Here is a 72,089-nt window from a genome sequence, read left to right as displayed (position 1 = left end):
TATTCATGTCTTTGTGGAAATTATCCACACCAATCACAAAAGTTTTGAAATTAAAGTGTACTTATTTTGCATATCTTCATCTTAATACTGCCAAAGACTAAAATTCTTTTAGTAGGTCATCTTCATTAGTATAATAGGTTATATTATCTTCTACAGCCATTGAGAGAAGGCAATCGGGTTATGTTAATGCCAGCCCCCAAGACTGCCTGGCAACTTAGTTACAGTGTGTGGACTTGAACTTCTTATCCTCTAACTTTTCATCTGACTTGCTCTAGTGAGTCGTGCTGCTGCTGCTGCTAAGTCGCTTCACTTGTGTCCGACTCTGTGCGACCCCATAGATGGCAGCCCACCAGGCTCGCCCATCCCTGGCATTCTCCAGGCAAGAACACTGGAGTGGGTTGCCATTTCCTTCTCCAGTGCATGAAAGTGAAAGTGAAGTCGCTCAGTCGTTTCCAACTCTTCATGACCCCATGGACTGCAGCTACATTGCACTAAAACAGAGTATGCTAAGAATGTTAATTTTCTTTAGAAGGTCAGCTTTGCTGGAAGATTGCTGCTCTTTTCTTCATCATTAAATAGACATTTCTCCAAAGAAGACATACAGATGGCTAACAAACACATGAAAAGATGCTCAAAATCACTCATTATTAGAGAAATGCAAATCAAAATCACAATGAGGTACCATTTCACGCCAGTCAGAATGGCTGTCATCCAAAAGTCTACAAGCAATAAATGCTGGAGAGGGTGTGGAGAAAAGGGAACCCTCTTACACTGTTGATGGGAATGCAAACTAGTACAGCCACTATGGAGAACAGTGTGGAGATTCCTTAAAAAATTGCAAATAGAACTGCCTTATGACCCAGCAATCCCACTGCTGGGCATACACACCAAGGAAACCAGAATTGAAAGAGACACGTGTACCCCAATGTTCATCGCAGCACTGTTTATAATAGCCAGGACATGGAAGCAACCTAGATGTCCATCAGCAGATGAATGGATAAGTAAGCTGTGGTACATATACACAATGGAGTATTACTCAGCCGTTAAAAAGAATTCATTTGAATCAGTTCTGATGAGATGGATGAAACTGGAGCCGATTATACAGAGTGAAGTAAGCCAGAAAGAAAAACACCAATACAGTATACTAACGCATATATATGGAATTTAGAAAGATGATAACGATAACCCTGTATGCAAGACAGCAAAAGAGACACAGATGTATAGAACAGTCTTTTGGATTCTGTGGGAGAGGGAGAGGGTGGGATGATTTGGGAGAATGGCATTGAAACATGTATATCATATAAGAAACGAATCGCCAGTCTAGGTTCGATACAGGATGCTTGGGGCTGGTGCACTGGGATGACCCAGAGGGATGGTAGGGAGAGGGAAGTGGGAGGGGAGTTCAGGACGGGAACACATGTACACTCGTGGTGGGTTCATGTTGATGTATGGCAAAACCAATACAATATTGTAATTAGCCTCCAATTAAAATAAATAAATTTAATTTTTTTTAAAGCAAAAAGGTTAAAAAAAAAGTAAAAAATGAAAAGCTATGTTCTGAAAAGTCATCTTGTATTGTGTCCTCCACACTCTAATATAAAGCTGAGAAAGTTTTCAGTGCTATTATAGGATCACGTTGAAGAAGCTACCTATTCCCCCACAAATTATCTTCTTTTTCATTCAGTATCCTGTTGAAACACCTAAAAGTGTTTACTCTCATTTACTTTCTCAATTCTTTATTACTTCCAAAGTATCAATATTCAATCTACTATCATTTTGATTGCCTGTAAATATTAGCATAATCATTTGGCTTTATTATATATGGCTTTACATTGTCAGTTATCTTTTCAAAAGTGGGTTTCTATATGAAAGCAAAAAATAAAAACTGTTTGACCTCAGGGGTTTTTTTTCCCCCATCTAGTCTAAGCCCTTTAAGAAATTCTGCACAGGCAGAATAAAGCAATAAATGATAAAAATGTGCCTTTTAACTACACCTTCTCTATATGGATGGGGGTGAAATTACCTCTTATATTTATTAAGATGGATGGAACTCACACTTCAAAGACAACGTGGAATAAAAGTATCCTATACATGTTCAATATTAAATTACTATCAACAGCTGCTGCTGCTGCTGCTTCTGCTGCTGCTGCTGCTAAGTCACTTCAGTCGGGTCCAACTCTGTACGACCCCATAGACAGCAGCCCACCAGGTTCCTTCGTCCCTGGGATTCTCCAAGCAAGAACACTGGAGTAGGTTGCCATTTCCTTCTCCAATGCATGAAAGTGAAAAGTGAAAGTGAAGTCACTGAGGGCTGCTAAAAATGCCACCAAAAGCATGATTTTTCTACAAAGGAAACATTTGTACTTTCTGGCTCATAATGGTGGTATTATGTTTACTTTTTTAGCAAAAGCTCCCTACTTGAAAGAAGTACAATTCAATTAAATATAGATTGTGAGTTTCCATATTACAGCCTCCTTGGTACTAATTTTTCAGGACTATATGAAATGGAAGGACAAAACTTCACGTACTACTTTGAAGTATTTTTGAAATATAAAGGAAGATCTTACACTAGATCTTTTTCTCAAGAGTTATTGAACAGCCCCTGGCTAGCTGAATAAAAAAGAAGATATATTCAGTGCTTTTATGATATGCATTCACTTTAAAATAAATGCTTCAATTATATGGATATAAATAAGCCACTTTTCAAGAGATTGCATTGTTTATACAGGATCTTATTATTTAATATTTTGTATTATCATTCAACTTCAACTTCTCTCTGAAAAGAGAATACAATTTAAAGGTATAGTAGAAAAGAGATGTATTATCTATTTCATAATTAAGTTGTTCCATTGTTTTTCATTATAATTTGGTGAAAAAGTGTTATTTAAATTCCTTAAAAAGTCATAAAGGCAAAGAACTTGGTTTATTATTTATATAAGTTATTGCTGCTTTTATTTATTTGAAGAGTACTTCTTACACCTGAAAAAATTAATACATTAAGACTATACTAAGTTCTGATTAATAATTCTGGCACAGGTAAAGATGTAGACTCATTATTACAATACTAAAGGAATCATCAATACTACAAAGGCAGAACATTCTGTTTGAGTAAAATTTCCTGAGCTAGATCTTGACAGAGGTCCCATTTTAACCCTGCAGAGCATGGAAGAAATTATTTTACATGTACAAATTTAGAACAAGTGTAAATAATTTGTTTTCTTGATAGCAGAAGAATACCCAGCATTATTCTTGTTGCTCTAAATGCTTTTAGTAACACAGTTTTCCAAACAGCTTGCCTGCAAAATCTATCCCAAAGTAATTAAACAAATTGATCTAAATTGGCACTGAAATTATTTAATATTGTCTATCTGAATTTTGAAGAATGTCCGCCCTAGTCAACTGAAATACTTTCGTTTTGACACACTAGGTTGATACTGAATTCCTACTTCCTACAATAATTAGACAAAGGCAATATTTGCTTCTCTTGGCCAATTCTAATTCATTTATGTCCTCAGTATGAGATTGGTCTCAATTATTTTCTATCCCAGGGGACTATTCATCCATGTCATCATCTGTATCGTCAAGGTGTGTGCGTATTCAGTCACTAGGTCATGTCAGACTTTTTGCAATCCCATGGACTGTAGCCCATCAGTCTCCTCTGCCAATCTATATTAAATTTATATAAGTTCTATAGTTGATTTCTATAAAATCCAATGAGATAAAAGAATACTGTAAATACTTTTGTAAACTTTTGCAACTTTGTACCTCAATGTAACCATCCATTGACCAGAAGCCTGACTTATCTATTGAGGATTATGTAACAATAAAGTAGACAATTAATACAAAGTATTCTCATTGTTTTAGTCTATCATCTCTCCCTATGTCCCATCTTTAAGATGGAAATAGTAATTACCAAGCTTAATCCTTCCTAGAGGAAATGGTGAGAGCTTAACTCACTTTTAGAATATCAATTATCTATTATTTGTAAGACTTATTCATCTGACACATGATATTTGTTTTGGTATACTTCATATACTAGATGGTATCATGACATGAGAATTGAGGTTATTTCCCTATTTCATAATATATCAGAAATCACAGTCCCAAAGGTGTTGATTAAACCCTGCTAAAATCAAACATATGATTTACATTTCCTTGAAACAGTCCTCTACAGTCTCACCCTTTGTGAAACATAGTTTTCACTGAAATCAGTTGGCTTTTCAAGGCACATCCCCTAGCAACCAGCTAAGAGAATTTAGTCACTCTTTCTAAAATACCAATAACAACCAACAGTTGATTTGTGCACAAAAATCAGCTATCTAGACTTAACTAAAATACTATGAACTCTATGTTTCCACATCTGAATGATTTTTTTATTTTTAAAATGTTTAAAAATAATCCTATAAATGTAAAACCCAATGACCTCTGCATATGTACTAACATTGAAATGTTCAACGAAGTAACCTGTGAAGCAAAGCTTATAGTAAAAAAGAATGTCTATCAACCATTCCTTTCTAATGTATTTGTGAGCTACATCTATTTAATATTAAAAAGAGAGAGAGAGAGAGAGAGAGTGAGTTCCCCATCACACGTCAGACCTATAACCTTCTTGCTCGTACATACATCTACTCAGGTTAAGCTTCAGAGCCTATGACCTCTGAAATAGTTTTCAAGGAAAGGTTTGCTAGAATTTGTCCTTACTGTGAGCTCTTTCTCATCTTCATTCAGCTTCTGATAAAGTTGCTCAACCTCAGTATTACTAACGTTTTGGGTTCAACCTCAGTAGTATCTCTGGCTGTTTATTTTTTGTTTATGTGGGGGTGAAGCAGTGTTGTATAAATTGTAGATATTTAGCAGCATCCCTGGCCTCTACCCACTTGATGCCAATACTAACCCCTTCCAGTTGTCACCACCAAAAATCTCTTCAGCCGTTTTCAAAAGTTGGGAGACAATGAGCAAAAATTACCCCTGGTTGAGGACCACTGGGATAAAGCCTTTAATTGGCTTTTCATACAGACTTATCACTTCTTTTTTTTTTTTCCCGAGTTTAGCCTGAGATAGGGAAAATTATTCATTTGATTTAAAAAAAAATCTTAATCTGAGATGTTTTTCTCTACTTCGGGTAGGGAGATTGGTTTTTATCTCTATTCTAGCCCCTACTCACTGTCTTCTTTAAGAATTATATTAATAATACTAAATATTTTTAATAAGAATGAATTTTGAGAGTTATATAAGTTGCCTAAATGTGTGTGCATTTTTGCTAAGTGATTCTACTTCTTTAAAGATAACTTCTATGCCAGTGTTGATTGCAGTACTCTTTACAATAGCCAGGTCATGGAAGCAACCTACATGTCCATTGACAGATGAATGGATAGATAAAAAATTTATGGTATATATATACAATGCAATATTACTCAGACATTAAAAGGAAAAAATTTGAGTCACTGAACTGAGATGGATGAACGCACCTCATGAATCTTTGCGACCCCATGAATCACAGCACGCCAGGCTTCCGTGTCCATCACCAACTTCTGGAGTTCACTCAGACTCATGTCCATCGAGTCAGTGATGCCATCCAGCCATCTCATCCTCTGTCGTCCCCTTCTCCTCTTGCCCCCAAACCCTCCCAGCATCAGAGTCTTTTCCAATGAGTCAACTCTCCGCATGAGGTGGCCAAAGTACTGGAGTTTCAGCTTTAGCATCACTACTTTCAAAGAAGACCCAGGGCTGATCTCCTTCAGAATGGACTGGTTGGATCTCCTTGCAGTCCAAGGGACTCTCAAGAGTCTTCTCCAACACCACAGTTCAAAAGCATCAATTCTTCACTGCTCAGCTTTCTTCACAGTCCCACTCTCACATCCATACATGACCACTGGAAAAACGATAGCCTTGACTAGACAGACCTTTGTTGGCAAAGTAATGTCTCTGCTTTTGAATATGCTATCTAGGTTGGTCATAACTTTTCTTCCAAGGAGTAAGCATCTTTTAATTTCATGGCTGCAGTCACCATTTGCAGTGATTTTGGAGCCCAAAAACATAAAGTCTGACACTGTTTCCACAGCTGCCCCATCTATTTCCCATTAAGTGATGGGACCGGATGCCAAGATCTTCGTTTTCTGAATGTTGAGCTTTAAGCCAACTTTTTCGCTCTCCACTTTCAATTTCATCAAGAGGCTCCTTAGTTCCTCTTCCCTTTCTGCCATAAGAGTGGTGTCATCAGCATATCTGAGGTTATTAATATTTCTCCTGGTAATCTTGATTCCAGCTTGTGCTTCTTCCAGCCCAGCGTTTCTCATGATGTACTCTGCATAGAAGGTAAATAAGCAGGATGACAACATACAGCCTTGACGTACTCCTTGCCCTATTTGGAACCAGTCTGTTGTTCCATGTTCAGTTCTAACTGTTGCTTCCTGACATGCATATAGGTTTCTCAAGAGGCAGGTCAAGTGGTCTGGTATTCCCATCTCTTTCAGAATTTTCCACAGTTTATTGTGATCCATACAGTCAAATGCTTTGGCATAGTCAATAAAGCAGAAATAGATGTTTTTCTGGAACTCTCTTGCTTTTTCCATGATCCAGTGGATGTTGGCAATTTGATCTCTGGTTCCTCTGCCTTTTCTAAAACCAGCTTGAACATCTGGAAGTTTGTGGTTCACGTTTTGAGCATTACTTTTCTGGTGTGTGAGATGAGTACAATTGTACGGTAGTTTGAGTATTCTTTGGCATTGCCTTTCTTTGGGATTGGAATGAAAACAGACCTTTTCCAGTCTTGCGGCAACTTCTGTGTTTTCCAAATGTGCTGGCATATTGAGTGCAGCACTTTCACAGCATCATCTTTCAGGATTTGAAATAGCTCAACTGGAATTCCTTCACCTCCACTAGCTTTGTTCATAGTGATGTTTTCTAAGGCCCACTTGACTTCACATTCCAGGATGTCTGGCTCTAGGTGAGTGATCAAACCATTATGATTATCTTTGTTGTGAAGATCTTTTTTATAAAAAAGATCTTTTTTTAATATAAAGTCAGAAAGGGAAAAACAAATATCATATACTAATACATGTATATGGAACATAGAAAAATGGTACCAATGAACCTATCTGCAGGGCAAGAATAGAGTCGTAGATGTACAAAACAGACTTGTGAACACAGTAGTGGAAGGAGAGAGTGAGATAAGTTGAGAGAGTAGCATTGAAACATATACATTCAGTTCAGTTCAGTTCAGTCATTCAGTTGTGCCCGACTCTTTGTGATCCCATGAATCACAGCATGCCAGGCCTCCCTGTCCATCACCAAATCCCAGAGTTCACTCAAACTCATATCCATCGAGTCGGTGATGCCATCCAGCCATCTCATCCTCTGTCGTCCCCTTTTTCTCCTACCGCCAATCCCTCCCAGCATCAGGGTCTTTTCCAATGAATCAACACTTCGCATAAGATAGCCAAAGTACTGGAGTTTCAGCTTAGCATTAGTCCTTCCAAAGAAATTCCAGGGCTGATCTCCTTCAGAATGGACTGGTTGGATCTCCTTGCAGTCCAAGGGACTCTCAAGAGTCTTCTCCAACACCGCAGTTCAAAAGCATTAATTCTTCCGGGCTCAGCCTTTTTCACAGTCCAACTCTCACATCCATACATGACCACTGGAAAAAGCATAGCCTTGACTAGACGGACCTTTGTTGTCAAAGTAATATCTCTGCTTTTCAATATGCTATCTAGGTTGGTCATAACTTTCCTTCCAGACATTACCATATTTTAAATAGGTAGCTAGTGTGAAGTTTCTGTATAACCAAGCGAGCTCAGCCCCGGGTGCTCTGTGACAAGGGGTGGGATGAGAGTGGTGGGATGCAGTGGGTGGGAGGGAGGCTCAAAACAGAGGGGACATGAGTATACTCATGGCTGATTCATGTTGGTATATGGCAGAAACCAACATAACGTTGTAAAGCAATTATCCTCCAATTAAAAACAAATTAAAGAATATTTTAAAAGCTATGTTATGAAAATAGACACAGAAACATTTGTTTTGTCATTGTTCAATCCCCAAGTCATGTCAAATGCTCTGCAACCCAATAGACTGCAGCATGCCAGGCCTCCCTATCCATCACCATCTCCTGGAGTTTGCCCAAGCTGAGACAGTTGTTACTAGTATAGATTTTGAAAGGAATAAGGTGAAAACAATGTAATTCTCTAATAGTAGGGAGAGGGCTAGATAAACTATGTTCTAGACATATAGGGAAGTGCTTTGCAGTAATTTTTTAAATGTTAAAACATCATATTAGTGGTGTTAGAAAGTGTTCTTGTTTCATTCTTTTACAAGTGGTTGACCAGTTTTCCCAGCACCACTTGTTAAAGAGATTGTCTTTAATCCATTGTATATTCTTGCCTCCTTTGTCAAAGTTACGGTGTCCATAGGTACATGGATTTATCTCTGGGCTTTCTATTTTGTTCCATTGATCTATATTTCTGTCTTTGTGCCAGTACCCTACTGTCTTGAGGACTGTGGCTTTGTAGTAGAGCATGAAGTCAGGCAGGTTGATTCCTCCAGTTCCATTCTTCTTTCTTAAGATTGCTTTGGCTATTCGAGGTTTTTTGTATTTCCATACAAATTTTGAAATTATTTGTTCTAGCTCTGTGAAAAATACCGCTGGTAGCTTGATAGGGATTGCATTGAATCTGTAGATTGCTTTGGGTAGTATACTCATTTTCACTATATTGATTCTTCTGGTCCATGAACATGGTACATTTCTCCATCTATTAGTGTCCTCTTTGATTTCTTTCATCAGTGTTCTATAGTTTTCTATACATAGGTGTTTAGTTTCTTTAGGTACATATATTCCTAAGTATTTTATTATTTTCATTGCAATGGTGAATGGAATTGTTTCCTTAATTTCTTTTTCTACTTTCTCATTATTAGTGTGGAATGCAAGAGATTTCTGTGTGTTGATTTTATATCCTGCAACTTTACTATATTCATTGATTAGCTCTAGTAATTTTCTGGTGGAGTCTTTAGGGTTTTCTACGTAGAGGATCATGTCATCTGCAAACAGTGAGAGTTTTACTTCTTCTTTTCCAATTTGGATTCCTTTTATTTCTTTTTCTGCTCTGATTGCTGTGGCCCAAACTTCCAGAACTATGTTGAGTAGTAGCAGTGAAAGTGGGCACCCTTGTCTTGTTCCTGACTTTAGGGGAAATGTTTTCAATTTTCACCACTGAGGATAATGTTTGCTGTGGGTTTGTCATATATAGCTTTTACTATGTTGAGGTATGTTCCTTCTATTTCTGCTTTCTGGAAATTTTACAGTAATATTTAATTTACTTATTTAAGAAACATTTAAGGAAAGTAATCAGACCATATTATGGAGAAAAACCCATAGAGCAGCATGTACAATACAGTACAATTAGGTAAACTATAAAAAAAAATTGTGTCCAGCTCTTTGTGACCCTGTGGACTATACAGTCCATGGAATTCTCCAAGCCAGAATACTGGAGTGGGTAGCCTTTCCCTTCTCCAGGGGATCTTCCCAACCCAAGGACTGAACCCAGATCTCCCTCACTGCAGGCGGATTCTTTATCAGCTGAGCCACCAGGGAAGCCCAAGAATATTGGAGTGGGTAGCCTATCCCTTCTCCAGCATATATTCCTGACCCAGGAATTGAACTGGGGTCTCCTGCATTTCAGGTAGATTCTTTACCAACTGAGCTATCAGGAAAGCCCAAACTATAAATATACACAGAAAAAACTTTGGAAGCACAGATACCAATTTATTAACCATGTTTTGTGGGTATAGATATTGTGTGGTTTTTCTCATTTTCCTTTAAGGTTTTCTAATTTTATACATGACATGTTTGCCACTTTTAGAAGATAGAAAATGAGTTGTTGGTATCAGATTGAAAATTATTAGTGATTATATAACTGTGTGTTTCTTTAAAGTCTCAGGTCTTTACATTAAAAACAAATGAATTTTAATGTATGTCAACTAAATGGATACTTGTATGAATCTTGTGTGCATCACATCAATTCAGGTTACATTTCTATAGCACAAGTTTCTTTATTTAAAGTAGCTAGTCAAACAGCATCTTTGAAAAGATGATAGTATTCAAGATCATATTTTCAGAAATTCTTAAACATTACATATGTCATGGTGGTTTAGCTGCTCAGTTATGTCCAACTCTTTGTGACACCATGGACTGTGATCCACCAAGCTCTTCTGTCCACAGAATTTTCCAAGCAAGAATACTGGAGTGGGTTTCCATTACTTTCTCCAGGGGATCTTCCCAATACAATTATCAAACCAGGGTCTCCTGCATTACAGGCATATTATTTACCAACTGAGCCACCAGGGAATATATGCATATATGTGTCATATGTATATATATATATCAGTTCAGTTAAGTTCAGTCACGCAGTCGTGTCCGACTCTTTGCGACCCCATGAATCGCAGCACGCCAGGCCTCCCTGTCCATCACCAACTCCCGGACTTCACTCAGATTCACGTCCTTCGAGTCAGTGATACGATCCAGCCATCTCATCCTCTGTCACCCCCTTCTCCTCTTGCCCCAGTCCCTCCCAGCATCAGAGTCTTTTCCAGCGAGTCAACTCTTCACATGAGGTGGCCAAAGTACTGGAGTTTCAGCTTTAGCATCATTCCCTCCAAAGAAATTTCAGGGCTGATTTCCTTCAGAATGGATTGGTTGGATCTCCTTGCAGTCCAAGGGACTCTCAAGAGTCTTCTCCAACACCACAGTTCAAAAGCATCAATTCTTCACTGCTCAGCCTTCTTCACAGTCCAACTCTCACATCCATACATGACCACAGGTAAAACCATACCTTAACTAGACAGACCTTAGTCGGCAAAGTAATGTCCCTGCTTTTGAATATACTATCTAGGTTGGTCATAACTTTTCTTCCAAGGAGTAAGCGTCTTTTAATTTCATGGCTGCAGTCACCATCTGCAGTGATTTTGGGGCCCAAAAAAATAAAGTCTGACACTGTTTCCACTGTTTCCCTATCTATTTCCCATGAAGTGATGGGACCAGATGCCATGATCTTCATTTTCTGAATGTTGAGCTTCAAGCCAACTTCTTCACTCTCCACTTTCACTTTCATCAAGAGGCTCTTTAGTTCCTCTTCACTTTCTGCCATAAGGGTGGTGTCATCTGCATATCTCAGGTTATTGATATTTCTCCCGGCAATCTTGATTCCAGCTTGTGCTTCTTCCAGTCCAGCGTTTCTCATGATGTACTCTGCATAGAAGTTAAATAAGCAGGGTGACAATGTACAGCCTTGACGTACTCCTTTTCCTATTTGAAACCAGTCTGTTGTTCCATGTCCAGTTCTAACTGTTGCTTCCTGACCTACATACAGATTTCTCAAGAGGCAGATCAGGTGGTCTGGTATTCCCATCTCTTTCAGAATTTTCCACAGTTTATTGTGATCCATACAGTCAAAGGCTTTGGCATAGTCAATAAAACAGAAATAGACGTTTTTCTGGAACTCTCTTGCTTTTTCCATGATCCAGTGGATGTTGGCAATTTGATCTCTGGTTCCTCTGCCTTTTCTAAAACCAGCTTGAACATCTGGAAGTTCACAGTTCACGAATTGCTGAAGCCTGGCTTGGAGAATTTTGAACATTACTTTACTAGCATGTGAGATGAATGCAATTGTGCGATAGTTTGCTCATTCTTTGGCATTGCCTTTCTTTGGGATTGGAATGAAGATGGACCTTTTCCAGTCCTGTGGCCACTGCTGAGTTTTCCAAATGTGCTGGTGTATTGAGTGCAGCACTTTCACAGCATCATCTTTCAGGATTTGAAACAGCTCAACTGGAAATCCATCACCTCCACTAGCTTTGTTCATAGTGATGCTTTCTAAGGCCTACTTGACTTCACATTCCAGGATGTCTGGCTCTAGATGAGTGATCACACCTTCATGATTATCTGGATCATGAAGTTCTTTTTTGTACTGTTCTTCTGTGTATTCTTGCCACCTCTTCTTAATATCTTCTCTGCTTCTGTTAGGTCCATACCATCTCTGTCCTTTATCGAGCCCATCTTTGCATGAAATGTTCCTTTGGTATCTCTAATTTTCTTGAAGAGATCTCTAGTCTTTCCCATTCTGTTCTTTTCCTCTATTTCTTTGTACTGATCACCAAAGAAGGCTTTCTTATCTCTTCTTGGTATACTTTGGGATTCTGCATTCAGATGCTTATATCATTCCGTTTCTCCTTGTTTTTCGCCTCTCTTCTTTTCACAGCTATTTGTAAGGCCTCCCCAGACAGCCTTTTTTTTTTTTTTTTTGCATTTCTTTTCCATGGGGATGGTCTTGATCCCTGTCTCCTGTACAAAGTCATGAACCTCATTCCATAGTTCATCAGGCACTCTATCTATCAGATCTACGCCCTTAAATCTATTTCTCACTTCCACTGTATAATCATAAGGGATTTGATTTAGGTCATTACTGAATGGTCTAGCGGTTTTTCCTATATATATACTTATATATGTTTTGCATCCAATTCTGCTTCATAGACTACACTAAAGCCTTTGACTGGGTGGATCACAAAAAACTGTGGAAAATTACTAAAGAGATGGGAATACCAGACCACCATACCTGCCTCCTGAGAAATATGCATGCAGATCAAGAAGCAACAGTTAGAAATGGATATGAAACAACGGACTGGTTCCAAATTGGGAAAGGAGTATGTCAAGGCTGTATATTGGCACCTTTCTTGTTCAACTTAAATGCAGACTACATCATGTGAAATGCTAGGTTGGATGAAGCACAAGCTGGAATCAAGATTGCCAGGAGACATATCAGTAACTTCAGGTATGCAGATGACACCACCCTTAGGGCAGAAAGCAAAGAGAAACTAGAGTTTCTTGATGAAAGAGGAGAGTGAACCAGCGGCTTAAAACCTAACATTCAAAAAACTAAGATCATGGCATCCAGTCCCAACATATCATGGCAAATAGATGGGGAAAGAGTGGGTGATTTATTTATTTATTTATTTATTTATTTATTTTGGCTCAAAAATCACTGCAGATGGTGATCACAGCCATGAAATTAAAAGACGCTTGCCTCTTGGAAGAAAAGTTATGACAAACCTAGACAGCATATTAAAAAGCAGAGACATTTCTTGGCTGACAAAATTCAGCATAGTCAAAACTATATTTTTTCCAGTAGTCATGTATGAATGTGAGGGTTGGACCATAAAGAAAGCTGAGCATCAAAGAATTGATGCTTTTGAACTGCAGTGTTGGAGAAGACTCTTGAGAGTCCCTTCGACTGCAAGGAGATCCAATCAGTCCATCCTAAAGGAGATCAGTCCTGGGTATTCATTGGAAGGACTGATGTTGAAGCTGAAACTCCAATACTTTGGCCACCTGATGTGAAGCACTGGCTCATGGAAACGACACTGATGCTGGGAAAGATTGAGGGCAGGAAGAGAAGGGGACAACAGAGGATAAGATGGTTGGGTGGCATCACCAACTGAATGTACATGAGTTTGAGCAAGCTCCAGGAGTTGGTGATGGACAGGGAAGCCTGATATTTTGCAGTTCATGGGGTAACAAAGAGTTGGACATGACTGAGCTACTGAACTGAACTATATATAAAACATGACATATATATGTCATATATATGAAACATTTACTAATACATTCAATTACAGTAAACTTCTATTGAAATAAATTTGGTTGTTTTCCTACTAATAAAAAATTAGTTTTGCAACAGAATATATATATGTTCATATTATATACATACATATATATTATATATATATATAGTTGAATGAATAGGAAAGTGTTTTATGTATAGACAAAAATTAACAGATCCTCAGCCCATGGTTCTTAAAGAATGTGTAAAAAAATAATTATACACATAGAAATTGTTTCATTTAGCAATAAAATAGAGTATTATTTTCAATGAACATTTCTTTTAATAAGATTGTATTTGTGAAATGTTGCCCTCAAAACTAGCACTTAATTATATCTGAAATCTAATCAGGTCACTTATTTAAGGAAAGAGATTGTAGGACTCTTAAATTCTAAGCCAAGAAACAATTGAATTCCAGAGCTTATTTATTCTTCTTTCTGTATAGGAAGTTATCTAGAAATATTACTTCAATTAGAGTTTTCTGTATTAGCTTTTTTTCTTCATTTCAATGTTAAAATAAATATTTTTATATCTAAATAATTTAAGGAATGTTTTTCTCTGAGGCTGAAAAACTGCTTTTTTCCTATAGTCTGTTTTTCTTGGGTTAAAAATTTTGTTAGGTCCATTATAAGCAAAATATCAATAAGGAGATAAGAGCTAGCATAAAGCCATCATGCTCCACAGACTACACAGATTAGATGCAAATTGACTCAGGGGAGGAAAAAAAACAAGTCTCCCAATCTTCGCATATTATTTCTCCCTTACTACACCTCCAAAAGAACCCTTCCAAATAACCTCAATAATTCAGAAGTTTGCTTTTCATAGGCAAGATTTGTCTTTAAGGAAATTAATGAAATCCTTCTTTTTAGAATTCTTTTATTTTCTCAGGTCTCACATGATTAGACCATGTTAAAAAGAGCACTTCAAGCTTGCTTAAAACACTACCCTTCAAATCTTGCTCCATCAGTTATGTGGCAGTTCAATCAATATTAGATAGCATCAAAAATCTATTTCTTGTCCCTGACAAGAGAAGGTGGTCCCTAAGATTAACTGTTCTAAATGGCAAATGCAAACTTTATACTATCTCAAATTGCCAACTATGCTATTTTTGCCTCTACACGTTATTGGAATGATGGTCAAAGCCGGGGTCTTTTAATTACATAAAAGCTTAATTTTTAATTATGATTGAAAGATCATGAAAAAATAAGCCACCAGATCACCTCAAAGTCACTGAAAGGCTGAGATTGTTTTCTGTCAGGTGTTTGGCTCATAAAAACTGATTGAAACTATATACAGTCTTTTAGTTTCTGTCAAATACCATCAAAAATGAAACTGAGGGTGCCAGAGAAATTTTCAGAATAGTGTATGCACAAAGTTGTTGGACACAGTTTTTCAGGAAAAAGGAACACAAATCTCAACAGTTTCTCACTTCAAGAAATAAATTAAAATATAGAAATACTTCTACTATATTTAACTGAAATACTCAAAGCAGCAAACACCTAAAAACATCATGGTAAATCAAGATTTCTGTTGATAATCTTTATTTCACTTTTATATCTGAATTTAGAGAAAATACGAAACTATTGTGGAAAATTTGGGAAAGAAAACAAGAAACAATGACAATAACTAGCTAATGTTTAACACATATCCGTCAGGCACTGTGATAAATCTGTGAATTCATTTAATACTTAAAACAATCCTTCATGATTAACAGTGTGCTATTACCACTATTTTTAAGATGTAGAAACTAACGTAGAAAACATACATGACATTCAAACCGAGACAGCCTTGCTAAAGATTAAATTTATCCACAGTTCCACTGGACAGAGAACAGATTTTATTTATTCTTACCTATGTATTTCTTCTATTGAATTTTCAAACTAATTTATTATAGCTCAAAACAATAGCAAATTAAGGATGTCAATTTTCCTGGGAAATCTAACCAAAAAAAATTAGCACCAAACATTATGTGTTCACTTTATGAATTGATGCAGTTATTTTCACTACCTATTTTTGCATAAAAATACTGGGGTTTAAATTTGTACTTTAGGATACATAGAAACAAACATAGCTTTCTTTACTGTTCTGGATTCCCCAGTTCCTACTAAAGGCAGAAAAGAGGTGAACAGTTAGAAGTAACTAAACTTCATTTTGCTTAAAAACAATCTATTTTTTATAAATATTCATGCAATTCTACATTGAAATTCTCTAGGTTGACTTCTCTTTCTTTGGTTCTCTTTCCAGACTCCTTTCCTCTGCCTAGATGGTAATTATGCATGGAAAAGCCTCTGTAACCTCAGTGTCAAGGAATTGGAGGAGGAGTGATGAGCAAGAGATGTCTCCCCATGCCATTCCCCACTCCAAGTCCCATCTCTGAGCCTGTAGCTCTGCCCTCACTATTGGAAATAATTTTGGTCTGGTCTGTAGGCATAAGCAAAGTACTGTGATGGTTCCTGGGGAACTCAGCCATTTCTAATGATAATGCATCACTGAGACATGTTTTAGAAATACAGAACCTTAGGACCCACCAGACCTACAGAATCAGAACATACATTGAATCCAGATCCCTGGTAAATGCAGTCTGAAAAGCACTGCTCTAATGGATATCATCTTTCTTTCATATTTTATGATCTTTGATCCTACCCTTCAGTTTGTGGACAATCAATGTCATTCTTTAGCCTATATATACACAGAGGAGAAAATACATTTCAAAAACAATTCCCAAAATATAAAATAAAACTACCTTTATAATTTTTGTAACCAATCAAAATTTTTTCTCCACAATTAATTATGAAACCTTCCTATTTTAAATGAGTTAAATTTTGCTACAAACATGAAATCTTCTGTACTTTTTCTAGTTTATTAAAAATCCTATTTTACATACTTGAGTAAAGGATTTTAGTTTTCTTTATATTTGTCAAAACTATGTATATTACTAAGTTTGCTCTTAGATAGTTAATTTTCTAGTTTACTGATTGCGTGGATCTTTTTTCAGTTAAGTTTCCTACCATTTATTGCTAGTATATGGTTATTGTTCTCTACAGCTATTGTTTTTACTCTTTTGACAGTCATTTTGTAATAAGCACTAATAAATAATCTTAAACATTCGAGCATATACTATGCCTTATTTACAATTCATGTAGAATACTCCTAACAGAATTGTATTTGCTTTTTTAATCCAAAGCAGGTTTTTTTAGAGAATGGACAATTTTTCTTTTAGAGAACTATCTCTAAGATTGAACATTTCTATTATTTTTGTTCCTGTTCTCTAATTTATTAATTTCTGATTTTATCTTTACTATTTCTCTCCTGCTTTTCTTGGGATTGTTTTGGGGTGATATTTCTAATTTATCTGATACTAATGGTATGACCCTCTTTTTTCATTTACTTGATACATCTTTCTTATTCTTTAACTTTTAAGCAATCTATATCATTTGTTTTAGATACAGCCAAAGCATTTTAAACACTGACTGTGGATTTTATCTAACTATCTAATTTGAGATGTTTAAAGTTTTGTTATAGGATTTCAGTACACTTGCATTTATTATCAAAGGTGCTAAAATGAAGTGAAATGAAGTGAAAGTTTCTCAGTCATGTCCAACTCTTTGGGACCCCATGAACTATACAGTCCTTGGAATTCTTTAGACCAGAATACTAGAGTGGGTAGCCTTTCTCTTCTCCAGGGGATCTTCCCAACCCAGGGACTGAATCTGGGTCTCCTGCATTGCAGTCGGACTTATCACCAGCTGAGCCACAAGGGAAGCCCAAAGGTGCTAAGCTTGGCATTGCACTGTCACCTGGTCTTTTGCTTTATCTATGTTTACTTAACCACTTTATTTGTTCTCTTCATTTAAAAAAAAATTGAATGCATGCAATTCTTTCCTTTAACTGTTCAAAAATCATTTGTGAATTACAATTTTGTTTCTTTCCATTTTTAACAACTTCAAAAAGTGAAAATGTTATTCATTCAGTCATGTCCCACTCTATGGGACCCTATGGACTGTAGCTCTCCAGGGTCCTCTGTCCATAGAAATTTCCAGGCAACATTGTAGAGTGGGTAGCTATCCCTTTCTCCAGGGCATAACCTTACTTGAACCTATTTCTCTAATTATCAATGTAAATAATATAATCACATCTATTAGTTTGTACCTATGTTTAGAAGAAAACTAGTTTTCTTTTCAAATTACTTCCTGGTATTGTTGTATAACTGAACATTTTAGAGAATGTTGATTATCTGTTATAAATTAACTTCTTTTAATAATTAAAATATTAAGTGATAACCACTATAATTATAGATGCCAAAAATAAATGTTGATTAATATCAATGAATCTAACCAAATTACAATATACCAAAATGGGAGGATCGAGGAAAGAGAACTAGGCATTTTTGTTACGGGCACAATACAGTCAGGGAGAAAGAGAACTAAATCCATATCTTGTCTATGAAAAGCCAATAGATAATTTCTGAAAAATGAAAAAGTGCCAGTAGCAATGTAAGAATATTATTGATATTTAGATATGCAGATGCAAATGCCTGAAAAAACAACTTAATAAAGGAGTGGGACATGGGGGGAGGGAGAAAGAACTTCTACATTTCATGAAAAGAACTTGCAGGACCCTTTCACTCCTTAAAAGTGAAAGGGTCATTCATGACCTTATTTTTAAATACAAACATTAAATTAAAAATATACATTTATAGGTATAGCAGTACAAAAATACCAAAGTGATATTGCCTACCTACATTTTCTTTTAGAGTACCTATTAATCGGTTTTATTATTAGCTATATTTAAAAAATGCTTTCTGAAATTTCTTTCTGCTTTTTATAATACAAATTTTAAGAATACACCTTATCTTCTTATAAACATCATATTGTGTGTTTATTTGACTTCATGCTTACTCATTCTTGAACAGAAGTCTCACCATGCTTAGAAATAGACCAGAGGCAACAGTGTCTGGCTACTCTTGGTTCCCCTCATTTTCTACCTTTTTGCTTTAGAATTCTCTCAACAGATATCAATCTAAAATTTTGTCTAATATAAATTTATATCATTATTTTAATAATTTGGCAGTCTTTGGGAAGAGGCAAGAATAGGCTCTGGGAATTCCTAGCATTGGAACATGATTTCCAGCCTCTTCTCTAGTGAAGCCATCTTATCAGAAAGCAACTTTCTTCTGGTTTAATTCAATTTGTATACTTTGTACAATACAAAGTCTGCCTCTGACTGGCATGTTTCCTGATGCTGCTACCCACTTCATTGGAAACAAACCTCCATCTGCTGCTGACTTTCTATTTGTGTGTCCAGTGTGTGAAAAATTCCGGCTCTATGCTAGCACTTCTCCATGCTAGCAGTAGAGCATGCTAGAGAAAGGGATGCCCCAACATTGCCTCCAGATTTCACTTTTGTTGAGTCATGCTTGACTTTCCTGTATTTTTTCAAAGCAGAGTAGTAAAGAGGCTGCTGCTGCTGCTGCTAAGTTGCTTCAGTCGTGCCCGACTCTGTGCGACCCCATAGATGGGAGCCCACCAGGCTCCCCTGTCCCTGTGATTCTCCAGGCAAGAACACTGGAGTGGGTTACCATTTAACTTCCGTTGGTCAAGGAGGATCTGAGTCCTAACAGAAATCATTTTATTTAATTGTGTGTGGGGGTCCAGAAGTCATGGTTAAGCTGTTACAGAGCAAAAATTTCTTAAGGGATAACAACTCAAAAACCCCTCAGGTCTCTCCAGCTTCTCAGAGGCAAAACTTCTTACATGTGGGGTCAGCTCCTGAGTTTATTTTGACAGGCAAAATCTGGGTGAGGTGTGAAATGAAGAGAAAATGAAACAAGAAGACAAAAAGATAAAATATGTGTCTCTTTAAGAGAAAAAGTTTGGCTAGAAAGTCAGAAAAGAACTACATGAATTCTGTGTTAGGAATATTTCCAGGATTGGGATTTGAGAGAGTGGAGCAGAGTTTCTAGGAACGACCAGCATCACTGGGGAGGATATAAAGAGTGGCTGCTATGGGAAGGATGGATTTTACATTTAATAAGTGTAATGGGCTGAATGATATCCCCTAAAAAAGATATGAACATATCCTAATCCTTGAAACCTGTGATTGCTATCTGATTTATGATTAAGTTTGGGGATGAAGAAACTATCCTGAATTACCCAGGTAGGCACTAAATGTTATCACGAATGTCCTTATGTAAGAAAAGGCAGAGGGGAATAAGTTGGAAGCACACAGGAAAAGGCTATTCAGAGACGGAGGCAGAGACTGGAGGCAGTCACCACAAGCCAAGGAACATTTGCGGCCACAAGAAACTGGAAAAGATAAGAACTAAAGTCTCTTCTAGAGTCCAGAGCCTCCAAAGGAAACGGGGCCCAGCTGATACCTTGGTCTAGACTTCTAGCCTCCAGAACTGTGAGAGAAGAAATTTCTGTTAGCTTAAGCTACCCAGTGTGTGGTAATTTGATAAAGCAGCCCCTGGAAATTATTATGATTATGCATCCCCTCCCTTTGACTATTCTCCTAGGAGTAAGTCAAGATTCTGAAATGTTTTTTATTATATTTTAGCTAACAAAGCGTATTTCTTTAAACACTATTTAAGGACGGGGTCATGCAAGAGATTGAGTCAGAGCGCAGAACAACAACTAACATGAGCAGAGTACTTCCTGTGCGCAAGCATTGGTCTAAGCAGTTCACACACAGTAGTTCTTTTTTCCTCATAAAACAATAATGTGAGCCTTCAAGAGTTGTACAGCTTGGAGAAGATCACAGGGCAAGTGATCAGGGGTAGACCTGGGCTTAAAACCAAAGTCTTCTGAATTTGAAACCCAAGGTCTTAGTGGCTAAAAGGCATTGCACTGCTCTTCATCTCAATTTGCAGCTGAGGGACTAGTTAGATGCTTTTGTGCCTGTCCCTTTATCATTCAAGTGTTTAAACCTTTTTATCAAAGAAATGGAAATGATGGCTTAGTCTGCATGAAGAGTTCTCTAAAGGCACACACTATCAAGACAGCTTTGGGGAAGCACATCTCTGCTCCCTGGGATCTCTGTTGTTGATATTAGAGGTACCCCTGTTAAAGTCCAATTGTTTGCTGTGCACAGTCTGAGAAGTGCCCCCCTCTCCTCTACCCTAGTCAGCTCTTAAGTAAGGGAGTGACTCTAGTCTTTCTCTGACCCTCTCTCATAAACCAGGTTTTATCCCTCTACAACACTTAAATAATCATTATTTTAGGATGACTATTTTTATTTTATAAACTAAAAATATTTTGAAACAAAAAGTGTCCTGTTGATAACTATACAATTACAAAATTTTCCAGGTTCACCTGAGCAAACTGGCATGATGATCATTCTATTTCCTTGAGTGAAGTTGCTCCATCGTGTCCGACTCTTTGTGACCCCAAGGACTGCAGCCCACCAGGCTCCGCAGTCCATAGGATTTTCCAGGCAAGAGTACTGGAGTGGGTTGCTGTTTCCTTCTCCAGGGGATCCTCCTGACACAGGGATCGAACCTGGGTCTCCCGCACTGTAGGCAGATGCTTTACCATCTGAGTTACCAGCAAAGCCTTAGTGGGCCGAATATTTCAATCCTCTCTTTCCTTAAGGACTGTACGGCCTAGAGACCAGGGACCTGATTTATTTCTGTTCTTCATTTTATCCTCAATGCCTAGTATAGTGTATTGTGCTCAGTTGATATTCAATAAACACTTGATTAAAGAGCAAATATAAGTTAGCAAGTGATTTTATATGGTGGTAAGAAGCATGGCTGGTATATTTATAGCATACGGTAAAATTCACAAGTCACTATCTTGGAAAATATTGGGGGGGGGTTCCTAAGATGGCAGAGGAATAGGACAGGAAGACCACTTTCTCCCCAACAAATACATCAAAAGAACGTTTAAACACTGAGTAAATTCCACAAAACAACTTTTGAATGCTGGCAGAAGACATCATGCACCCAGAAAAGCAGCCCATTGTCTTCAAAAACAGGTAGGAAAAAAAAATATAAAAGACAAAAAAAGAGACAAAAGAGGTATGGACGGAGCTCCGTCCCAGGAAGGGAGTCATAAAAAGAGAGGTTTCCAAACACCAGGAAACACTCTTACTGCTGAGCCTGTGGCGAGCCTTGGAACCACAGAGGGCAACATAACTGGGAGGAAAAATAAATAATTAATTAAAACCCACAGATTACAAGCCCAGTGGTAACTCACCCAGTGGAGAAGCAGCGAAGACGCCTGCACCCACCACTAGCAAGTGGGGGCTGAGCAGGGAGGCACGGGCCAGAATGCCCCGAAGGCAATCTGAGGGAACTAACTTGGGCTAGCAAACCAGACTGCGGGATAGCTACCTCACAAAAAGCCCTAGCCTAAGACACCACCAGGCCCACTCACAGAACAAAGGACTGGACAGAGTTAGCCGGCAGCAGACCATCCCCCTCCGGTGACAGGCAGCCAGAGCCGGAAGGGGGCAATTGCAGCCCCAGAGAGACATTATCTACCAAACTGCAAGCAGGCTTCTTTGCTAACCAAGACTTCTTGGGGTTCTGGACGGTCATCATCCGCCTGAGAAGTGTGCCGGTTGAACACCCGGAAAACCAAGCAGCAGGCACGGGAGAGGTGATAAGTCACAGTGACCACGCTCACCAAACACCTCATCACCTGAGCTGCTCAGACCTGGGAAGGGCACAAAATGCAGGCCCAGTGGAGTCTGCACCTCTGAGGGCTACCCGAGTGCCTGAACCTGAGCGGCTTAGACCTGGGAGGTGCATGCAGCCCAGGGCCGGCCTCAGACGGTTCCTGGTGGAGCAACCTAGAGCCTGAGCTGTGTGGGTAAGGAGGGCACACACGCCGTGAGTGGGGGCAGGCCCAGTGTGGCTGAGACACTGTGAGCACACGCCAGTGTTATTTTTTTGCAGCATCACTCTCTCCCCACAGCGCAACTGAACAAGTGAGCCTAAAAGAAGTGTCCACCACTGCCCCCTTTGTGTCAGGGCAGAAATCAGACACTGAAGAGACCAGCAAACAGAAGAAGTTAAAACAGAGGGAACCGCCTTGGAAGTGACAGGTACAATAGATTAAAACCTTGTAGTTAGTACCGACTACATAGGAAGGGGCCTATAGATCTTGAGAAATATAAGCCGGACCAAGGAACTATCCAAAAATGAACTGACCCCACACTGCCCACAACAACACCAGAGAAAGTCCTAGATATATTTTTACTATTTTTACTATCATTTTTTTAATTTTTTTAAATTTTTAAGTCCTCCATTATTCCTTTAATTTTCATTTTTATAACCTACTATTACTTTGCAAAGAAAGACCCTATTTTTTAAAGCAAACTTCATATATATTTATATATATATAATTTTTGTGACTTTTTTCCTTTTCTTTAATATTGTATTTTTGAAAATCCAAGCTCTACTCTAGATTTTTAATCTTTGCTTTTTGGTATTTGTTATCAATTTTGTACCTTTAAGAACCCAATCTTCAATACCCATTTTTACTTGGGAGTGAGATTACTGGCTTGACTGCTCTCCCTCTTTGGACTCTCCTTTTTCTCCACCAGGTCTCCTTCATCTCCTCCTTCCCTCTTCCCTTCTCTACCCAACTCTGTGAATCTCTTTGTGTGTTTCAAACTGTGGAGAACACTTAGGGAACTGATTACTGGCTGGATCTGCCTCTCTCTTTTTGATTCCCCCCTTTATCCACCTGGACACCTTTGTCTCCTTCCTCGCTTTTCTTTTCTCTGTATAACTCTGTGAACATCTCTGAGTGGTCCAGACTGTGGAGCATACATAAAGAAGTGATTACTGGCTAGCCTGCTCTCTCCTCTTTTGATTCCACCTCATCTCATTCAGGTCACCTCTAACTCCCTCCTCTCTCTTCTCTTCTCCATGTAACTCTGTGAACCTCTCTGGGTGTCCCTTACTGTGGAGAAACTTTTCATCTTTAACCTAGATGTTTTATCAACAGTGCTGTATAGATGGAGAAGTCTTGAGACTACTGTAAAAATAAGACTGAAAACCAGAAGCAGGAGGCTTAAGTTCAAATCATGAGAACACCAGAGAACTCCCTGACTCCAGGGAACATTAATCAACAGGAGCTCATCAAATGCCTCCATACCTACACTGAAACCAAGGAACACCCAAGGGCCAAAAAGTTCTAGAGCAAGACATACCATGCAAATTCTCCAGCAACACAGGAACACAGCACTGAGCTTGAATATACAGGCTGCCCAACGTTACTCCAAACTCATTGGCATCTCATAACTCATTACTGGACACTTCATTGCACTCCAGAGAGAAGTAATCCAGCTCCACCCACCAGAACACCAACACAAGCTTCCCTAACCAGGAAACCTTGACAGCCACTCGTACAACCCCACCGACAGTGAGGAAATTTCGCAATAAAGAGAACTCCACAAACTGCCAGAATACAGAAAGGCCACCCCAAACACAGCAATATAAACAAGATGAAGAGACAGAGTAATACCAAGCAGGTAAAGGAACAGGATAAATGCCCATCAAACCAAACAAAAGAGGAAGAGATAGGGAATCTACCTGATCAGTTCAGTTCAATTCAGTTCAGTCGATCAGTCATCTCTGACTCTTTGTGACCCCATGACTCTTTGTGCCTCCCTGTCCATCACCAACTCCTGGAGTTCATTCAGACACACATCCATCGAGTCAGTGATGCCATCCAGCCTTCTCCTCCTGCCGCCAATACCTCCCAGCATCACGGTCTTTTCCAATGAGTCAACTCTTCACATGAGGTGGCCAAAGTACTGGGGTTTCAGCTTTAGCATCATTCCTTCCAAAGAAATCCCAGAGCTGATCTCCTTCCGAATGGACTGGTTGGATCTCCTTGCAGTCCAAGGGACTCTTAAGAGTCTTCTCCAACACCACAGCTCAAAAGCATCAATTCTTCAGCACTCAGCCTTCTTCACAGTGCAACTCTCACATCCATACATGACCACAGGAAAAACCATAGCCTTGACTAGACGGACCTTAGTCAGCAAAGTAATGTCTCTGCTTTTGAATATGCTACCTAGGTTGGTCATAATTTTCCTTCCAAGGAGTAAGTGTCTTTTAATTTCATGGCTGCAGTCACCATCTGCAGTGATTTTGGAGCCCAAAAAAATAAAGTCTGACACTGCTTCCACTCTTTCCCCATCTATTTCCCATGAAGTGATGGGACCGGATGCCATGATCTTCATTTTCTGAATGTTGAGCTTTAAGCCAACTTTTTCACTCTCCTCTTTCACTTTCATCAAGAGGCTTTTGAGTTCCTCTTCACTTTCTGCCATAAGGGTGGTGTCATCTGCATATCTGAGGTGATTGATATTTCTCCCGGCAATCTTGATTCCAGCTTGTGTTTCTTCCATCCAGCATTTCTCATGATGTACTCTGCATAGAAGTTAAATAAGCAGGGTGACAATATACAGCCTTGACGTACTTCTTTTCCTATTTGGAACCAGTCTGTTGTTCCATGTCCAGTTTTAACTGTTGCTTCCTGACCTGCATACAGATTTCTCAAGAGGCAGGTCAGGTGGTCTGGTATTCCCATCTCTTTCAGAATTTTCCACAGTTTATTGTGATCCACACAGTCAAAGGCTTTGGCATAGTCAATAAAGCAGAAATAGATGTTTTTCTGGAACTCTCTTGCTTTTTCTATGATCCAGCAGATGTTGGCAATTTGATCTCTGGTTTCTCTACCTGATAAAGAATTCGAAATAATGATAGCGAAAATTATCCAAAATCTTGAAATCAAAATGGAATCACAGATAAATAGCCTGGAGACAAGGATTGAGAAGATGCAAGAAAGGTTTAACAAGGACCTAGAAGAAATAAAAAAGAGTCAATATATAATGAATAATGCAATAAATGAGATCAAATATACTCTGGAGGCAACAAATAGTAGAATAAAAGAGGCAGAAAATAGGATTAGTGAAGTAGAAGATAGAATGGTAGAAATAAATGAATCAGAGAGGAAAAAAGAAAAACTAATTAAAAGAAATGAGGACAATCTCAGAGACCTCCAGAACAATGTTAAATACCCCAACATTCAAATCACAGGAGTCCCAGAAGAAGAAGACAGAAAGAAAGACTATGAGAAAATACTTGAGGAGATAATAGTTGAAAACTTCCCTAAAGTGGGGAAGGAAATAATCACCCACGTCCAAGAAACCCAGAGAGTCCCAAACAGGATAAACCCAAGGCGAAACACTCCAAGACACATATTAATCAAATTAACAAAGGTCAAACACAAAGATCAAATATTAAAAGCAGCAAGGGAAAAGCAACAAATAACACACAAGGGGATTCCCATAAGGATAACAGCTGATCTTTCAATAGAAATTCTTCAGGTCAGGAAGGAATGGCAAGACATGCTTACAGTGATGAAAGAAAATAACTACAGATTACTGTACCCGGCAAGGGTCTCATTCAAATATGAAGGAGTAATCAAAAGCTTTACAGACAAGCAAAAGCTGAGAGAATTCAGAACCACTAAACCAGCTCTCCAACAAATGCTAAAGGATATTCTCTAGACAGGAAACACAAAAAGGGTATATAAACCAGAACCCAAAACAATAAAGTAAATGACAAATGGATCATACTTATCAATAATTACCTTAAACATAAATGGGTTGAATGCCCCAGCCAAAAGGCAAAGACTGGCTGAATGGATACAAAAACAAGACCCCTATATATGTTGTCTACAAGAGACCCACCTCAAAACAGGGGACACATGCAGACTAAAAGTGAAGGGTGGAAAAAGATATTCCAGGCAAATAGAGACCAAAAGAAAGCAGGAGTAGCAATACTCATATCAGATAAAATAGACTTTAAAACAAAGGCTGTGAAAAAGGACAAAGAAGACACTACATAATGATCAAAGGATCAATCCAAGAAGAAGATATAACAATTATAAATACATATGCACCCAACATAATAGCACCTCAATATGTAAGACAAATGCTAACAAGTATGAAAGGGGAAATTAGCAATAACACAATAATAGTGGGAGACTTTAATACTCCACTCACACCTATGGATAGATCAACTAAACAGAAAATAAACAAGGAAACACAAACTTTAAATGATACAATAGACCAGTTAGAACTAATTGATATCTATAGGACATATCACCCCAAAACAATGAATTTCACCTTTTTCTCAAGCATACACGGAACCTCCTTCAGGATAGATCACATCCTGGGCCATAAATATAGCCTTGGTAAATTCAAAAAAATTGAAATCATTCCAAGCATCTTTTCTGACCACAATGCAGTAAGATTAGATCTCAATTATAGGAGAAAAACTTTAAATTAAATTCCAACATATGGAGGCTGAACAACACGCTGCTGAATAACCAAAAAATCACAGGAGAAATCAAAAAAAAAAATCAAAATATGCATAGAAACGAATGAAAATGAAAACACAACAACCCAAAACCGGTGGGACACTGTAAAAGCAATGCTAAGGGGAAACTTCATAGCAACACAGACATACCTCAAGAAACAAGAAAAAAGTCAAATAAGTAACCTAACTCTACACCTAAAGCAACTAGAAAAGGAAGAAATGAAGAACCCCAGGGTTAGAAGAAGGCAAGAAATCTTAAAACTTAGGGCAGAAATAAATGCAAAAGAAACAAAAGAGATCACAGGAAAAATCAACAAAGCCAAAAGCTGGTTCTTTGAAAGGATAAATAAAATTGACAAACCATTAGCCAGACTCATCAAGAAACAAAGGGAGAAAAATCAAATCAATAAAATTAGAAATGAAAATGGAGAGATCACAACAGACAACACAGAAATACAAAGGATCATAAGAGACTACTATCACAATTATATGCCAATGAAATGGACAACTTGGAAGAAATGGACAATTCTTAGAAGAGTACAACTTTCGAAAACTGAATCAGGGAGAAATAGAAAATTTTAACAAACACATCACAAGCACGGAAATTAAAACTGTAATCAGAAATCTTCCAGCAAACATAAGCCTAGGTCCAGACGGCTTCACAGCTGAAATCTACCAAAAATTTAGAGAAGAGGTAACACCTATCCTCCTCAAACTCTTCCAGAAAATTGCAGAGGAAGGTAAACTTCCAAACTCATCCCATGAGACCACCATCATCCTAGCACCAAAACCTGACAAAGATGCCACAAAAAAAGAAAACTACAGGCCAATATCACTGATGAACATAGATGCAAAAATCCTTAACAAAATTCTAGCAATCAGAATCCAAAAATACATTAAAAAGATTATACATCATGACCAAGTGGGCTTTATCCTAGGGATGCACGGATTCTTTGATATCTGCAAATCAGTCAATGTAATTCACCACATTAACAACTTGAAAAATAAAAGCCATATGATTATCTCAATAGATGCAGAGAAAGTCTTTGACGAAATTCAACATCCATTTATGATAAAAAAAAAAACTCTCCAGAAAGCAGAAATAAAAGGAACATACCTTAACATTCAGTTCAGTTCAGTCACTCAGTCATGTCCGACTGTTTGTTACCCCATGAATCACAGCACGCCAGGCCTCCCTGTCCATCACCAACTCCTGCAGTTCACTCAGACTCACATCCATCGAGTCAGTGATGCCATCCAGCCATCTCATCCTCTATCATCCCTTTCTCCTCCTGCCCCCAATCCCTCCCAGCATCAGAGTCTTTTCCAATGAGTCAACTCTTCACATGAGGTGGCCAAAGTACTGGAGTTTCAGCTTTAGCATCACTCCTCCCAAAGAAATCCCAGGGCTGATCTCCTTCAGAATGGACTGGTTGGATCTCCTTGCAGTCCAAGGGACTCTCAAGAGTCTTCCCTAGCACCACAGTTCAAAAGCATCAATTCTTTGGCGCTCAGCTTTCTTCACAGTGCAACTCTCACATCCATACATGACCACAGGAAAAACCATAGCCTTGACTAGACAGACCGTAGTCAGCAAAGTAATGTCTCTGCTTTCGAATATGCCATCTAGGTTGGTCATAACTTTTCTTCCAAGGAGTAAGCCTCTTTTAATTTCATGGTTGCAGTCACCATCTGCAGTGATTTTGGAGCCCAAAAAAATAAAGTGGGACACGGTTTCCCCATCTATTTCCAATGAAGTGATGGGACCGGATGCCATGATCTTCATTTTCTGAATGTTAGCTTCAAGCCAACTTTTTCACTCTCCACTTTCACTTTCATCAAGAGGCTTTTTAGTTCCTCTTCACTTTCTGCCATAAGGGTGGTGTTATCTGCATATTTGCAGTTATTGATATTTCTACTGAAAATCTTGATTCCAGCTTCTGCTTCTTCCAGCCCAGCGTACCTCAACATAATAGAAGCTATATATGACAAACTCACAGCAAACATTATCCTCAATGGTGAAAAATTGAAAACATTTCCCCTAAAGTCAGGAACAAGACAAGGGTGCCCACTTTCACCACTACTATTTAACATAGTTTTGGAAGTTTTGGCCACAGCAATCAAAGCAGAAAAAGAAATAAAAGGAATCCAAATTGGAAAAGAAGAAGTAAAACTCTCACTGTTTGCAGATGACATGATCCTCTACATAGAAAACCCTAAAGACTCCACCAGAAAATTACTAGAGCTAATCAATGAATATAGTAAAGTTGCAGGATATAAAATAAACACACAGAAATCCCTTGCATTCCTATACACTAATAATGAGAAAATAGAAACAGAAATTAAGGAAACAATTCCATTCCCCATTGCAACGAAAAGAATAAAATACTTAGGAATATATCTACCTAAAGAAGCTAAAGACCTATATATAGAAAACTATAAAACACTGTGAAAGAAATCAAAGAGGACACTAATAGATGGAGAAATATACCGTGTTCATGAATCAGAAGAATCAATATAGTGAAAATGAATAAACTATCCAAAGCAATCTATAGATTCAAGGCAATCTTATCAAGCTACCAATGGTATTTTTCACAGAGCTAGAACAAATAATTTCTCAATTTGTATGGAAATACAAAAAATCTTGAATAGCCAAAGCAATCTTGAGAAAGAAAAATGGAACCGGAGGAATCAACCTGCCTGACTTCATGCTCTACTACAAAGCCACAGTCATCAAGACAGTATGGTACTGGCATAAAGACAGAAATATAGATCAATGGAACAAAATAGAAAGCCCAGAGATAAATCCATGTACCTATGGACACCGTAACTTTGACAAAGGAGGCAAGAATATACAATGGATTAAAGACAATCTCTTTAACAAGTGGTACTGGGATAACTGGTCAACCACTTGCAAAAGAATGAAACTAGAACACTTTATAACACCACACACAAAAATAAACTCAAAATGGATTAAAGATCTAAATGTAAGACCAGAAACTATAAAACTCTTAGAGGAGAACATAGGCAAAACACTCTCCAACATAAATCATAGCAGGATCCTCTATGACCCACCTCCCAGAATATTGGAAATAAAAGCAAAAATAAATAAATGGGACCTAATTAAACTTATAAGCTTCTGCACAACAAAGGAAACTATAAGCAAGGTGAAAAGACAGCCCTCTGAATGGGAGAAAATAATAGCAAATGAAGCAACTAACAAACAACTAATCTCAAAAATATACAAGCCACTCCTGCAGCTCAATTCCAGAAAAATAAACGACCCAATCAAAAAATGGGCCAAAGAACTAAACAGACATTTCTCCAAAGAAGACATACGGATGGCTAACAAACACATGAAAAGATGCTCAAAATCACTCATTATCAGAGAAATGCAAATCAAAACCACAATGAGGTACCATTGCACACTAGTCAGAATGGCTGCAATCCAAAAGTCTACAAGCAATAAATGCTGGAGAGGGTGTGGAGAAAAGGGAACCCTCCTACACTGTTGGTGGGAATGCAAACTAGTATAGCCACTATGGAGAACAGAGTGGAGATTCCTTAAAAAACTACAAATAGAACTGCCTTATGACCCAGCAATCCCACTGCTGGGCATACACACCAAGGAAACCAGAATTGAAAGAGACATGTGTACCCCAATGTTCATCGCAGCACTGTTTATAATAGCCAGGACATGGAAGCAACCTAGATGTCCATCAGCAGACGAATGGATAAGTAAGCTGTGGTACATATACACAATGGAGTATTACTCAGCCATTACAAAGAATACATTTGAATCAGTTCTAATGAGGTGGATGAAACTGGAGCCGATTATACAGAGTGAAGTAAGCCAGAAAGAAAAACACCCTTACAGTATACTAAGGCATATATATGGAATTTAGAAAGATGGTAACAATAACCCTGTATGCGAGACAGCAAAAGAGACACAGTTGTATAAAACAGTATTTTGGACTCTGTGGGAGAGGGAGAGGGTGGGATGATTTGGGAGAATGGCATTGAAACATGTATAATATCACATAAGAAATGAATCGCCAGTCCAGGTTCAGTGCAGGATACAGGATGCTTGGGGCTGGTGCACTGGGATGATCTGGAGGGATGGTATGGGGAGGGAGGTGCGAGTGTGGTTCAGGATGGGGAACATGTGTACACCCAGATTCATGTTGATGTATGGCAGATTCATGTTGATGTATGGCAAAACCAATACAATATTGTAATTAGCCTCCAATTAAAATAAATAAATTTTAATTTTAAAAAAGAAAATTATTGGAATTATGAAACAATTTAAATGGTTGAAAATAACCCAGGCCAAGGCAAAATGAACACATCCAAATAAGATTAGCACCAACTCACAGGGGGCAATTTTTAGCCTGATGAGGCAGGTAGTTCTTTGGGCAGAGCACAGCCACAAGCACTTGTTATGGCAAGTCAGAATTTCATCTCATCCAATTTGATTTTGTTTCTAGAGCCCCAGGCTGAGTCACCTCTGATATATAGTGCAATTTGTTACATCACCAAACACTGAAAACACGATGGCCCAGAATTCTCTAAACATTAAAATACATTCTTTACTTTCTGAAAAAAATATATTATTGAAATGTTTAGAAGGCCATGAAAATTATCTGTAATCTATGATCTTTCTAAAAAAAAAAACTAAAACTGTTTCATGATTCCCAGTAAGCTGATAATTTTAAAACCCTTATCAGTAAAAGCCAATATTTCCATTGAACTATTACCATGCTACTTTGTTATATTCAGGAGGATTTATTCCAGTTGTTGTGGTTGTTATTTTTAATATGAACAGATAATATCCAAGTTTTGCTTTAGAAAACAAATAACTCTAAATGCTGTTACTATTTACCAAACTATGACCCAGAAGCAAAAGCAAAAATAGGTTGAATTTTATTTCTTATTGACTAACTTACAAATTGTTAGCCTTCTTTCTGAGTTCCTTGAAAGCTAAATAGGTACCACACAAATAGATGTAAAGATTGTCTTGACTGTAGGCTTGTCATTAGGCTGTTAATAAAAACTAAGTATCAGTGAGCACCTTTCCTGGGAAAATACGAAAAGGGCGGCACTGAAAATCTGGCATCCTTACAGTACCATTATCAGGCTCTGAAAAATCTTGGCTGAACTGAAGCTGAAAAATAATTTACCACATCACCAGTTGAAACAGGATGTTCAGCTCATCCAAAGTCTACTGACTGTACATTTGACTCTCTCCTCCAAGAGGCTTGGAAATCATTCACAGTGAGATAACTAGCTATCCAAATATAGGCTGACAAGCACAATGTAGGAAAGGTAGATGCCCGTACCGATTAAGCTCCAGACTATCATGGTTGAGCTGCACAAACCTGAAGGGTGTAAAAAGATAAGGAATAAACTATATGGACCAAAACTTAGTTTATAATTTAGAAGAGAGAGAGTTCAAGGTATGAAAAATCCTAATTAAAGATATTCTCTCCATATATCTCACATGTTCACATCTCTTTGACAGTTTTGAAATGGAAATATCTTTTCTCCTAAAATTCAATATGTTAAAAACATCTGTAGCACATTTCCCTTGGCTGTTGATTATTAGAAATATCAGTTCATGATTTTTTATGAATTTCAAAACGTTTTATATCTGTGTTGGACAATGGACTTAATACTAGCAGAAGTGAAAGAACACGGGAGATTAAATGTTGAAACAAAAAGAAATAGAATTGAAATACTTGGTCTTTCCTTGAAAGTCTTTCTGAAGAGATTGATCAATGGAACAATATTCAAAATATGAAAATCAATCCAGCTGTCAGGAAAGTTTCACCCTTGTCCTTTAGAAAAGGTTAATAAGAATTTATTATTAATAGGCCTGAACTTAGAGTTCCAAATGAAATGTGAGTAATAGTGGTGAGCCAGGTATATCATTTGAGAAGTAAAGTAATGGCATGAGGTTATTTCCAGGGCAATAAATGACTATTATTTCATCCCAATGCAACACAGAAGTGGAAAACACTTCCCTCATTAGGTATAAGACAGTTTCTTAAACACAGCCCTGAAACACACAGCCTCTTTGCATTATCAGTGGGCATCTAGACTCCTAAAGAGCAATTTAACCAGCATCTAAGACACTCCCATGGTGTAGTTATTTTGAAGTGAAATGGCCATATGATGGGAACAATTTTGCAGTCTTTTTTTTTTTTTTCCAAGCAATTCGGCTTATTTTTGCTCACAAATTACAGTTTTCTGAATACTAACTCTAAAATGGAGTTCTAAGGGGAAAAAAAGAATATATTCTGCTGATATCTAATCTTCTATTACTTCATTTCAGTCCAAATCATATATATTCAAAAACCACATTATCTTACTGTCATCGTATGTTATGTAAGATTTTGTACTACTTAAGTTATATACCTGTTATATCGCTAGTCATCAGTTCTTTGGACACTAATCAATATGACGGGTGATATAAGTGATTTCAGATGAGGGGTTTGCTGATGAATATGAATTGCATCTCTTCTTTCTTGCCCTGACTACACTTTTATGGAGTTATTCATCACCATTGAAACAGAGGGCTATAAACATTCTAGGAGGGAAACAAAAAGTCCCTGTAAGTTACGGACTGAAAAATGAGCTCTCACAAACGTTAAAGCATCCTTTACTTAGAGAATTAACATCTACTAATATTAAGTTATATCCTTCTTCACTGAGTTTCTTTACTACTAAGGGGAAGTCATATTTAGAAAATGGCTTCTTCCTAAATTAAAGATAAAACTTTCTCCTTAGGACAGAAGGTATGCGTGATCAATCTATTTTAACCTGGTTCTTTAGAAAGTGAGTAAAGGATGGAAGTATTGTTATAAAGAAAACTGGCTCTAAGAAGCAATGTTCAGTTCAGTTCAGTTCAGTTCTGTCACTCAGTTGTGTCTTACTCTTTGCGACCCCATGAATAGCAGCACGCCAGGCCTCCCTGTCCATCACCATCTCCCAGAGTTTACTCAAACTCACATCCATCAAGTCAGTGGTGCCATCCAGCCATCTCATCCTCTGTCGTCCCCTTCTCCTCCTGCCCCCAATCCCTCCCAGCATCACAGTCTTTTCCAGTGAGTCAACTCTTCACATGAGGTGGCCAAAGTATTGGAGTTTCAGCTTTACCATCATTCCTTCCAAAGAACACCCAGGGCTGATCTCCTTCAAAATGGACTGATTGGATCTCCTTGCAGTCCAAGGGACTCTCAAGAGTCTTCTCCAACACCACAGTTCAAAAGCATCAATTCTTCACTGCTCAGCTTTCTTCACAGTCCCACTCTCACATCCATACATGACCACTGGGAAAACCATAGCCTTGACTAGACGGACCTTTGCTGGCGAAGTATTGTCTCTGCTTTTGAATATGCTATCTAGATGGGTCATAACTTTCCTTCCAAGGAATAAGCGTCTTTTAATTTCAGGGCTACAGTCACCATCTGCAGTGATTTGGGAGCCCAGAAAAATAAAGTCTGACACTGCTTCCACTGTTTCCCCATCTATTTCCCATGAAGTGATGGGACCAGATGCCATGATCTTCATTTTCTGAATGTTGAGCTTTAAGCCAACTTTTTCACTCTCTTCTTTCTCTTTCATCAAGAGGCTTTTTAGTTCCTCTTCCCTTTCTGCCATAAGAGTGGTGTTATCTGCATATCTGAGGTTATTGATATTTCTCCCGGCAATCTTGATTCCAGCTTGTGCTTCTTCCAGCCCAGCGTTTCTCATGATGTACTCTGCATAGAAGTTAAATAAGCAGGGTGACAATATATAGCCTTGACGTACTCCTTTTCCTATTTGGAAGTAATGTAGAACCTCTGTATTTGAAACACACAACAGATTTTGAAAATAGGTATGCAAATTTTAAGACACTTTTTTCATTGTGTATAAAATTACAGGATAGAGTTTTCATTTTTGACTAGCTGGAAAGTCAAGGGAGTATAAACAAGTCTAATTTCTATATACTATGCTTCCCTTGTGGCTCAGGGGGTAAAGAATCCGCCTGCATTGTGGGAAACCTGGGTTCGATCCCTGGGTTGGGAAAATTCCCTGGAGAAGGGAAAGGCTACCCACTCTAGTATTCTGGCTTGGAGAATTCCATGGACTGTATAGTCCATGGGGTTGCAAAGAGTTGGACACAACTGACTGACTTTCACTTCACGTTCATGTCAACCTGTAGGCTTTCCTGGTAGCTCAGACGGTAAAGAACCTGCCTGCAATGCAAAAGATTCTGGTTCAAATCCTGGCCAGGAAGGATCACCTGGAAAAGGGAATGGCAACGCACTCCAGTATTCTTGCCTGGAAAATTTCATGGACAGAGTATCCTGGTGGACTACAATCCATCAGGTTGCAAAAAAGTTGGACATGACTGAGTAACTAACACTTTCATGCCAACCCTTGGTAGAGGGTTCCCTGAAGTGTTGACTTCCCAAGGTCTCTAAAACAACAACATAACTGCCTGCTGCCATCTGTAAATAGGACCTCCAAAGTCATACATGGTTTGATAAGACAGGGCATTCCCCCTGCTGTACTGCTGCCTCACTCACAATATACTGCCTAAAAGACCTCTTGTAAGAAAAAGACTACATTAGAATGATTGTTCAGCTTCTTCAAAAGGACCATCAAAGTTTGTACTTCATTGATCTGTGGTGTTGGAGAAGACTCTTGAGAGTCCCTTGGACTGCAAGGAGATCCAACCAGTCCATTCTAAAGATCAGTCCTGGGTGTTCTTTGGAAGGAATGATGCTGAATCTGAAACTCCAATACTTTCGCCACCTCATGCGAAGAGTTGACTCATTGGAAAAGACTGTGATGCTGGGAGGGATTGGGGGCAGGAGGAGAAGGGGACGACAGAGGATGAGATGGCTGGATGGCATCACCGACTCGATGGACATGAGTTTGAGTGAACTCCTGGAGTTGGTGATAGACAGGGAGGCCTGGCGTGCTGCAATTCATGGGGTCACAAAGAGATGGACACGACTGAGTGACTGAATTGAACTGAAGCCTTACTTCCTAATTTGTTGTAGTCACTGCAAGACAAGAAATCCAAGTCTTCTGGCTCATCCCTCACTTACAAACATATCTATACACTCCCCACACTGACCCAGTTTCTGTCCTTTCCTATCTTTCAAACTCTACCACCTTGCTACATTGCTTTCTCAACCTCTTCCCTAAATTTCTCTTTACCTTCTTATAATTGAAAACTGGTTATCCATGAAAAATCTATTTGTCCTTCAGCAAATAGAATTCAGGGCCTTTTTTTTTTTCTATCCATACACTATGGCACTCAGAAATGTCTTCCTTATTCCTCTCTTTCTTCTGATAACTGACATCTTTATTCTTCCTTAAAAGCTCTAACTTGTTTCAAGGACATTCCATCAACCCTCCCACCACTAGTATTCCTTGTTGCATTTCTATAATGACCTCTGGTCAATTAGTCTCCTTTTTATTTTTATTTTTTAACTTTAGTGCCTAGATTATACCCTTATTCTGCTTGTCACTATCCATCTAAGACTACCTAGGCAACTCCACCTCCAACAGTTTAATATCCGACCCTATCTCTGCCAATGTATGTCATCAGTAAGCACACCACAAGCAAAATATTGATTTCTAGTATCCCACTTTCAGACCAAAATCTTATATCTTTCTAATTTACTTACTGTAGAACGCTTACCTCCATCTGTTTCCCCACTGATACCTCCAATCAATTGACAATCCTCATCTGTATGAGTTTCCTAGTGCTGCTATAACAGATTACCACAGATATAGTGGTTGAAAATAACATCTATTCATTATCTCAGTTTCTGTAGGTCAGAAATCTGAGCGCAGTGTGGCTCAGCTGGTTCTCTGCTAGTGTCACATAAGACCCAAAGTGAGGTTTTTGGCGGGACTGCCTTTCTTACTGAAGGCTCTTGGGATGATTCCACCGCCAAGCTCATTAAGGTTGCAGGTAAAATTCTGTTCCATGCAATCCTAAGACTGAGATCCCTTTTCTTTGCTAGACGTTAGCATGGCTTATTCTCAGTTTCTGGAGGTAACTCTCACCCCTTGGCTTATGGCCCACTCTGTATCTTTAAAACCAGCATCAGATGGCCAAGTCCTTCTCATTCTTCATATCTTTTTTACTTTCCCTCCACTTCATCTCCCCTCTGCTTCTAAACTTTTAAGCATTTATGTGGTAGGATTGGAGTCATCCAGATAACCTAGGAAGACCTCTCCACCTCAAGGTCTGTGATCATAATTACATCTGCAAAGTCCCTTTTGCTGCATAACATAAGATTTCCAAAGATTCTGAGGATTATGGTATGGATATTCTAAGTGAATTGAAAGCTGCTCAGCCATGTCCAACTCTTTGCCACCCCATGGCCTATACAGTCCATGGAATTCTCCAGGCCAAAATACTAGAGTGGGTAGCCTTTCCTTTCTCCAGGGGATCTTTCCAACCCAGATCTCCTGCATTGCAGGTGGATTCTTCACCAGCTGAGCCACATTCTAAGAGGCCCTTCTTATGCCTTCTTCACTTTTCAATGTCGGTAATTTGTCTTATTTGCTCTCCTTTTCTTTCTTACCCAGTTTAGATGTAATAAAACACCACTGTAGTTCACTCCTCTGTAAAATTCCTCCACCACTTTATTCCTTTCCTTCTTTGCTTAGAAAAATCCTATTTCTGGCCAAGTCCAACTTGACTCCAACTCCACTTATTTATCCAACAAGTTGAACATGACTGGAGAAAAACATACCAGAATTAATTATACATATCTCATTTTAGTCCAGTTCTGCCAGCCACCCTCTATGTATTACTCATGAAATCAGTTTTTCACTCTTCAAGACTATTTTACATCTTTTCCGTGCTCTTCGATCTTTCAACACTCTCCTCCCTAATTCCTTCTCTGCAGATAGTTTCACCACCACATTTAATTTATAGTCATGTTTCCAGTACGTGTTATATCCTCTTCCTCACTTCTTAATTCACTGTAGTCAGGCTATTGTCCCTTCTCTTTCATTAAAACCACTCTTTTGTTCATCACCCGTGATCTTCATCCTGTTAAAGCCAATTGTCAGCTCCCCATTCTCACTATACCAAATCTCTAAGTGGCAACTGACACTGTGGAACACTTTCTCCTTCTTGAAACACTTTCTTCCTTTGACTCCCATGATACCACTTCCCAGTTTTCCTCATAAACCACACTTACCGCTCCTCTTTAATCCCATGATGGAAATTCTCTCATCAACTGCTATTAGAGAAGCCCATATCTCAGAAGTTTGGCTCCTCTTCTCTTCGGTCTATAAATTCACTGCCTAATCTCATTCAATTATGTGATTGTAAATAACACATATATGGCTCACCAATCCGCAGCCTCTGTTTTCCTTCATTGAATATCCAATTACCTCTCCTCCTATATAATTGGTATTTCAAACTTAAAACCAAACTCTAGACTGTATCCCTTATGACAGAGGCAACTAGACAACAGTTTCCAAATGTCCATTATCTCTTTTTCCTTAGACAAGGAAGTGAAAAGTGAAAGTGTTAAGTCACTCAGTCATGTCTGACTCTTTGTGACCCCATGGACTGTGGCCTGCCAGGCTCCTCTGTCCATGGAATTCTTCAGGCAAGAATACTTGAGTGGGCTGCCATTTCCTTCTCTAGGGGAATCTTCCTGACCCAGGGATCAAATCCCAGTCTCCTGCATTGCAGGCAGATTCTTAACCATCTGAGCCACTAGGTAAGCCCTTAGACAAAGACCCCATTATTTTCAATAGGGCATATGACCACCTTGAATCATGATTATCTTTCTCAGCCTTCCTTGCAGTTGGATATGATTATTTTGTTAAGATTATGCCAGTGGGATATAAGTAGAAATATGTAACTTTTGAAAAGTGCCATGTGCAACTTCTGGAAATTGTCATTATAGGGAAAGAGGATACTTCCTTGCCCCTTCCATGCCAGCCCTCAAAAGACAGTATGTTTCTCTGCACATAGGAAGAGAGAATACTGGATTACACTGCCATATGGCGAGGAAGTTATGCCCCAACATGGCCTCTTCACTTGAAGGATGAAGCTTTGTTTGACATGCTAAGAGAACAGGTGACTTATTTTCCATTCAGTTATGCCCCTTATCTTCCCTCAGCCAGCAATAATCCAGTAGCCTGGATCAAATATAAAATTCCAAAATCAAAATTTTAATCAAAAATATATCCATAATTTCACTTGAATTTAGGGTCTGCTCCATCCCCTGTCTATCATCCTGTGAACGTCTCAGAGTTCACTGAGTACAAAGTACCATTTGAACTACTGCAGCCCCTTACTTCAGTGAGTCTCCTGGAATAACTAAACAAGGAATGAAACCTTTCAAATCTTGGAATTACAAGGGCATACATGTGCCCTATCCACCTGTAGTCTCAGCATTGAGAGACTGAATATCTTCAGTCTGGATAGTTGTCAGCTGGATATCTTCCTATATGGACCATATGAAGTGTACAACTGATCACATTGGCTTTTTCCAGTAGATACTTAAAGCAGTACTATGGAAATTTGCATGTGCCTTTCTATGCATTAATCTGATTTTCCATTTATTGCTCTGCTATTTTGGTAGTGTTCATTTCCTCTATACTGATTATATCCTTTGTACATTTTTGGATTTTTGCAGACCACCTAAAACTCTTTGTGGAATGGGCTAAACTAATTATGCAAATGCAATACAATTCTGTTGTCTGGAATGGGTTAACATAGCTTGCAAAGTGCTCAGCAAGAAGTGGGGATGTGGATTCAATGCTGACAATCTATTTTTAGATGACTACTTGGCTCTTCTCTACCACACAAGTAAGATTCTAATTTCAGGAAGGCTCTCCTATGCTTAAATTTAATTGACTATGCATTGTCATCCTTTTATATTAATCTCTGCTTTTTAAATGTGTTTTAAGATGACTGACTGCACCATTGAGACAGACACCTGCTCTCTGAAATAGGCACTTCATAAACCAACACTTCTAGACTTTTCAGGTCATCACAGTCATTTTCTCATATAGAAAAGCAAACAAGCCTTACCAAAGCTTTTCATAAGTAAAGATTGAAATTATTCAGAACAGATGAAGTTAAGTTGGAGCAAGATTGGCATAAAGAGAGAAGCCTGAAAGAATGTAGGGAATCATCAGGAAGAATACAAAGAGATGCTGCTATGTTAGCTGTTGTATAAATAATAAAATTAAGAAGAAACTATGCAATAAATGGTAGCATTTTGTTTCCCTTATATGTAGACATATGGATGAAACTGAATCTTCAAGGGTGAATTTTAAATATTATATGAATGAAAAGAAACAAGAGCAAATGAAAGGACTGCTGTGAGCCCTTTTTTCTCAAACCTACGTTTACCAAGGAAAAAAGAAAAAAATAGAACTATCATCAATCTTTTTTTTTCCTTTCATCTTGCATCATATTATCTAGCCACAATTTCCATACGTTCCAAAGATTACATATCAATATCTTTACACCTTTCAGATATTAGAAAGTCAAGCACAAGTCTACATTTTGTATACATGATATTAACTGATGTAGAAGAGCAATACAAGCATGATCTCATTCATATGGTAATTTTTTACATGATACAGACACTTTTTCTAGGGGAGCTCAAAATCTAGTAACTCAAAATAATTATGCAATAAAAATACAGCTTCGGGTCTATCATTTATTTGAAAAGCAGAAAGCAGGATCTCTGAATGAACTTAATGTGTTAGGAGGTGATTAAAAATAAATTAACTCTTTAAGTGGAGTTTTTCTGCCTGTCATAGACAGCAATTCAATTCATATGATAGTTTTGTACAGTTTTCAATTCATGTCAACTTGGCTAAGCTGAACTACATTTCCTAGAACTCTGTCCTGTATATTTCTGTTAAGGCGGGTCTCAGAGATTCTTGTGGGAGATCTTGATGGCACCAGTAAAGAGTAGTCCTTTAGTAATTCATCCACTTTACTATCAAGGGGTTGACTCACCTTGCTCTGAGGCATCAGCTAAGCCTGCAGGTACTCTACCTCCACCTGGACCCTCCCTTAGCTTCTCCAACTCCTGGATCAGGGGTATGTGATTAGCTTCTTGACGAAGGGCCTCAGCTTCTACAGGGCCTATACTACTACCAAAGTCAGAGACAATAAGAACTGATGTGTTTCAGTCCATCCTCATGGATTCCAGCTCATCCTTGCAGGTTTTTGCTCATTCTTGATATCTCCACTTCATGCCCATCTTCCCTCAGATCTGCCTGCTTTGTGAACTTTAAGCTCCAGATCAGATGAGAACCTTAAAGATAAAGACCTTAAAGAAACTGCTTGTTGTTCAATGGCCCAGTCGTGTCCAACTCTGAAACCCCATAGACTGCAGCACACCAGGCTTCCCTGTTCTTCACCATCTCCTGGAGATTGCTCAATTCATGCCCACTGAGACAGTGATGTCATTCAAGAATTATCTCATCCTCTGTCGTCCCCTTTTCCTCCTGTCTTCAATATTTCCCAGCATCAAGGTCTTTTCCAATGAGCTGGCTCTTCACATCAAGTGACCGAGGTATTGGAGCTTCAGCTTCAGCATCTGTCTTTCCAATGAATATTCAGGATTGATTTCCTTTACGATTGACTGGCTTGATCTTCTTGCAGTTCAAGGGACTCTCAAGAGTCTTCTCCAATACCACAGTTCAAAAGCATCAATTCTTCAGCGCTCAGCCTTCTTTATGGTCCAACTCTCACATCTGTACATGACTACTAGAAAAACCATAGCTTTGACCTTACAGTCATTTTTCAGCAAAGTGATGTCTCTGCTTTTTTGCTGCCTAGGTATGTCACAGCTTTTCTTCCAAGGAGCAAGCATCTTTTAATTTCATGGCTGCAGTCACCATCTGCAGGGATTTTGGAGCCCAAGAATATAAAGTTTGTCACTGTTTCCAATGTTTCCCCATCTATTTGCCATGTGGGACCCGATGCTATGATCTTCATTTTTTGAATGCTGAGTTTTAAGCCAGATTTTTAACTCTCTTCTTTCAATTTCATCAAGAGGCTCTTTAGTTCCTCTTCTCTTTCTGCCATAAGGGTGGTATCATCTGCATATCTGAGGTTATTGATATTTCTCCCGGGAATCTTGATTCTAGCTTGTGCTTCATCCAGCCTGGCATTTTGCATGACGTACTCTGAATATAAGTTAAATAAGAAGGGTGACAATATACAGCCTTGACATACTCTGTTCCCAGTTTTGAACCAGTCCATTGTTCCCTGTCCAATGCAACAACCTCTTATCATTATCCCTCAGAGGGCAGGCAGAATGAAAAACCACAATCACAGAAAACTAACCAAACTAATCACATAGATCACAGACTTGTCTAACTCAGTGAAACTATGAGCCATGCTGTGTAATGCCATTCAAGATGGATGGGTCATGGTGGAGAGTTCTGACAAAACGTGTTCCACTGGGAAACGGAATGACAAGCCACTTCAGCATTCTTGCTTTGAGAATCACCAGGGATAGAATGAAATGGCAGAAAGAAATTGCTTAACCAGCTCTCAAAATTGTGTAAGGTCAAATCCCTATAATAAATATAAATTCCTTGACACATGTTTGTATATATCTCCTAGTGTTTGTAATTCTTTAACTGAGAGATCAGTGACAAATCACAATCATATACATGTACATGCATATACATATTCATATTTGAATATGTATATATGTCATTTAACACAATAGTTCTAATTCCATAACCCACTATATATAGGTCAACCAGACTGGAATGATAGAAACAGCCTCATTTATCTTCAGTTGTAAAGCACAAATGCAATTACTCTGTAGTTCTAAAATAATTGCCTCATTTTCATTTTTTAAACCTTACACGGTTCCAACCCAAATACTTTGGTGACTATTAAACTCCTTTTAATTCCCTGTATAAGTCTGGACTGTAAACATTTCAGTTTTGGAGTTTCTTTCTATCTTGGTCCCAGAGAGATCTCACCAGGATAGTTCCATCATTCCTTCACAAGAACAGGGAAATCTGTACAGATTATCCACACAATAAGAAATTTCATGGTTTAGGATGAATACATACATGTAAGATTTTTCATTTTATGTACCCATGTGAAAGTCATTCAATCATTGTCTGACTCTTTGCATTATAGTCCACCAGACTCTTCTGTCTATGGAATCCTCCAGGCAAGAATACTGGAGTGGGTAGCCATTCTCTCTTCCAGGGGATCTTCCCAACCCAGGAATCAAGCCCAGGTCTCCTGCATTGCAGGCAGATTCTTTACTCAATCAGAGACACCAGGAAAGCCTACTGCATCTACACTATATCTCAATTTTAAAATAAAACATATTTTGTGTTCTAGTAATTGCTACATATGTATTTTAATAAAATGCTCTGAAAAAAAAACAGAGTCAGGCCAAAAGGTCAAGATCAGAGTTTGTCATAAATTAGGTCTTTCAGTATGTTCACTTACTATACACAATAGGAAGAAAATAACCATATCATTTTTCCAAAAATAATAGCTGTATTGGCACCTTATAAAATCAATATATTTTCATGGCAAAAAAATAAATGCAAGCGATTCACCAAAATTTTTTACAGAAGGAAATGCCACCACCCAGAAATAATCAACAACTTAGAACATGTCATTCTGGATATCTCTCATTCTGTTGTTGTTTAGTCACTAAGTCATGTCCAATTCTTCTACGAACCCATGGACTGTAGCCTGCCAGGCTCCTCTGCCCATGGGATTTCCCAGGCAAGAATACTGGAGTGGGTTGCTATTACCAAAAAATAGTTAGCTAAATAAATAGTTTGGTAGAGAAACAGTATAATATTAGGATCCATCTATCGTTATATAAAGAGCCCTGACTTAGCTTTTGTACAAATCCTCAAAATTCTCAAGTGAAGTGTGCAAGTTAAATACTCCTTCTGTGTCTCAGTTTTCTCACAAATAAAATCAGGGGGTACGGTAAAAGCGTTTTCATAGGGTTGTTATAAGGATTAAAATAATTATTAGATACAACATACTGAGAGCATATATTCAACAAATGTTCATTATTATTTGGTAGAGAAAGATATTTTAATCAATAAGACTTCAGTACAAGAAAGCTAACTGAAGAACTGGCTGATTAATGCTTCTTTAATACTAGTTTCTAAAGATCTCTATAACCAAGAACATTGTTAAAGGATGTCAATATGTTGTGTTTATTTTTGTATGTTTCTTTTAAAACAGTATTGATTACAGTTTGTTAAGAATAAAAGTATGAGGATAAGCACAGATATTATTGTTAGTTATATTATTATAATTATATATTTATTTTTATATTATTTTGTTATTATATTATTTTTCTATGTCAAAATTTGTAAGATTGTTTTTTCTGTTCTCTACTTATAATTCACCCAGTTAAATGTGGCCCAAATTTAAGTGGATTCAATGATCTGACCAGTCATTCTACTACTTTTTCATTTCTGAGTTCTTTATTTGGATTTGTCTCATGATGAGTTGAATTTCAGTTTATCCATTTCTTGTAGAATAATTTGGGGGGGTTATATCCCCTGAGTTCTTCCATGTTTGAAATGCTTTCCTATTGCCTTAATTCCAAAATAAATACTTAGCTGAATATGGGTAATATTCTTTGATCACAGGTCTCCTTCTTTAGAAATCTTTAGAAGTTTCATTGTCTTCCAACATTGAACATACTTAGAGAAGCTTGAAAGAAGCCATTACACAGGGAAATTTTTCTTCAGAATTGTGCTTGTTTTTTCAGGTTTATTTGTTGACTTCTGTACATCAGGTATATCAATTAACTTTATATTTTATTTTCTTTGTCCTTCATATTTGTAAGCTGTCTCTACCCATGCTTTGATAAGTTTTTGTTTTTTGTTCCTTCTCCTTTCACTGTGATCATCTTTCCTCAATGCAGATGATTTCATTTTATTTCCTTACTGTATTTTTGCTGTTTCTATTTGTCAGATCTATAGTGGAGTTTGCTGTTGTACTTATTTTATTTTCTATTTTTTTTATCTCACTTTGCTCCTTATTCTACTGCTTCTCATTATTGCTTAATTCTATTCTTCTCTTTCCATTGTATCTGAGTAACAGAATTTATATTGTATCTTGGGAAGTTTTCTTTTGTTATTTGAGTTTTATTACAGTTTGACTGGGTGATCTGATAGGGTTGTGATGTCTCTTTTTATTTAATCTTTTTGTGATACTGTGTTTGCATAGTCTCCCTATATCAATAGTGAAGTGAAAGTGAAAGTTGCTCAGTCGTGTCCAACTCTTTGCAACCCCATGGACTATACAGTCCATGGGATTCCCTAGGCCAGAATACTAGAGTGGATAGCCTTTCCCTTCTCCAGAGAATCTTCCCAACCCAGGAATCAAACCCATGTCTCCCACATTGCAGGGAGGTTCTTTACCAGCTGAGCCACCAGGGAAGCCCAAGAATACTAGACTGGTTAGCCTATCCCTTCTCCAGTGGATCTTCCTGACCCTGTCAATGCTTCAGTCAAATGTGACTTTGCAGTTTCTCCAAAAAAGAAGGGCAATCTATTTCCCCATCCCTTAACTTTAGTTAGGACATGTGGCTTTTTTGATCAAAGGAATATGGTACACATGTTCAAAGACTAGGCCTCAAAAGACTTTGTATACTTCTGATTCCTCTCATTCACCTCTGTCCAGCCAGAATGTGAACAAGCCTGGGGTTATCCTGCTGAAGGGTGACAGATCATATGGAATCAAGATGAACAATCCCAGCTGAGCTATCTTAAACCAATTAGTCCCCAGATGATCTGGCAACTGACAACCGACTGAAATCTAAGCCAAGTTAAATTCAGAACTGCCTAACTGAGCACAGGCCAATTTATCAAACTCCATAACTATAAATGAAATGAATGCTTGTTATTTTAAGCCACTAAGTAATGGTGGTTTGTCACAGGAAAAAATATAACTAATACAGTCTCTGTACCTTTACATCTCATCTTGCTGAGAATTAAACATTGGCTTATTTACCCAGAATTCCTGCTTCCTCTAATATGTTATTGTTCAGTTGCCTGAGTTCTGTCCAACTTTTTGCAGTCGCATGAACTACAGCATGCCAGGCCTCCCTGTCCCTTACCCACTCCTAAAGTTTGCCCAAATTCATGTTCTTTGCATCAGTGATGCCATCCAGGCATCTTATCCTCTGATGCCCTCTTCTACTTCTGCCCTCAATCTTTCCCAGCTTCAGGGACTTTTCCAATGAGTTGGCTGTCCACATTAGATGACCAAAATACTGGACTTTCAGCTTCAGCATCAGTCCTTCCAACAAGTATTCAAGGTTGATTTCCCTTAAGATTGACTGGTTTGATTTCCTTGCTGTCCAAGGGACTTTCCGGAGTCTTATCCAGCACCGTAGTTGGAAGGCATCAATTCTTTGGCATTCTGCCTTCTTTGTGGTCCAGCTCTCACAACCGTATGTGACTGCTGAGAAGACATAATCTTGACTATATGGACCTTTGTCAGCAGAGTAATGTTTCTTCTTTTCAACACACTGTCTAGTTTTGTTATACTTTCCTGCCAAGAAGCAATCATCTTCTGATTTCATGGTCACCATTTGCAGTGATTTTAGGGCCTAAGAAAAGGAAATATGTCACTACTTCTACATGTTCCCCTTCTATTTGCCATGAAGTAATGGGATGCCGTGATCCAAGCTTTTTTAATATTTAGTTTTAAGCCAGCTCTTTCACTGTCTTCCTTCACCTCATCAAGAGACTCTTTAGCTCTTTTTCACTTTCTACCATTAGAGTGGCATCATCCACATATCTGAGGTTGTTGACACAAGAGAATTCCAGGGAATTCTCTAATATAGTATGAGTAAATTCTCTTCTATGCTTTCTTCTTTACCTATGACAATTGGCCCCTTGTATATCCCATGTTTCCACCTCTTCCACACTTTTATAGGAATTCTGGCTACTACTTCTTATCTATTTTGCTGCAATCTAAGAGAATAAAGATGGAGTAGCATTTAGTTGGGAGGACAGTCAGCATTTGCTGAGTTTCTAAACTTGCTTCATTCTTTTGAAATGCCACAAACACTGCATATCAAGCCCAGTTGTAACGCATGTAAGAATTAAAGATTTTAAAATTTAAAAAATAAATAAATAAATAAAAATTTTAAAAAACAAAAAGCCCAGTTGTTTGAGGAAACCTGTCTGAAACCACCCATCCTGGCCAGGCACCATAGTAACCATGTGCATGTTATGTTATGACAGGAGATCCTGGTAAGAAACCCATCCTGGCCAGGCACCATAGTAACCATGTGCATGTTATGTTATGACAGGAGATCCTGGTAAGAAACACGAAACTAACAAACCATCACCAAGTGGAAGAATTTAGGATAGGTCAAAAGGAGAGCCACATGTCTTTCCAACCTCCCAGGTGTCCATCCTTGCTGGTGTCCATCTTTCCAACCTCCCAGGTGTCCATCCTTGCTGGTGTCCATCTTGGCTGAGCAAGGCATGCTTCACCAGGAAGGACCATAAGTCAGAATGACTAGCCAGAGACAATGTGAAACCAACCCCATTACCATAAAACCTGAGATGGTGAGCCTCGTGGCAGAGCAGTACTCCTGGGTTTCCTTATTCTCCATCCTTATCTCCATCTGGGGGCCCCTTCCCTATTAAATTTCTTTCTGTGTCAGCATGTGTGTCTCCTTGGATAATTCTTTTCCAAGTATTAGACAAGAGCCAACTCTCAGGCCCTGGAAGGGTTCCCCTTTCTGCAACACGTTCACATTGCAAGATTTCCATCTTGCTCTTATGGGCTGCAGCTCTTTCTCCTACTGCTAAGAAATTTTGGCCCTAGTGAACACTGATTTTTCAGAGGTAGATAGGAAAGCCTACTTACTTTTTCATTTTCACTTTCAAATGTTTTTCTCTGAATTTTCACAGGGATATTTATTCACTTTAAAAGACCATTTCTCTCCAAATTTGAGTTGTTAGTAAAAATTTTCAGTTTCATTATGTATGTTTCTTTCTGTCATACAGAAAGCAGGTGTTTCAGGTTAGGGGTTAGGCGGTACCTCACCAGAATTGTCTTTCTTCTTAAGTTCAGTTCAGTTCAGTCACTCAGTCTTGTCTGTCTCCTTGTGAGCCCATGAATCGCAGCATGCCAGGCCTCCCTGTCCATCACCAACTTCTGGAGTTTACTCAAACTCATGTCCATCGAGTCAGTGATGCTATCCAGCCATCTTATCCTCTGTCATTCCCTTCTCCTCCTGCCCTCAATCCCTCCCAGAATTAGGGTCTTTTCCAATGAGCAACTCTTCGCATCAGGTGGCCAAAGTATTGGAGTTTCAGCTTTAGTATCAGGCCTTCCAATAAACAGCCAGGACTGATCTCCTTTAGAATGGACTGGTTGGATGTCCTTGCAGTCCAAGGGACTCTCAAGAGTCTTCTCCAACACCACAGCTCAAAAGCATCGATTCTTTGATGCTCAGCTTTCTTCACAGTCCAACTCTCACATCCATACTTGACTACTGGAAAAACCATAGCCTTGACTAGACAGACATTTTTTGGCAAAGTAATGTCTCTGCTTTTGAATATGCCATCTAGGTTGGTCATAACTTTCCTTCCAAAAAGTAAGCATCTGTTAATTTCATGGCTACCATCACCATCTGAGTGATTTTGGAGCCAGAAAAAATAAAGTCTGACACTGTTTCCACTGTTTCCCCATCTATTTCCCATGAAGTGATGGGACCGGATGCCATGATCTTAGTTTTCTGCATGTTGAGCTTTAAGCCAACTTTTTCACTCTCCTCTTTCACTTTCAGCAAGAGGCTTTTTAGTTCCTCTTCACTTTCTGCCATAAGGGTGGTGTCATCTGGATATCTCAGGTTATTTATATTTCTCCGGCAATCTTGATTCCAGCTTCTGCTTCTTCCAGTCCAGCGTTTCATGATGTACTCTGCATAGAAGTTAAATAAGCAGGGTGACAATATATAGTCTTGATGTACTCCTTTTCCTATTTGGAACCAGTCTGTTGTTCCATGTCCAGTTCTAACTGTTGCTTCCTGACCTACATACAGATTTCTCAAGAAGCAGATCAGTTGGTCTGGTATCCCCATCTCTTTCAGAATTTTCCACAATTTATTGTGATCCACACAGTCAAAGGCGTTGGCATAGTCAATAAAGCAGAAATAGATGTTTGTTTTTTCTATAATCCAGTGGATGTTGGCAATTTGATCTCTAGTTCCTCTGCCTTTTCTAAAACCAGCTTGAACATCTGGAAGTTCGTAGTTCATATATTGCTGAAGCCTGGCTTGGAGAATTTTGAGCATTACTTTACTAGCATGTGAGATGAGTGCAATTGTGCAGTAGTTTGTGCATTCTTTGGCATTGCCTTACTTTGGGATTGGAATGAAAACTGACCTTTTCCAGTCTGTGGCCACTGCTGAGTTTTCCAAATTTGCTGGCCTATTGAGTGCAGCACTTTCACAGCATCATCTTTCAGGATTTGAAATAGCTTAACTAGAATTCCATCACATCCACTAGCTTTGTTTGCAATGATGCTTTCTAAGGCCCACTTGACTTCACATTCCAGGATGTCTGGCTCTAGGTGAGTGATCACACCATCGTGATTATCTGGGTCGTGAAGATCTTTTTTGTGCAGTTCTTCTGTGTATTCTTGCCACCTCTTCTTAATATCTTCTGCTTCTTTTAGGTCCATACCATTTCTGTCCTTTATCCAGCCCATCTTTGCATGAAATGTTCCCTTGGTATCTCTAATTTGCTTGAAGAGATCTCTAGTTTTTCCCTTTGTATTGTTTTCCTCTATTTCTTTGCATTGATCACTGAGGACGGCTTTCTTATCTCTCCTTGCTAACATTTTTTAAAGTTTCTGTCCTGGTGTTTTATCTGTAAGGGTTAATTTTGAATTCATACAGGATCTACTTCTATACTTTAACCCTTATCTTGCTGCTTTTGTTATAGTTGGTGTACATAATGGCCCGCTCAGGGAGAAAACCTGAGTCAGCCCACCTGCAGGAGGACTGTGAGGAAGTGAAACTAACACATCCCCCTGCCTAAGGCTTATCATTCTAGGAGATGCTTGCAAGAAATGAAATGGTCTTTTTACTTTGTTTCCTTACCTCTCCCATCTCTGATCCATAAAAGGACCTGCTATATAGGCTAATCTACCACCTTCTTGGTCACCCATCTTTCCAAATAAAGTTGTATTCCTTGCCTCATCACATCATCTACTGGATTTATTGGCATATTCTGCAGTGAGCTGAGTCAGCTTGGACTTGGTAATAGTGTTATAGCTCTTTCTCTTAATTTTTGGCTACTTGTAACTTGGAGATGCTTCCTCCTACCAATGTGTATTTTTTAAGTATACTTTTGAGAGAGATTTTACTTTATCCATAAACTGGTCATATATGTATCCCATTCAGTTCAGTTCAGTTCAGTTCAGTTCATTCGCTCAGTCGTGTCCGACTCTTTGCGACCTCATGAATCGCAGCACGCCAGGCCTCCCTGTCCATCACCAACTCCCGGAGTTCACTCAGACTCACGTCCATCGAATCAGTGATGCCATCCAGCCATCTCATCCTTGGTCGTCCCCTTCTCCTCCTGCCCCTAATCCCTCCCAGCATCAGTCTTTTCCAATGAGTCACCTCTTCGCATGAGGTGGCCAAAGTACTGGAGTTTCAGCTTTAGCATCATTCCTTCCAAAGAAATCCCAGGGCTGATCTCCTTCAGAATGGACTGGGTGGATCTCCTTGCAGTCCAAGGGACTCTCAAGAGTCTTCTCCAACACTACCATTCAAAGGATCAATTCTTCGGCGCTCAGCCTTCTTCACAGTCCAACTCTCACATCCATACCTGACCACTGGAAAAACCATAGCCTTGACTAGACGGACCTTAGTCGGCAAAGTAATGTCTCTGCTTTTGAATATACTATATAAGTTGGTCGTAACTTTTCTTCCAAGGAGTAAGCGTCTTTTAATTTCATGGCTGCAGTCAGCATCTGCAGTGATTTTGGACCCCAAAAAAATAAAGTCTGACACTGTTTCCACTGTTTCCCCATCTATTTGCCATTAAGTGATGGGACCAGATGCCATGATCTTAGCTTTCTGAATGTTGAGCTTTAAGCCAACTTTTTTACTCTCCTCTTTCACTTTCATCAAGAAGCTTTTTAGTTCCTATTCCCTTTCTGCCATAAGGGTGGTATCATCTGCATATCTGAGGTTATCAATATTTCTCCCATTACACGCAGTTATACACAATAACATCACATTTCTCTATGATTCTTCAGGGAAGTAAAACCCAAAAGTATAAAACTCTTCATAACCCAGAGAAGGTGAATCTGTCACTTCAGCTGTGTAGTTACTCCTGCCCTAAAGATTGTTACCACTTACAAGACATTTGAAAAGGCTTGTGATTCCTAACTAGATGACTGACAACACTTAAAACAAGTGCTCACTGTTGGAAAGGTCTAAAATTCAAAATCAGGGTGCACTGTTCTAGGAAGCCAGCTTGAGGCATAAGGGATTCTGAAACCTGCCCAGGTCTTTTTCTTTGTTCTCCCAGCCAGAACCCTTCATGATGAATAACTTGTTCTCCAAGGCCTAATGCTTCCTGTGCTTCCTTTGTCCTTCTGCTTAAAAAGGCTTTTATGTTGGAGAATCCCTCGCATCCTGCCTTTTTTCCTTTTTCTTTTTTTTTTCTTTCTCAAAGCAGGGCTTCTGGAGACACTTAACTTTTAGCTGAAGGGATTTTGTATTTGCAGCTTATTTTGTGGCTAAGGATATAGTAAATTAGTGACCTCCTTTTCCTTATATGCTATGTAGAGTTTATTCAATTTAGGTTTTTAATATAAAACTGGCATGATCTAGAAGAGGGTAAAGAAAGGTTTAAAAGTCCTGCTGGGCACCCACAACTTAGAATCTCCAAGTGCTTGTGGGACTTTCACAAATCAAGAGAAAGACTTTAAACTGAACCCTAAAGAGAAATATCAAAAGCCACCTCTTTTCTATCTCTCCTTCAATAAATTTTTTTTTCTACTATTATTGCTTTGCAGGTTTCTATGGTATAGGGATAAAACTGGGAGGAATTTTGGAAAACTATTATAATGTAGACATGAAATAGTCTCTGCAAAGTTTTCATTTTCAAATCAGACCAGAGTTGTCACGTTGCCTGTTCTTGTATTGTCACAGTTGTATAGCGTACAGATCATCCCTAGGACCTCAGCGACACTTTCATAAAAAAGAGAACGGGGTAACATTAAGACTCAGAAGCTTATCCACCCCCACCCACCTCCATCCAAGCACTGTTTCTTAAAAAAGAAAAATCCATGTTACTGTTAAAGCCACGCGTTCTTGGAAACAAACTCACTCAGAAGGACAATGCAGATAGTGGAGTGCAGTTTATTACACTGGCGGGCCCAAGGCAGAGTCTCCTCTTAGCCAAGGACCCCAACCAGCATTTGTGAAAATCTTTTATACCCCATGTGCACATGTCTGAACCCACCACCCCACATTCCTTGAGATTTACATAAACCAAGGAAAATACAATCCTAGTAACCCCGTCATTCACGTGCTATGTGCTCATGTGCTCAAACAGTCAAACAATTAGCCAATAATCAATAAGCCCAAGGTTACACTCTGATAGATACAGAAAAATTTATGGCCTGTCTGGAGGAAAGGGTGATTAGTGTATGTTTTCTCTTAGGCGATGAGTAACCTAGATATGATCTTTAAGGTTCCCCTGTCTGGAGGGGGTCTTACCCTTCTGTTGTGTTTTGGGTTTTTTGTTTGTTTGTTTTTTCCCATAGGCACTAAACACAGAGTTCAGAGTCCATTGGAAAGGTGGCCAAGCATGATCAGCATGAACACTTAAAACAAGGCCTAGGAGTCCAGGCCCTTTGAATTCCTTCTTCATTCCCCTCTCTTGATGCTCTTAGTTTCTGTAACAAGCATCATTCATTGAGATATATTGTACCCTAGCCCTCCGACCACCCACATGAGAGAACGCTAACAACCACTGGGTTACAATTTTCAGAAGACATTGTAAGAAGCAGGGCCCACAAAGCAGTATGATTAGAACAATTATAACAACAGTAACAATAGTTTTCCACCAGTCTCCCTTCACCCAGCACAGGACCGAAGTCCAAAAGGGAATATTTTCATCAGACATGGCCTTCACTTGATTTTGCATATCCTACAAGGCAGTAGATACATTTCAAGACAGATCAGGGATTTATACACAACATTCAACTTTATTATGGTGCAAGTCCCCCCCACCCCCCACCCGGGCTGTTGCGAGTATGTCCAATGCCATCCCGTTTCGAATTACTGCCTTCCTCATCTGAATTTGTTCTTCGTTCAAGGCTTGACTGGCTTTTGTACTGCCTAAGAGGGCCTGTTTAGTGAAATTAGTTAAGGCCTCTACCTTAACCATGATATCCGTTGTCCCTATAGAAGGTACAAACAAGGCAGCGAGATAGTCATACCACTGGAACACGGATTGTGTCCATCTTGCATGCAGATAGGGCAGGTTTACTAGACATTGGTGTAGGCTAGGCTTAATACTGCCATGGGCGAAAGCAGATCCTAGTGTGTGACACCCTACCCAGCTAACTGGTAACCATGGCCATAAGTTAAGCCCACAGAGCCACTGGGTCTCATTGGAGGCTACCCAACGGATTCCAGAATTATATTTCCAGTCAGAATCGGGCCACTGAACAGGCCGATTGGGGTGATAGATATATTCAAAGATTTGTTTACATTGTCCAGGGGACAAATAACCCATACATTTTAATTCTTTAAACTTTGTGTTCTTTTTCTTCCCAGCAAATAGTAGCGGGAGTAATCAACAGTCTTTTCTCAAGAGTCATCCAGAAATATTCATCCCAGACCTGGTAGTATTTCTCAAGGTACCAAGAGGCCTGTCCCTCTTTTGTAAGGGAGCCCCTCTCCTTTTTATTTTTAATATATGAGGTATAAGCCCTTGTTAACTCAGATGACCATTATATCTACTACTGCAGGCAGGAATCCCTCAGAAGAAATGGAGTAGCCATCATGGTCAACAAAAGACTCCGAAATGCAGTACTTGGATGCAATCTCAAAAATGATAGAATGATCTCTGTTCATCTCCAAGGCAAACCATTCAATATCACAGTAATCCAAGTCTATGCCCCAACCAGTAACGCTGAAGAAACTGAAGTTGAACGGTTTTATGAAGACCTACAAGACCTTTTAGAACTAACACCCAAAAAAGATGTCCTTTTCATTATAGGGGACTGGAATGCAAAAGTAGGAAGTCAAGAAACACCTGGAGTAACAGGCAGATTTGGCCTTGGAATGCGGAATGAAGCAGGGCAAAGACTAATAGAGTTTTGCCAAGAAAATTCCCTGTCATGGCAAACACCCTCTTCCAAAAACACAAGAGAAGACTCTACACATGGACATCACCAAATGGTCAACACCGAAATCAGACTGATTATATTCTTTGCAGCCAAAGATGGAGAAGCTCTACACAGTCAACAAAAACAAGATCAGGAGCTGACTGTGGCTCAGATCATGAACTCCTTATTACCAAATTCAGACTCAAATTGAAGAATATAGGGAAAACCGCTAGACCATTCAGGTATGACCTAAATCAAATCCCTTATGATTATACAGTAGAAGTGAGAAATATATTTAAAGGCCTAGATCTGATAGATAGAGTGCCTGATGAATTATGGACAGAGGTTCGTGACATTGTACAGGAGACAGGGATCAAGACCATCCCCATGGAAAAGAAATGCAAAAAAGCAAAATGGCTGTCTGGGGAGGCCTTACAAATAGCTGTGAAAAGAAGAGAGGTGAAAAGCAAAGGAGAAAAGGAAAAGATATAAGCATCTGAATGCAGAGTTCCAAAGAATAACAAGAAGAGATAAGAAAGCCTTCTTCAGCAATCAATACAAAGAAATAGAGGAAAACAACAGAATGGGAAAGACTAGAGATCTCTTCAGGAAAATTAGAGATACCAAGGGAACATTTCATGCAAAGGTGGGCTTGATAAAGGACAGAAATGGTATAGACCTAACAGAAGCAGAAGATATTAAGAAGAGGTGGCAAGAATACATGGAAAAACTGTACAAAAAATATCTTCACGACCCAGATAATCATGATGATGTGATCACTCATCTAGAGCCAGACTTGGAATGTGAAGTCAAGTGGGCCTTAGAAAGCATCACTACAAACAAAGCTAGTGGAGGTGATGGAATTCCAGTTGAGCTTTTTGAAATCCTGAAAAATGATGCTGTGAAACTGCTGCACTCAATATGCCAGCAAATTTGGAAAACTCAGCAGTGGCCACAGGACTGGAAAAGGTCGGTTTTCATTCCAATTCCAAAAAAAGGCAATGCCAAAGAATGCTCAAACTACTGTACAATTGTACGCATCTCACATACTAGTAAAGTAGTGCTCAAAATTCTCCAAGCCAGGCTTCAGCAATACGTGAACCGTGAGCTCCCTGATGTTCAAGCTGGTTTTAGAAAAGGCTGAGGAACCAAAGATCAAATTGCCAACATCCACTGGATCATGGAAAAAGCAAGAGAGTTCCAGAAAAACATCTATTTCTGCTTTATTGACTATGCCAAAGCCTTTGACTGTGTGGATCACAAGAAACTGTGGAAAATTCTTCAAGAGATGGGAATACCAGACCACCTGACCTGCCTCTTGAGAAATCTGTATGCAGGTCAGGAAGCAACAGTTAAAACTGGACATGGAACAACAGACTGGTTCCAAATAGGAAAAGGAGTACGTCAAGGCTATATATTGTCACCCTGCTTATTTAACTTATATGCAGAGTGCATCATGAGAAATGCTGGACTGGAAGAAACACAAGCTGGAATCAAGACTGCCAGGAAAAATATCAGTAACCTCAGATATGCAGATGACACCACCCTTATGGCAGAAAGTGAAGAGGAACTAAAAAGCCTCTTGGTGAAAGTAAAAGAGGAGAGTGAAAAAGTTGGCTTAAAGCTCAACATTCAGAAAATGAAGATCATGGCATCCGGTCCCATCACTTCATGGGAAATAAATGGGGAAACAGTGGAAACAGTGTTAGACTTTATTTTTGGGGGCTCCAATATCACTGCAGATGGTGACTGCAGCCATGAAATTAAAAGACGCTTACTCCTTGGAAGAAAAGTTATGACCAACCTAGATAGTATATTCAAAAGCAGAGACATTACTTTGCCGACTAAGGTCTGTCTAGTCAAGGCTATGGTTTTTCCAGTGGTTATGTATGGATGTGAGAGTTGGACTGTGAAGAAGGCTGAGCGCTGAAGAATTGATGCTTTTGAACTGTAGTGTTGGAGAAGACTCTTGAGAGTCCCTTGGACTACAAGGAGATCCAACCAGTCCACTCTGAAGGAGATCAGCCCTGGGATTTCTTTGGAAGGAATGATGCTAAAGCTGAAACTCCAGTACTTTGGCCACCTCATGCGAAGAGTTGACTCATTGGAAAAGACTCTGATGCTGGGAGGGATTGAGGGCAGGAGGAGAAGGGGACAACCGAGGATGAGATGGCTAGATGGCATCAAGGACTCGATGGACGTGAGTCTGAGTGAACTCCGGGAGATGGTGATGAACAGGGAGGCCTGGCATGCTGCGTTTCATGGTGTCGTAAAGAGTCCAACACGACTGAGTGACTGAACTGAACTGAACCTCCGTAAGACTAGTGTTCATGTTGAATGTAACTCTATGTCCCCGGCCCATTGATGGCTTTTTCTTACACCAGGAGAGCAAATAAAGTTTATGATTGGAGAGAGAAAGGAAAGTTCCTTTCTGTTGTTTCAAGGAGGAGCACAGTGGTATAAAGTCCCCATAACGAAGTGGTGATACCCACCACAGGAGTCCGTCCATTATTGACAGGGGCATAGCCCCACATACCCAACAGTTGGAGGAATTGTGGAAATCCACGTAGGAATGTGCCCATGAGATGAAGACATTGCTCTGTGCAGGAACAGTGGTCAGGCTCAGAATTGCGTTGGTGAGGCCGAGTAGCAGGAGTCGTTTACTCAGCTCCATCCTAGAGAGTGCTCGTCCAGGACCTCGTTTTCTTCTTCCTCTTCAGGATGATCTTGGTTTCCCATGGGTTGGCCGGGTCCTTCTGGGTGGTCCACTCAGAGCGTCTTCTGGGTCAGCATGGTATGCCTTCTTCCCTCTGGTGTGATGGATCCAAGGGGCAATGCCTGCAACTTTAACTGCGGTAGGGGTGGTTAAAACAACAGTATATGGACCTTTCAATCAAGGGACTAGTGTGTCGTGTTTCCAATCTTTCACTCATACCTGGTCCCCTGGTATAAACTCATGCATTTGCTCCCCCAAGGGGAACAGTATTCTTTCTTGCACAAGCTTAGTTACTTGATTAATTATCTTACCTAGTTGTTCCATCTGCTGTGATATCCCGTCTCCTCTTACCTGAAATATATCAGTTGCTACTGGAGGCCTCCCATATACAATTTCGTAGGGAGAGTAGCTGTGGGACCATGGGGTCATCCTGAGTTTGAGCAAGGCCATGGGAAGTAGATCCATCCAGGAACAATCAGTCTCTATAATCCATTTAGAAAGCATATCCTTTAGTGTCCGGTTACTTCATTCTACCATTCCGGAGCTCTGAGGCCAGTAGGCAGTGCGTAACTTCCATTATATATTCATGGCTTTACTTACTCATTGTATCAGATCCAATATGAAGGCTGGGCCGTTATCTGATCCTATGCTGGTGGGGAATCCAAATCGAGGAACTAATTCCCTAAGCAGGCTCTGAGCCACTTCTGATGCTCTTTCGGTTGTGGTGAGGAAGGCCTCTACCCATCCCAAGAATGTACATAACAAAACCAACAGGTAACAAAAATGGCGATATGGTTTCATCTCAGTGAAATCCATTTCCAGATGTTCAAAGGGAAGGGCTCCTTTTAGTTGGATACCTGGGGGTTTTGGTCTGCACCCTGGAGAAGTGTTAACCTGAGAGCTGCTGCTGCTAAGTCACTTCAGTCGTGTCCGACTCTATGCAACCCCATAGATGGCAGCGCACCAGGCTCCCCTGTCCCTGGGATTCTCCAGGCAAGAACACTGGAGTGGGTTGCCATTTCCTTCTCCAATGCATGAAAGTGAAAAGTGAAAGTGAAGTTGCTCAGTTGTGTCAGACCCTCAGCGACCCCATGGACCCACCAGGCTCCTCCGTCCTCGGGATTTTCCAGGCAAGAGTACTGGAGTGGGGTGCCATTGCAGGCATTGCAATTTTGGGATTCTGTTCTATATAAGGAAGAGAGGCAAGGAAGCAGAAAATACCTTCAGATCAATTCCTCTAATTTGTCATGTCCTAGGTGAGTCATATGATGAGCTTGGCTCACCAGAAAGGGGGCTATCTCTTCAGGCACTAATAGCTTACCACCTGTTAGCTCCCACCATCATTTCTCTGTTTTGGTGGCTCCCTCCACTTCAGCTAGTTGGTTTTGAGCCTCAGTGTATATTGGGGAGTTTAGGGCCAACTCAGGTAGCTCAGCTAGGACAAATGTTCTCATGGGGATTTCCCCAGATTCCTTTGTCCTCGGCTGCCAGTCTGGCAGTCTCATCAGCCAGCCTATTTCCTCAAACCTGTGGGGTGTCTTCCTTCTGGTGCCCACGGTAGTGCATGACTGCTACCTCCGTGGGGCTCCAGACAGCATCTAACAGAGTCAGGATCTCCTCCTTTTTCTTAATGTCCTTTCCATTGGCTGTTAGAAGGCCTCTCTCCCAGTATAGGGCTCCATGTACATGGAGTGTAGCGAAAGCATACTGGGAATCGGTGTAGATGTTCACTTTCTTACCCTTTGACAATTACAGCGCCTGGACTAAGGCCCATAACTCAGGTCGTTGGGCTGACCAGTGCTGTGGTAAGGAGCCAGCCTCGGTAACAGCCCTCTCTGTTACTACAGCCTAGCCTGACAGTCGCTGTCTAGCTTTACCAGGCTGGTGCCATCAGTATACAGAGTCCAGTCAGGATTTGAAATTGGCCTGTCTCGGAGGTCTGGAGGCTAGCATAGAACTCCTCTAAGACTTTTTCGCAGTTGTGGGTAGGTCCACCTTCTCCTGTTGAGAGAAGCGTTACCAGGTTGAAACCCTGGCAAGGCTCGATACAGAGGTTGGGGTTTTCACACAGCAGTCCCTGGTATTGAACAATCCAGGAATTTGACAGCCATTTGTGGGGGTCTCCTCGAAGGAGGGTATTGACTTCATGTGGGACCTTTATGATCAGATCCTGGCCGAAAGTCAGCTTTGTGTCTTCACGTACCAGTAAGGCAATTGAGGCCACTGCTCGCAGACAACTAGGCCACCCAGTGGCAACGTTATCAAGTTGCTTTGAAAGGTAAGCTACTGGCCTGTCCCACGTTCAAAAGGTTTGAGCCAAAACCCCCATGTCTGTTTTACCTTTCTCTGTCACATATAAGGTGAATGGTTTGGTGAGGTCTGGCAATCCCAAGATGGGGACGGAGGTGATTGCTAGTCTTAGCTCCTCAAAGTCTTTCTGCTGTTTCTCAGGCCAATTTACTGGATTCTCTTCAGCCCCTGTCAGGAGCTCAAATAGGGGCTGGGCTATCTGAGAATACCTTGGAATCCAAATCCTGCAGAATCCCGTGGCCCCTAGGAACTCCCTGACTTGCCACCGAGTCTTAGGCGTGGGGAGCCTCAGAATTACTTCTTTTCTAGATTGGTCTAGCAACCTTGTGCCTTCCCTTAGGACAAACCCCAAATACCTTACCTCCTCCTTGCAGATTTGTGCTTTTCCCCCTCAACACTCGGTATCTTGCCTCTGCCAGCAATTGGAAGAGCGCTTGGGTCCCTTCCCAACATTCTTCCCAGGTCTCAGCGGCCAGGTCTCAGGTCATCCACATATTGCAGGAGCCAACATCCATACCTTTCAGGCTGGAGAGCTTCCAGGTCTGAGACCAAGGCTTCTCTGACGATGGTTGGGGCATTCTTGAAGCCTTGTGGGAGGTGGGTCCAAGTGAGCTGCTGCTTATTGCCTCTGATTGGGTCCTCCTATTCGAAGGCAAAGATGGGTTGTGATGCAGGTGCTAGGCATATACAAAAAAGGGCATCTTGAGGTCCAAGCAAGTATAGATCCTTGTTTTAGGTGGGAGGAGGCTAAGTAAGGTATAGGGGTTTGGGATAGTTGGGTACAGAGTTACAGTAGCCTGATTGACCAATCTGAGATCCTGTACGGGCCTATAGTTTTGTCCCCCTTCCTTCTTTACAGGTAAGATTGGTGTGTTCCAGGCTGATTGACATTCCATCAGGATGCCTGCCTGCTTTAGCCTATTGATATGAGGCAGAATCCCGGTTCGGGCTTCTATGGGTATTGGGTATTGACTCTTTCTCACTGGGGTGGCGCCTGGTTTGAGTTCTATTAATACAGGGGCTTGGTGTCTGACTAGCCCAGGGGGGTTATCTTCGGCTCAGACCTCAGGGAACAGCTGAGTTAGCCTTTTCTCCAACTCTGTTGCCTTGTCTTGTCTATCTCCAGGGGACTCATGTAACCTCCATTCATCTTGAGGGGGCACAGAGAGGGAGAGTAAGTAGGTTGTTGTGCCCACTTGAAAAGTGGGCCTCTCTTCAGGAGAGAAATTCACTTGTGCTCCCAGCTTGGAGAGTAAGTCTCTCCCCAGCAGGAGTACTGGGCACTCAGGGATATAGAGGAACTCAGTGACCCCTCATCTGACATTTCCTAGGCTGGCAAAATGACTTAATCATTTCTTCTCCCAAAACCCCAGTTGCGGTGGCGGTCCTTTTAGACAGTGGCGCCACAGGCTTAGTTACCATGGACAATTCTTCTCCGGTGTCTACTGGTCCCCGATTTTTAAGGTTACCATGGGCTCTCGGGGACCTGATATCTTTGAGCCCCAGCATCCCTATTCAGTCTCTATGTTAGTGAGTTCTGCAACTGGGAGGGGTTTATTCTCCCTTCTTCTTTCTGGGCACTCGTTCTTCCAATGACTGAACCCAGGGCATCAGGCGCATTGATTTGGCTGTAATGGAGCCGGAAGCCTCTGCTGGGACTGGTTGGAGGGCTGTTCTGACCTGGAAGCTAAGGAGGGTTTCTTTCCTTTGGCGGTGAAAAAGTCTTCGGAAGACTTTCCAAGCGCAGCAGCCAACATTGCAAACCTCTCGTCTGTTCTCCTCTGCTCGTATACCTTTTCTCATATTTCTTTTCTATTTCCACATCCCTATTTTGGAACACCTTGTCTGCTGTTTCAATCAGCTGAGAACTAGGCATGGATAGAACTCCCTCAGTCTTTTGAAGCTTTCGTTTTATGTAAGGACATGCTTGCGAGATAAATGCCAAATTGATAACAATCTGGGAGCCGGTAGCTTCTGGCTCTATGGGTGTATAGAGACTGTAGGCCTCACAAAGTCTCTCATAAAATTCAGAAGGTGCCTCATTCCCCTTCTGAACTATTCCAGCCGGTTTTGACATGTCCGTTGGCCTCCAGGCTCCCCTTTTAAGTCCTTGTATAATCGCTGTCCAGTATCTAATTGGATTTTTCCCTCCTCTGTATTATAGCCCCAATTAGGTCTGTCAGTGGGGAAGGCTTGCTCTATCCACCTCGCCTCAGTGTTGATCCTATATCTCTCTTCTGTACTGAAGAGGGATGCTAGTAATTGCATTATATCACCCCAGGTTGGTCAATGGGTGTGGAAAATAGTCTCCAATAGTCTAGACATGCCCTGGGGTTCCACCGAGTAAGAGGGGGTGTGTTTCTGCCAGTTCAGTATATCGGTTGATGAAAAGGGCTGATAGTAATAGGCTACAGGAGCTTGGTGATAATTACCGTCTTCCCCTATCATTGGAGGTTGTTGGACTTCTCTAAGGGGCATCTGCAAGGGTATTCTTTCCTCTGGTTCTTTGGCAGAGTGGAGCCTTTGTTTAATTCCAGTGGTTCCTCCCCCTTGTCCCGGAGTACTTACCGGGAGTGGCAGGTAGAGTTTAGGAAACGTAGTGGCAGCATCTGGGGTGGTGGAGTCAGGTGGGCTCATTGTCCCTCCAGCTGAGGCTGGAGCCTGCTGAGGGGGAGGGGGGGCGGAGAGGGGGGAGGGAGGGGGTTTGCTCTACAACCTGTGGAGCTGTCGGGACCATTGAGGAGTCCAGGAGGCTTACTGGTCTCAGGCTGGTTCCTCCAGTGGGGCTTCCAGTGGCCACGGTGATACTAGCTGGCGGGTTCATCATCCAGTACGCTGGTGGGGGAAGTTCATTTCCTTTAGGGTCCTGTAAAATTTCCTTCTCGTCCTTCGTTACCTTTTGGGCCATCAGGATTTTTCCTCCCCCACCATGAGCGTAAAAACGGGCCCATTGGGTGGGGGGGGCGGTGTCTTGGGTTATTCCCAGCCAAGAGTCTATGTACAGGAACTGATTGGGGTGTCCGGGCTTTCCCATAACTATAGCATAGACTGCCTTTATGAGAGTTAAGTCCATAGTTCCCTCTGGTGGCCAGCCAACTCCCACGGAAATCCGTTCAACTTCACAAAGGGTGCAGAGTCAGCTGGGTGTCATTTTCCTGCTGTAGTCTCCATCAGATCCTTTCTTAAAATTCTTAATCATATTCTCCAATACAGTGGCCTTAGATTTGCTTCCTCCCATTTTCTTACCTCTGGATTCCCACATGCCAGGGCCTTCCCGAGAAGCCAATCTACCTGTTTCCACTGGCAGGGGAGATGATGGGTCACAGCAGATGGGTACCTCCTGGAGGAGGGCAGAATACGAGCACACAGAATTGGATACTCTCTTTCTAAAACCCTGTGGCAACCACTCGGCACATTCCCTAGGACAGCGTGGACACACCTCCTGATTGGCTTTCTTAAACCTTAAGTTCCCTTTCTTTATCCCCGGCACGACTGCTGACCTTAGTGCCGAGCAGCTATTGTTGCCAACCTAAACCAGTTTCCTATGTGTCTCCCTCTGGACCCTCCCAGGGGTGTGATCAGGCCCCCTCTTCCACCCTACCAGGTGGGCTCCTCCCCACCTGAGTGCTCAGTTCCCTTGCTGCCGTTCACTACCTGCCAAAGTGAAGAAACCGGGCATTAAGAGACCAAATTCTTCCAGAGGGGTGAGGCGCCTTCCCCTCTCTAGGAGATTCAAGCCACAAAGACTTGGGGGGCCTCAAATGAGACCTGTCTCCTCAAAGCAAGAAGTATTCCCTGCCCATGCAACAAATGTTATAGCCACGCATTCCGGGAAACAAACTCACTCAGAAGGACAGTGCAGATAGTGGAGTGCAGTTTATTACACCGGCGGCCCAAGGCAGAGTCTCCTCTTAGCCAAGGACCCCAACCAGCATTTGTGAAAATCTTTTATACCCCATGTGCACATGTCTGAACCCACCACCCCACATTCCTTGAGATTTACATAAACCAAGGAAAATACAATCCCAGTAACCCCGTCATTCACGTGCTATGTGCTCATGTGCTCAAACAGTCAAACAATTAGCCAATAATTAATAAGCCCAAGGTTACACTCCGATAAATACAGAAAAATTTATGGCCTATCTGGAGGAAAGGGTGATTGTATGTTTTCTCTTAGGCAATGAGTAACCTAGATATGATCTTCAGGGTTCCCCTGTCTGGAGGGGGTCTTATCCTTCTGTTGTTTTGTTGTTGTTTTTTTTTCCATAGGCACTAAACACAGAGTTCAGAGTCCATTGGAAAGGTGGCCAAGCATGATCAGCATGAACAGGCCTAAGATGGAGTCTAGGCCCCATGAATTCCTTCTTCACTACTATTTACAGTAACAGTAGCAACCATCCTAAAAAAAAGGAAAAAATATATTCCCAACATAATCCTTAAGAAGAGATAGGAAAAAATCTGAAAGCACTGTAAATGAAAAAATTTTCCAATTACTCTTCTCTCTTGTTCAATACATAACTTAATTACAAAGCTAGCCATAGGAGACTGCAGTTGGTTTTATATACTCAGCCTCCATTCCTTCTGATTCTATTTTCCAGACCCTTTACACACAGCAGGGTCTTCTGTTGTTCAGGTTACCTCTCCCTCTCCTGTCTAAGAAGTGGTGGGTATGAAACCCAAGCTTGAACAATATGATTCTCTTCCCCCCTAAACTCAGAATTCAAATTTTGAGTATGATGGTATTTGTTGTTGTTCAGTCACTCAGTCATGTCTGATTCTTTGTGACCCCATGAACTTCAGGATGCCAGGCTTCTCTGTTCTTCACTGACTTCCAGAGTTTGCTCAAACTCATGTCCACTGAGTCAGAGATGCCATCCAGTAATGAGGTATAATTTAAATGTAATGGCATAAAAAAAATTAAAATCAGCTGGCTTTCATCACCCCAAGTGAAATTTTAAAGATAGTTTCACCTCAGCAATTTTAAAAATTATTGATGCCTGTGTCCACCCAAGAGACCCTGATTTAACTGATCTGGAATGTGGCTTGAGCATCAAGATTTTTTAAATTGCCAAGAATATTCTGAATTTCAGTGAGACCTGAGAAACACTGCTCTAGGTCATAAGAGACCCAGTTTGTTTCTACTACCTTGATCTGTGAAATGCCCTGATTCTTATCTCTTCAAAAGCTGATTAATTTTTTTCCTTCATACTGTGAAGTACCATTTATTATTCCAATAAATATTGCCTGTATTAACCAAAATCAGTTGCTGTTACTTTAAATGCAAGAGCTTAACTGTTAAAGTGCTGAAGACAGTGTATGCTGACAACTTTTTGGAAAATATCTTCCTAATAACTCTTCCATCCCTCTAAAACTAAACTCTTTTCCACCATTCATAGGACCACATAAATGTTTGCACAGAGTATTTACTGTCCAGGGCTCTTGGCCAAGGAGGGAAGAGGGACTATAATTTAGACTACAATCTTCTTGTATCCTTACAAGGGACTTCATCCGCCCAGAGAAACACACTCTTAAAAAAAATTTATACTGTGGTGTCATCTATTTCTCAAGCCAGAAGCCCATGGAACTAATTTGCCAAAAGAGAGTATCTTTTTCTAGTATGCACAAAGAAAAACAGGAGAGTGGCCCTTGACTATCCACTTTCTATCATGATCAGTAAGGTTTTTAGAATGCTTTAACCCTATATGCAGAGTACATCATGAGAAACGGTGGGCTGGAAGAAGCACAAGCTGGAATCAAGATTGCCAGGAGAAATATCAATAACCTGAGATATGCAAATGACACCACCCTTATGGCAGAAAGTGAAGAGGAACTACAAAGCCTCTTGATGAAAGTGAAAGAGCAGAATGAAAAAGTTGGCTTAAAGCTCAACATTCAGAAAATGAAGATCATGGCATCCAGTCCCATCACTTAATGGGAAATAGATGGGGAAACAGTGGAAACAGTGTCAGACTTTATTTTTTGGAGCTCCAAAATCACTGCAGATGCTGACTGCAGCCATGAAATTAAGACGCTTGCTCCTTGGAAGAAAAGTTATGACCAATCTAGATGGCATATTCAAAAGCAGAGACATTACTTTGCCGACTATGGTCCGTCTAGTCAAGGCTATGGTTTTTCCAGTGGTCATGTATGGATGTGAGAGTTGGACTGTGAAGAAAGCTGAGCACCAAAGAATCGATGCTTTTGAACTGTGGTGTTGGAGAAGACTCTGGAGAGTCCCTTGGACTGCAAGGAGATCCAACCAGTCCATTCTGAAGGAGATCAGCCCTGGGATTTCTTTAGAAGGAATGATGCTAAAGCTGAAACTCCAATACTTTGGCCACCTCATGCGAAGAGTTGACTCATTGGAAAAGACTCTGATGCTGGGAGGGATTGGGGGCAGGAGGAGAAGGGGACGACAGAGGTTGAGTTAGCTGGATGGCATCACTGACCGGTGGACATGGGTTTGAGTGAATTCCAGGAGTTGGTGATGGACGGGGAGGCCTGATGTGCTGCAATTCATGAGATCGCAAAAAGTTGCACATGACTGAGCAACTGAACAGACTGAACCATTTAAAGACCCTATCTCTCTCACTTTCAAGATCTGCCTTGTGGCTACTTAGTTTTCAGTAAGAAGAAAACATTTTATATTATTCACATATTTATTTCAAGATTTATTAATCATATATCTGTTTTCACAGTGTCTAGAAAAGATTTGGATTCACAGGAGGAAGGTAAGTGTCTCACCTGATCATAGGGTCAGAATCTGTAGAATCAGGAAGTAAACAAGCTAAGAATCAAAATATCCATCCACTGATTTAAAGCAGTGTTGGTATATCGGATGCTTTCTCCCCCACCCTAGGTGAAAAGATTGATAAAGAGAAATGAAGTATTGATTTACTTGTGCTTAAAAATATTAAAAATTCTCACTGAATTCAGTTTTTAAAAGATACAGTGTTTACTAAAACTAAAGATGTTGCTTCAAATGATTTAGGATGATATAACAGTTTCAACATGTTTACGCAATTGGCAGAAGTGAGTTTGAATATATTCTGATGATGCATTTCTCATACCAAATTTTAAGCTGCCTCATAATGAAAATTAACAGGAGATTCTCAGCCATAATATGTATTACACACCCAGCCATGATCTGCGAGAGGTACAATTTTAAGTATTTAGAGACTGATAATTATCAGCTTTTGTTTGCATGAAGATTTATATCATTGGCACACAGGATTTTATTCATCATTTCCACAGGAGGGCAATTTTCCTTTCACAGATTTAGGTATCCAACTAAAGTTTTACTTTCACTTGCTTTATTTGATTTAAGCTTTTATTTTATTAATCTCTCAGTATAAAATTTTAATAGAATAAACTGATTTTTATAAGATGATTGTAGATTATTAAACAATCAAAAACATTTTTCCATATACAAAAGTACCCAGTGGTGTTTGTTATTTGAGCAGATCAGCATGAAATGAAGAGTGTGAACCTTTCAGCTTAATGTTAATTAAGTCTTACACAGAGTTCATAGACATCTATGAAAGAAAGTGTTTACGTAAGTTATATGTGAAAATAACTGAATGCGTGGATTTAGACCAGCCCTGTGTGCACACGCTCAGTTGCATCAGTCATGTCCAACTTTCTGAGACCATATGGGCTATAGCCCACCAGATTCCTCTGTCCATGTGATTCTCTAGGCAAGAATATTAGAGTGTGTTGCCATGCCCTCCTGCAGGGGATCTTCCCAACCCAGGGATCAAACCCCTATATTTTCTGTCTCCTGCATTGGCAGGTGGGTTCTTTACCATTAATACCACCTGGGAAGCCTGAGCAGCTCTGCGCTTTTATGGAATCCCACAGAATCCCATCTGGGTGTCTTTAAAATAATATGCAAATTAGGAAGAATTGTGATTATTAATAAACTGATATTCAAAAGATACTGTTTAAATTGCTACCACAGATTCACTATCTCTGTGTAGCTGAAGGATTGTTGGCCCTGATTCAAGTTCAGAAATTCCCATTGCACTCTCATAGGTTAGAGCTTAATTCCCATCAGAAACCACCTAGAGAGGTCTGACATTTTTTAGATATCAAATTATTATTTCTGATCAGTGAAAAGAAAATTGAAAATATCCCACAAAATAGTCAATCCCTCACTCGTGGTCTAAGATGATCTATTTGCACAAAACACACAGTAATCATATCTTATGGTACTTGGTGAACAATACCCCTTTGGGATTTCGATAAATCTATAATCCTTAGAGTTTCTTTTAAATTCTATGTCACTAATATGGTCTAATGGAACCAGCAAACTAAATTACATGAATTATGCCAGCTTGTCACAGAGGTGATATTTACATTCACGCTTCCCTGGTGGCTCAGAGGTTAAAGAGTCTGCCTGCAAGGTGGGAGGCCTGGGTTCGATTCCTGGGTAGGGAAGATCCCCTGGAGAAGGAAATGGCAACCCATTCCAGTATTCTTGCCTGGAGAATTCCAAGGATGGAGGAGCCTGGTGGGCTACAGTCCATGGGGTCGCAAAGAGTCGGACAGGACTGAGCGACTTCACTTTCACTTTAGTTTACTAATATTCGGACATCTGTATTTTGAATGAAACTATTCATGACAGTTGATCAGAGAATCATTTGTTCAATTGCCGTAGTAATCCTCTACGTAGTAATCCTGTGTATTACTTGGAAAATGTGAAGAAAAATACAATTATTTTACCATATTTAGCCAATTATTTTTATTGTATCATGTCATGTTAACCATATCTTTCATGATTACCTTTTTTCCTTGAGTTCTATCTTAAATACAGTATCCTTATGGCCCAGTTTTGGTATGTGTATATATATATACATCACATAATATATCAAGGCTTCAAATTTCCCCTGAACTTTCAAATGAAGTCATATGATTTCAAACCTATGAATAAACTTAATCCCAATCAAATTAACAGTATCATTTTAATTACTGTGATTATTGATGACTATAAAAGTTAGCCCTAAATTTAGCAACTTAAAGCAACAAACATGCATTATTTCACAGATTTTTTGTGTTGGGAATTCATATTTAGCTTACCTGGGTACCCCTGGCTCAAGATCTGTCATGGGGCTGTATTCAAGCTAAGCTATATCAGCTAATGGGTTCCCTGGTGGCTCAGTGGTAAAGAATCTACCTGCCAGCTCAGGAGATGCAGGTTCTATCCCTGGGTCAAGGAGATCCCCTGGAGAAGGAAATGATAGCCCAGTCCAGTATGCTTGCCTGGAAAATCCCATGGACAGAGGAGCCCGGTGGGCTACAGTCCATGGGGTCACGAAAGAGTCAGACACGATTTATCGACTAAACAACAACAGCCAACAGCATGTCAGCTAAAGCTCTGATCTCAGTGAAAGCTCAACTGGGGAAGGAGGGTAATGAGCTTCCAAGCTCAGTCCTGTGCTCGCTGATATAGATCTGTTTCTTGTTTCTTGTTATACATACTCTCTAAGACTGCCAGCTTTCCCCAGGACAACCAATCTGAGTGCAAAACAGAACACCAAGATGTAAGTCTCAGTTTTTATTGATATAATCTAATCTCAGAGGGGATTCCCTGGTGGCTCAGCAGTAAAGAATCTTCCTGCAATGCAGGAGCCTCAGGAGACTTGGGTTCTAGCCCTGGGTCGGAAAGATCCCCTGGAGGAGGGCATAGCAAACCATTTCAATATTCTTGCCTGGAGAATCCCATGGACAGAAGAGCCTGGCTGGCTACCATCCGTAGGGCTGTGACTGAAAATGGCTTAGCACAGTTTCAGAAGTGGCATCCTATCTCTCCTCTCGTATTCAGTTCATTAGGAACAAAGTACTTTAGTGCTCAGCCCACACTGAGTGGGAGACTATTTATTTCTCATGGGTCTCAGTCACAGCAAGTAGGGATTATTAGGTGTCATCTAGAAGCTGCTTACCATATTCAGTTCAGCTCAGCTGGGTTCAGTTGCTCAGTCATGTCCGACTCTTTGCAACCTCATGAATCGCAGTACGCCAGGCCTCCCTGTCCATCACCAACTCCCGAAGTTTACTCAGACTCACGTCCATCAAGTCAGCGATGCCATCCAGCCATCTCATCCTCTGTTGTCTCCTTCTCCTCCTGCCCCAAATCCCTCCCAGCATCAGAGTCTTTTACAATGAGTCAACTCTTCGCATGAGGTGGCCAAAGTACTGGAGTTTCAGATTCAGCATCATTCCTTCCAAAGAAATCCCAGGGCTGATCTCCTTCAGAATGGACTGGTTGGATCTCCTTGCAGTCCAAGGGACTCTCCAGAGTCTTCTCCAACACCACAGTTCAAAAGCATCGATTCTTTGGTGCTCAGCTTTCTTCACAGTCCAACTCTCACATCCATACTTGACCACTGGAAAAACCATAGCCTTGACTAGAAGGACCTTTGTTGGCAAACTAATGTCTCTGCTTTTGAATATACTATCTAGGTTGGTCATAACTTTTCTTCCAAGGAGTAAGTGTCTTTTAATTTCATGGCTGCAATCACCATATTACTATTGTCAAATCCAAAATATTTAAATCTGAATCTGTGGTAGTTTCCTCCCACATTAATAATCCTCCTTTTTCTCAGTAATAACACCCTTCACCTTACCATCAAGGGTCAAAGTTTCATATACTTTTCACTCCTGCTAAAACTCTGATACAACTTATTGAGACTCAATTTTCCACCACATTTCACTTGAATGTGCCTTTCTCGTTTCATAGCTACCATCTTAACTCAGACTGAATCATCTTTCTTTTGATCAATTTAACTATCTTTACAATTGGCCTCATTCCTTAAATTCATATCTCACACTACTGCCTGAATAATTTTCTTACCACATAATTTTATCAAGAACTGTCCATCTCAACCATGCAGGACAAAGTCATAGCATCTTAACTGGACCTCAACTTGATTTTTACTAACTCTCCCTATTTTTCACAGTCAGTCCTGTTTTCTAGCCAAATTCGCCCATGCACTGTCCCCCATGATGGTCTGTGGATTTCTCTAGCTGTGTATCTATGCTCACCAAGTTCTTAGTTGACTTTTAAACAATTTCCAATCCCAGCATCTTTCAGGATCCATTCAAATCCAATACTATCTAAATTCATTCTGTATTCACTTGTTTAACCAGTCAAATAAAAAAAAATACTGCTTACTAGATACCAAACACTAAATCCCTTAGTCATGAACACTGGCTGTTTTAAGTAACTCTGTTCTGGGTTGTCTGTCACATAGAATTTCTGAGATAATGGCTTCCTAACTGATGCCAGATCCAAATGCATATGTCTAGGAGGCAGTTATCCAGTAATCAAGAGAGAGGCTTACACTGTAATCCATCCCTTGTCACTTCAGCTGAAAGTGTTTTCTTTTCCTAGAATTCCTCTATACTATGTGCCTAGACAGCTAATATGATGATTACCACATTCAATCTCATATCATGAGTTATCTTTTTAAATTTATAGATTCTGTATCCTGGCAGATAATAAAATTTTAACTATGATTTTTTGGTATTTTTTGTAAGCACTGAAGAAAAAATTATTGATTGGATAATAACAAAAAATACTTTATATCATTAGTAAATTATATCATTAGTTAGCCTGTGAAGTTCTTACCATTCTGATTCTTTTTAAATTTCATTCTGTGTTTCTTTTTAAATTTATTTCCCATTTGTCATATCCAAGTAATTCTACCAATAAATACTTGAGCATCTCTTTTTCCTAGAGTGGATTGTCTGGTAAAGTTGCCCCATTAGCAATAATTAAATATCCAAATGACTTTACTCCTAAAATAGAAGTGTTTTATTATAAAACATTATTTAGCCCCTCTTTTAGGAAATAGGAATTTAACTGCCTTAACCATTAATATAAAGATATCATTAAAAGCCTTATATAGTTACAGTCAAATAAACAATGTCAAAGGATAAAAGCTTATCTTTCTGAAAGATTATGGCAGGCACTGTCACACCTCCTTACCCCCTCACCTACCTTCTTCCCTTCCAGGAGAACTGTGAATTTGTTCAACCTTGTTGTAAAAGATTAAAGATTCAAATTTCAAAGAAAAACTTCCATTTATAAGAATGCTTTGCAGAAAGTAAGGGGGAAAGAGTTCACCTGCCAGCAAATGAGAATCCGTACACCTCAGTTCCTGTTGTTTAGTCCCCAAGTTACATCTGAATCTGTGTGACCACGTGGGCTGTAAACTGCCAGGCTCCTCTGTCCATGGGATTTCTCAGGCAAGAATATTGGAGTGAGTTGCCATTTCCTTCTCCAGGGACCTTCCTAACCCAGGGATCGAACTCACATCTCCTGCCTTGCAGTCAGGTTCTTTACTGTTGAGCTACCAGGGAAGCCCTAAAGGCAATCATAGCCTCTCATTTATATTGGCACATTCCAGCACTCCTTTCCATATTTCCCTCATGATTGGCAGGGAAGGGAATCCTCATGATACTCAGGGAAGATGAAACCTCAAATACTCAATGAGTTGGGGAAAAGAAACCTTTAATACCTAAACCTCAAAACAGCTACATTTGAAAATCAAAATAGCTTTCATGAAAGCAACCCAGGAATTATCAAAGAGTTACATTTGTCCAAAAGAGTAAAACATCGAGGATCTACAAAGAGTCATAGTGTTAATACTCGGAAATGAAATT

At 39.9% G+C, this 72,089-nt stretch overlaps 1 pseudogene; it reads right to left on the bottom strand.

The window, feature by feature from the left end:
* Positions 52,951 to 57,071, bottom strand: LOC106502012 (annotated as a pseudogene).

The sequence above is a fragment of the Capra hircus genome, chromosome 4 (assembly GCF_001704415.2).
Source record: "Capra hircus breed San Clemente chromosome 4, ASM170441v1, whole genome shotgun sequence".
NCBI classification, from domain to species: domain Eukaryota; kingdom Metazoa; phylum Chordata; class Mammalia; order Artiodactyla; family Bovidae; genus Capra; species Capra hircus.
The sequence above is the reverse complement of the archived record's forward strand: the minus strand, read 5'-3'. Positions and strand labels throughout refer to the sequence as shown.